The 72,089-nt window shown below is 37.3% G+C and overlaps 1 protein-coding gene across 1 annotated transcript; it reads right to left on the bottom strand.

The window, feature by feature from the left end:
- Positions 1-17,913: 17,913 nt before the first annotated feature.
- Positions 17,914-24,358, bottom strand: LOC119804205 (odorant-binding protein-like). The gene is made up of 6 exons (XM_042054318.1): positions 24,302-24,358; positions 23,736-23,875; positions 22,699-22,769; positions 21,177-21,287; positions 20,408-20,509; positions 17,914-17,996 (listed from the first exon to the last, which is right to left on the bottom strand). The coding sequence occupies exons 1-6, from the start codon at positions 24,356-24,358 to the stop codon at positions 17,914-17,916; spliced, it is 564 nt and encodes a 187-aa protein (XP_041910252.1).
- Positions 24,359-72,089: the final 47,731 nt, after the last annotated feature.

The raw sequence follows: 72,089 nt of genomic DNA, 5'->3' as shown, positions 1-72,089 counted from the left end.
TGGTGATAAGTCAATTTATTGGGTATTAGGACTCAGTTTTCTTATCCATATTCTATCATTAAGAAAGAATATAGCACTTTTAGGGATGATTCAATCTTTCAGACTAATAATTATCAGCTACTTGACAGGATTAATACCATCAAAAATCAAAAGTTGCCTGAAAAATTAATAACATTAAAAAGGCTAACATTAATTTGATTGACAAAATTGAATCCATAGCTAAGGGTAATAAGTTATCTAAAAGAATTCATACTGTTGAATTTGACAATCAAAATTTGTTAAAAAGTTATAAGTTAGCAGATAAACTATCTCTCCAGGATGGTAATCTACATGCTATTCAAGTAATGTCCAAGGATGAGATGTTATCTTTAAAGGAGAGACTTCAGACCTTGAAATCACATGTGCAGAATGAGGACCAGAGGCTACGTTCCTCATTGAAATCACTAGAGATATAAACAGGCCACGAGATTCAGGCTTTACAAAAGACAACAATAAGAAGATTTGAAATAATTGAGGAAATTATTGGAGCTGAGGAACAGGAAAAGAAAGCACAAGGACAGGATTCAAAACTGCCAGTAGCTATCAGAGATGACTTACTCAGGGTTTTAGCTTCCTACCCTGTAAGCTACTCTAACAAAACACCAACTTCTAAAGGCACAAAAGGATCCAAAGAAGGTTGATGGTTACCTATAGGGATGAATAATCTAAAAGAAATTAAGCAAGCTTTTGTAACTTATGGCTTGAATTCCACATTTGTTAAGGAGTTTGTAGCAGCTGTCGGAGGAATTTGGAAATAACCAAAAATAGTCCTTTTAGAATAAATCAGTTTTAATAAAAGGAGAATAAGGGAACTTATAAAGCCAAGGCTCCAGTGAAGCAGAGGGTGATGCGGGGAAAAAAACAGGGGTGTCTCTCCCCAACCCAGTTCTTTTTAAAGGTACCTTTCTCCCCTGGGGCAGCCAAGCCCCTGAACGCAGGGATTGGGACAGCTGCCCCAACATCTCCCCCTTTTGTCTAAATAAGGCAGATTCAGAAACCAAATACAACTATATACAATGGGAATAGATCATATAAAATTACAAGAAGTAAACAATATTAGGCGAGGAATATATAACAAAATTTTTACTAATCATTCTACTTCAGGAAGTCTAAATAATGTAGAAGGTAGCTACAATTATCTAATCTTCCACCCCATCAAAGATCTGAGAAGGGAAGTAATATTACTAAAGCAACCAGGAAGCACAAACGAGAAACTTCCAAAATGTGCAACAGAAGACAGAGACAATTGACTACCTGGGCAATCACATGAAATCTGTTAGCAATGTTGAGGCAACCAACTTTGGCTGAGGCCTGATATAACCTGACATACCATTATACAACGGCAAGGAACCTTTAGTAGAACTATCCTATTGCAAGATAAGACAATTCTGTTTTATCCACTTATGGATATTTTGTAACTTAGTCAGTAGTGGAGGTATGGGCTTTTCTTTGCCCAAAGGCCAGTTCTGCCAAGAAGAAGACAAACTCCCAGTGGAGTGTCTTTGGTGCTCAACGTTCTCTCGGGAGCAGAGCATTGTTGCCAGGAGTGATTGTTTCTCATAATTACAAAACTCTAGGTTAGATTAAAGGCCGTGTTCTACAGCTCTTCAAAGAGGTCGAAGATTATGCTATCTATACTAAATACAACCTCTATGTGTCTAAAAAACCTGATTATCCTAAATATAAATATGACAAACATATAATTCTCAACACTTATCTAACTGTATGACTAATAGAATAGACAACTGTGCAATAAATGAAGACAATGATTTCCAAATGTAAACAGGGTCATTACATAAATAATATCTGAGGTAGAAATGTACATTGCAATATAGTAAACAATGTCATTACATAAATAATATCAGAGGTAGAGATGTACATTGCAATATGGTAAACAATGTCAATATAACAATTGTTTCAAACAGAGGTAGGATCATACTCTCATACAATGTTCAATATGTCAATATACAAGAATCAACACTCATATAGTTTTCAAAAAAACAATAACTCACAAAAATCAATTATTCCTTCAGATCAACAGTTAATCCCTCCCCCCTTTTTTGATATATATATATATACATATATATATATATACATATACATAGTTTATACCCCTGAGTCCATATAAAGCCTTCCACAACCCCTCAACCCTATACCAGCCACCAATTAGTGTCCCTAAACCTGAGGGTAAACTTTGTTGGGAGGGGGGGCATCGTCATCTAAGATTGCTTCCAGCTGACATAGGGGTGACTTTTCTTCTCAGGGGGTCCTGTGAAAGCAAATGATGGTAAAATACCCAGGGTAACATTTCATCTAGGAAAAATGTGTCTAGCCTCTGAATATTTTGAGGAAATCTGGCCAGAATGTTGTCAAAAATGTGCACTATTCAAAAGTGTTCTGTGCAATTGGTACCAAAAAACATGCCAAATATTAGCGCTACAAAAACATGACGTCATAATAACCAGTTGGAGTTGATGTTGCGGGGCCCTGTCTTCATCCTGGAAACTGCAAAGATTACTGAAGAAAAAATTTGTTGTTTGTTGCGAGAAAGATAAGCATTATCTACAAAGACACATACAGACATATACTTGCATATTTTCAATGAAAGGTGCATTAAAGACAGACATAGATATGAGGGAAGGCAAAGAAGGCAAATATATTGGTACAATTATTAACATTATTGTTATTATTATTCTGTCTCATAACATGACTCCTGACCTAAGACAGAAACTCTGAGAAATCTTTTATAAACAAGCTTGGAATTGGAGAGGGACTGGGCCAGAGTCCAACTCCAAGAAACCGGCTCTAAATATTTATAAAGAAATGCATATTGACACACATTCAAAAAATTGTTTTTCATAATCATGGAGCTTACCCAATGTTAATGCTGATCCTTGATGGGTTGCAATTAGTTTCCATCCATCAGTATTCAAGATATCCAGGGTCCTTCAGATCCTTTGAAGGTGAGCGTCTTCCTGTGGAGATAAGAAAAGAACCCTGCCCCCAAACTATAGGTCTCTTACCATCAGTATGTTCACCATCTTTGTGCATGAATTGTTATTTTTCTTTTCCAAGGGGCTTTTCCTCTTCAAACCGAACCTTTATTAACTTTGATGGTATCCACGATTTTTCTTCTCCTGTGGAGACAAGAACAAAACCCCTTCCCCAACGCAGCACATCCCCTGGCTTCCATTGTGAGGTCAGCACATCCTTGAAATAAATTGGTTGATTTAATTCAGCAGACTTTTCCATTATCCAATGTCTTTCTGCAGCCGTTGTCCCCTTCTCATTAGCGTTGAGAAAATTCAAGGTTAGTAAAGCATTATGTAATCTATTTCTGGGGGTATTTTCCACCCCCTTTTGTTTGTTTAACATATCCTTTTTAGTCCTATTTGATCGCTCAATGACTGCTTGACCTGTAGGATTGTAGGGTATACCTGTAACATGCTTAATGTTGTAATAAGCAAAAAACCGTTTCATTTTCCTAGAGACATAAGCTGGACCATTATCCGTCTATATTTGTGCAGGTATACCCATGATGGCCATAACTTCTAACAAGTGAGTGATTACTGAATCGGCCTTTTCTGAGCTTAAAGCAGTTGCCCATTGGAAGCCTGAATAAGTGTCAAAGGTATGGTGTACATATTTTAATTTTCCAAATTCTGCGAAGTGGAACACATCCATCTCCCAGATTTCATTCCTTTTAGTGCCCTTTGGGTTAGTCCCTGCAGGCAGTGGTGCTTGGTTATAGAAAGAGCAAGTAGGGCATTTCTTTACAATCTCCTTAGCTTGTTGCCATGTAATAAAAAACTCTTTCTTCAAGCCTTTGCTATTGACATGATGCTTTTCATGAAATTCAGAAGCCTGCAGCACACTACCAATCAATAACTGATCAATATCTGCATTACCTTGTGCTAAAGGACCTGGCAGACCCGTATGGGATCGGATGTATGTTATATACATAGGGCAAAGTCTGTTCCTGATCATTTCTTGTACCTGGATAAACAATAAGGTTGTTTCAGTATCATCAGGTATGAATTCAGCAGTTTCAATATGTAAGATAAATCTTTCTGCATGTTGTGAGTCAGTAATAATGTTAAGAGGTTCCTTAAAATCCCTTAGCACCATAAGAATGGCAAATAACTCTGCCTTTTGGACAGAATCGTAAGGACTTTATTTCAACTTACTCAAGTCTTCTGATTTTTAGCCTGCCTTCCCTGATTTATTAGCATCAGTATAAAACGTGCGGGCTCCAGTTATTGGAGCATCACGGACAATGGAGGAAGAATCCAAGAAGTTCTCCTTATAAAGTTAAGCCTTTTGCTTTTTGGATAGTTGTTATTAATTTCTCCTAAAAAGTTAGCACAAGCTCTTTGCCATGGTTCATTATCTTCCCATAATTTTCGTATCTCATCAGCGGTGAAAATCACTATGATTTCTGCTGGGTCCATGCCTGCTAATTGACGAAGTCTCAATTTGCCTTTTATGATTAGTTCAGAAACCTTCTCCACATATGTTTTTATTTTCTTACTTGGCTTATGAGGTAGAAAGAGCCACTCTAAGATAATATCATCTCTTTGCATTAAAATTCTTGTAGGAGAAATTTTTGAAGACAATATGACGAAAATACAACTGAGTTCTGGATTCACCCTATCCACATGTGCTTCCTGCAATCTTTCTTCAACCATTGTCAGTTCTTTTTCTGCTTCAGCTGTTAATTCTCTGGGACTGTTTAAGTCTCTTTCGCCATCTAAGGTTTTGTTTAAGTGAACTATCATATCAGGTGTTATCCCAACAGCCGGTCGAAGGCTGGAAATGTCTCCCAACAACCTTCTGAAAGTCATTAATAGTCCGTAGTTGATCTCTCCTAATTTGTGCCATTTGTGTCTTAATTTTTTGCAAGCCTATTCTATAACCTAGATAATCAACAGAATCTCCTCTCTGAATTTTTTCAGGAGCAATCTGTAATCCCCATTTAGGTAGAACTATTTTATACTCTTCAAACAGTCTTTCTAAGGTATCCATGTTTGAATCAGACAATAAAATATCATCTATGTAATGATAGATAATAGACTTGGGAAACATCTTGCATATTATTTGCAATGGTTTATTTACAAAGTATTGGCACAGGGTGGGAGAGTTCAACATGCCCTGTGGGAGGACGGTCCACTGGTATCTCTTGGTAGGTTTAGAGTTATTATAAGTAGGCACTGTGAAGGCAAACTTTTCTCTATCTTTTTCTTGTAAAGGTATGGTGAAGAAACAGTCCTTCAAATCAATAACTATGAGAGGCCATCCTTTTGGTAATAAAGAAGGCAGAGGAAGTCCAGATTGCAGAGAGCCCATAGGCTGAATAACCTTGTTAATAGCTCTGAGATCTGTCACCATTCTCCATTTACCAGATTTTTTCTTAACCACAAATACAGGAGAATTCCAAGGGCTGGTAGATTCTTCTATATGCTGAGCATCCAATTGCTCTTGTACTAGCTGTTCTAAAGCTTGCAACTTTTCCTCAGATAAAGGCCATTGTTTTGTCCATATCGGTTTCTCAGTCAACCATTTTAGAGGTACGGCCTTGGTGATTCTGGAGGGGCATCCTTTGGTTTGTGTTCTTGTACAGCCCGAATGGCTGGTTTTCGCCATCTGTAATACCTTTTGATGTTTTCCTCAGAAATATATGCTCTAGAGGCAGCAGGAATGTTAACTTGAGTATTCCATTGCTGCAATAGGTCACGACCCCATAAATTTACTGCAATATTAGCTACATATTGCCTTAATTTTCCTATTTGTCCTTCTGGCCCTATGCATTTAACCCATCTCGTGCTTTGTCTTACTTGAGATAGGGTCCCAATTCCCAAGAGCCGAACATTTACATCCTGTAGAGGCCAATACGGATGCCAAGATTCTGGAGTAATGATAGTAACATCCGCTCCTGTGTCCAGCAGGCCAGTAATGAAAATGCCATTTACACACACTCTTAACTTCAGTCTTTGATCACTTATAGAAGTTTGCCAAAATACACGTAATTCATCTTTCAGGCTATTTTTGCTTCTAATCGCAGACATGGGGATTTCTCATTGTCCTGACAAGGCATGTTCTCCATTGTAACTGAAAATGACTGAACCACATTCACCATGGGTGCCTGCGAGAGGCCCCCATGGCGTTTCCCGCTTGCAGCGGATTTCCTTGGCTATCTCTTAACGATCTGCATTCACTGTCCCAGTGTCTACCTTTTCCACATCTCCTACATAAACCTGAAGGCTGAGGCCTCCTATTCCTGTTATTCCTGGAAGAGGCATTATTATTATTATTTCTGTAAATCCTCTGTCTGCAATTCCGTTTCATATGTCCCATTCTGCCACAATTAAAACATTTGGTATTTTGATGTCTCCTTTTACCGTTGGCAATGGCTTCTTCTACCCACGTCTCCGTGTTAAACTCAGCCGATTCAATATTCATTGTATGTAAGACCCATTCCTCCAGAGGTGCTGATCTGATCTTTAGAGGCGTCAAAATCCTTTCGCACTCTACATTGGCATTCTCATAAGCCAAGGACTCAATTATTACCTGCCTTGCTTCTGGGTCAGATATCCCTATTTATACAGCTTTAGTTATTCTATGTAAAAAGTCAACAAATGGTTCTCTCGGGCCCTGTTTAACTCTGATATATGATTCCGTTCTTTGTCTTGGGTCTTGAACCCTGTCCCAAGCCTTCAAGGCTGCGGTAGTACATATGGATAAAGTGTGTTCATCATAATTAGCTTGTTCAAGAGGATCAGAATAAAGTCCTTCACCCATAATTTGATCTAGGGTGATGACAACTCCCTTTGATCTTTCCTGCTGTTCTAAAAGCCTAGCCTCTTGTCTGAACATAGACTTCCAGCTTAATTGAGATCCGCTCTCTAGAACCACCGACACTAGGTCCAACCAGTCCCTTGGTATGGGGTTCATAGTTATGGACCAAGACTTTAGCATCTCCTTAACAAAGGAGCTATGTATCCCAAAATTCATAACAGCTTGTTTAATTTCTTTCAGATCATTCATACGGATGGATTCCCATGTATATTCCTTGGTGACCTTAGGGTTTTTAGAACCTGTCACCTTTTCTGTGGTTATTACTGGGAAAATAGGCAGAGTTCTGTTTAAGCTATCCTGGAGAGTTCTATTTATCGATGGGGTTGGGACTTTCTTTTGTACTATTTGCTCCTGTTCATGAGAGTCTATAATTTCCTCAATCTTTTCAAATCTATTTACCATTGCCTTCTGCAATGCCTCAATCTCTTGCCCAGTATTATGTTCCAAGGCTTTCATAGAGGATTTAAAGGTATGAAGTTTGTCCAACACCGATAACGTCTCATCCTTGGACAGAATTTTCATGGCATGAATGGTGCCATCTTGTATCGAAATTCTGTCCAGTAATCTTTCATAGCACTTTGATAAAGTCTTGTTAATACATTCAACGGTTCGAATCTTCTCAGATAATGTTTCAGTTCCTACCGACAGGGATTGCAATTTATGATTCAAATCAGCTGTTCCTGCCTCCATATCTTGCATTTTCCTCTCAAGTGATAAAGCCATCTCAGGGAAAGATCTGTTATTCCTTTCCTCACAAGATTCAAACTTCTCCTCGAGAGCTTCAAGCCATTTACAAAACTCTTGCATATTTTTCTCAATTGACAAAGCCATCTCAGAGGAAACTCTACTATTCCTTTCCTCGAGAGCTGCAACCGTCTCTTCAAACTGTTTATTGGTGTTTTCCAAACCAGTTATGTCCTTGTTTAGTTTTTTAACTGCTGCCTGTAAGGACTCTATCACTTTTCTATCTTCCAACCACGTTGTAATGAAAAAAATAAAAACTAAGAAGATACCAAGCCCTATAAATATCCAGCCAAAGGAAACCACATCTGTATCGCTCAAAAATTCAGTCATCGTGTAATTAAACAAATTATAGAATCCTTTAATAGTGATATTATCAGACATTTTCAATCTGAATGCTTAATTTCTATCAAATGAAAAATTACCTTCAATTACCTTTGTCTGCCAGTAGATGGCGCAGTGCACCTAGGTTCACGTGTTTTTAGGAAACCAAAGATGGAGTCTTGCACCAGGGCGCGCAGAGCTTGCAGCGACTGGAAAAAAGGCATCGACAGGGAGGCTCTGGCAGGACGATCTGCTTGCTTAAAATCAACGTTGAATCTCTGCAAGAGCTGCACAAGTCGTTTGGGCGACCCAGCTGAGCGCTCGCTCGGGGCACCCTGGGCTGAGGAAAGGGGGGGAGGGGAAATACAATCTCGGCGTGGAGGAGCAGCGGCGCCAAATGAGGTGCATGCCCCGGGCTGTGTGGGACCCGGAAAGCGGGGCGGCGGCCGGCGGCTGGACGGGGCTCTGGACCGGCACGCCGTGATACCGCGGGGCAGGTCTCTGAACAGGCTTGCGTTCTCAGCCTAAGCAAGTGCAGGCAAACAGCTCCTGAGCAGAGCAGAGGTTTGGCCGCAGGCGGTCTCCGTATGGAGACGTGGAAATAAAAAAGGGTGCATGTCCTGGCTCAATCTGCTGAATTAAAATTAAGCCGGGTCAGCCTGCCTGCGAATTGCGAGTACAAATCTTCCAACCACAGCAGACTGTGGGGTAAGAGTGGTCCCCGGCAGCTACTGCCCCTGGGGTTCTGCCCCACATGGAGGGCGCCAAGTGTAGCGGCGGTCGGAGGAATTTGGAAATAACCAAAAATAGTCCTTTTAGAATAAATCAGTTTTAATAAAAGGAGAATAAGGGAACTTACAAAGCCAAGGCTCCAGTGAAGCAGAGGGTGATGCGGGGAAAAAAAACAGGGGTGTCTCTCCCTGACCCGGTTCTTTTTAAAGGTACCTTTCTCCCCTGGGGCAGCCATGCTCCTGAATGCAGGGATTGGGCCAGCTGCCCCAATAGGAGTTGATAAAGTCATGGTCTTCTAGCAGTAAAGAAACACCACAGGTGAAAATTCAGTTAGCTTCAGAGGTCCTGAATGGTGGGCCTCAATTAATACTTAAAATTTATTTCAGAGAAGAAACAAAAATTTTGGAACAACAGGAAAAAGAAAAAGGCCTCCAGAGATCCCAAGTTCAAATTCTTGGTGAAGGCCCTTATGCTGACCCACAGGCTCAAGCTTTTTAGGAAGAACAAATCTTGTCCCTATGCCACCAAGCATCCTTAAATGCTTGGGTAGGATTCAAGAACTAAGAAAATGAATTGAATAACATAACATGGTTAAACACGGCCAAAGAGAAACCTTTAGTGACTTTTTACAAAGACTAACTAAGACTGTAGAAGTAGGAGTAACAGATCTGTAAGCTAGACAAGTACTTATTGAATCTCTGATCTTTGAAAATATCAAATTAAAATGCAAAAAGATACTTGGGACTTTAATGATTAGATCAGTACCAGTGGATGAATGGATGCTGCATACAATGAACATTGAGACATTTGACTATAATACTGAATCTTGGATAGGAGAAGCAATTCCCAAATGAATGAGGAGACATAAAAATGTCAAATATTTTAATTATGGTAGAATAGGACATCTGAGAAAGGATTGTAGACAAGGAATTCATAGTAATAATATCTTCTCTTGGAATGGCAAAAATAGGAGGACTTAGCCTTCAGGTATATGTAGAAGGTGAGGCAAATGCCAACATTAGGCCATTGACTGCAGATCAAAAAAGGACAGACTAGGCAACGTGATAACATCAGGAAACTCCAGGGGCCTCTCTCAGACCACCAAGCCAAAAGTGGCCCTGTCATTCTCAGTAACTGTAGACGACATGTCTAACCAAGAAAATTAAAAAATCCAGAACCTTCTGTAAAAGATCATACTGTTCTAGATAATGGAATAAACATGGGAGATAAGTCAAAAATTCCAATAAGAAATAGGAAAAGTATATTCTGGCAGACTTCTATAAATAATCAAAGACCAAAGCTAAGAGTGTATAAATGGCATTGTAATTGTTGGTTTGATAGACACAGCTGCAGATGTGAGATCATTGCTTCAGAATCTTGGCATCCAAATTGGCCTCTTCAAGAGGCAGATGTTCAATTACTAGGAAGTGGAACCATATCTCAAGTTAAACAAAGCATGAGATGGGCTGATTGTCAAATCAGGTCAAAGAGGGAAGCTGAGGCAATATATGGATAATATTGCAATAAATTTATGGGGTTGTGACCTGCTACAGCAATTGAATACCCAGATTAATAATCCTGCTGTCCCAGGAACTCATAATTCTGGGAAGGATATTATAAGATATTATACACAAATGTCACCAGCCAGTCAGGCTGTATGAAAACATAAAGCAATGAGCAAAACATTAGAGGCACCAATAGCCCTAACTTTAAAATTGTTAACAGAGAAACCTATATGGGTTAAGCAGTGTCCTCTAGCTGAAGAAAAATTGTGGGCTTTAGTAGCGCTGGTACAAGAGCAACTAGATGCTCACCGTATTGAAGAATCACCCAACCCTTGGAATTCTCCTGCATTTGTTGTAAAAAAAAGAAATCTGGTAAATGGAGAATGGTGGCAGATCTAAGAGCTGTCAATGAGATAATTCAACTTATGGGCCCTCTACAATCTGGAATCCCTCTGTCTTCTCTAAAACCAGGATGGCCTCTTACAGCTATTGATTTGAAAGATTGTTTTGTCACTATGACTTTACAAGAAAAGGATAGAGAAAAATTTGCCTTCCCATTGCCTACTTATAATAATTCTCAGCCTGCTCTGAGAGATCAGTGAATTATCCTCCCACAAGGAATGTTCAATAGTCCCACAGTGTGCTAATACTTTGTAAGTCAGCCATTGGAAATAATATATAAGCAATTTCCTATGTCTATAATTTACCATTACATATGCTATCTGATTCAAACATGGATACTTTAGAAAGAATGTTTGAAGACATAAAATTTTGCCAAAATGGGGATTACAAATTGCTCCTGAAAAAATTTCAGAGAGGAGATTCTCTCAATTACCTGGGTTATAAAATAGGTTTCTAGAAAATTCAGATACAAAAGGCACAAATTAGAAGAGACTGGTTGAGAACTCTTAATGACTTTCAAAAATTGTTAGGAGAAATTTCCTGTTTATGACCGGATGTTGGGATGACACCTGATTTAATAATTTATTTAAATAAAACCTTAGGTGGTGATACAGGCTTGAATAGTCCCAGAAAATCAACAGCTGAAGCAGAAAAATAAATTGACAATTGTTGAGGCATATGTGGATAGGGTGAATCCAAATCTTAATTGTATTCTAGTCATCACACATTTATTAGAAGTTATGGCCATTATGGGTATACCTGCACAAATAAAGACAAATAATTGTCCAGCATATGTCTCTAGGAAAATGAAACATTTTTTGCTTATTATAATATTAAACATATGACAAGAATACCACATAATCCTACAGGTCAGGCAATTATAGAAAGATCAAATCAAGATATAAAAATATGTTAAACAAACAAAACAGGGTGGAAAATGCACCCAGAAATAGATTACATAATGCTTTGTTAACCTTGAATTTTCTTAATGCTAATGAGAAAGGGACAACAGCAGCAGAGAGACATTGGATAATAGAAAAGTCTCCTGAATTAAATCAAACAGTTTATTTCAAGGATATACTGACCTCACAATGAAAGCCAGGATATGCATTGCATTGGGGAAGGGGGTTTGCTCTTGTTTCCACAGGAGAAGAAAAACTATGGATATCATCAAAATTAATAAGGATTTGGTTTGAAAAGGAGAAACATCTTGAAAAAGAGAAATGATAGCTCATCCACAATGTTAACAACAATACAGATGGTAAGAAAACCTCATAAGTGTTGGGGCAGGGTTCTGCTCTTGTCTTTGCAGGAAAATACTCATCTTCAAAAATTCAAAAGACCCTGGATGTTTGGATGCTGACAGAATAAAATTAACTATCCACTAAAGATCATTGAAAAAAAGAATCTGATTTATGAGCTCAGGTAACTGATAAACATACATTTATACATACATACATACATATATAAATACATACATACATACACACATACACACACACACACACACACACACACAGAGCTGGCTTTGGAGTTGGACACTGGCTCTGTCCCTCTCTAAATCCAAGCATGTTGTTAAAATAAAAATTCAGGGTTTCTGTCTCATATCAGGAGCCATGATATGGGACAGAAAAAAAAGAATTAGAACAATTTGCTTTTCTTCATATCTATTTTTTGTTTCTATCATATCCTTCGTTGAATGTATATGTCTGTATATGTCTATATAAATAATATTTAAGTATTTTACAATGAAATATTAATTTTCCTGCAGTAATATTTGAAGTTTCTAGGAAAAAGATGTGACTGCACAACAACTACTCCACCTGGTTAGTGTGACATCATGATGCTGATAGAACTACTATAAGACCTGTTTTGGGTACCAGCTGCTCAAGATGGTTCCAAATTGGTTAGCTGATATGGTGTAGTTTTATACAATGTTCTGGCCAGACCTCCACCGAATATTCAGAGACTGTTTGTAATTATACCAGACATTAATCTTGGAACTTAACCATCATTTTACTTTCATGGAATCCCTTCGATAGAACATCACCCCCATGACAGCTGGAAGTAATTCTAGAAGATAATATCCCCTTTCCCAACAAAGTTTATCCTCATGGTTAGGGACATCATTTAAGGATTGATTATAATTCGTATAGGGTTGGGGGATGGGGAAAATTTTATAGGCTCAGATATTTCTTTGAAAAAAGGGGGAAATTGGATAGGATAATAGATTAGTATGAGCTTCCTCACACTAATAATAATATTGAGTAATAGAGTGAATACTTATAAGTTATTACTTTAGGCAATTATATTGGTATAGATTCTTGTATATTGATACAAAGTTAAATTATATTAAATATTGTATGTATGCATGCATGCTTCTACTTTGGCTTAAAACATTTTTGTATATCGATATATATTTATCATATTGCAATGTACATTTTTACCTCTGATCAAGATACTTATAAATTGTTTACATTTTGATTTCATTGTCCTCATTTGTTGCACATTTGCTTATTGTGTAATATTCTACTATGAAGTCTTAGGTATTTAGAATTATAGATCAATAGTCATCTATGTTTTTCATACTTATAGTTCGACTAATCAGGTTCTTTAGATACAGAGATTATATTCTGCATAGATAGGTAATCTTCAACTACTTCAAATAGCTGTAGAATATGGCATTTAAATAACTTAGGGTTCTGTTAAAGTGAGACACGATTGTTCCTGGCAGCACTGATCTATTCCAGAGAGAATGTTGAGCACTGAAGACACTCCATTTGGAGCTTGTTTTCTTCTTGGCAAAATTGTCCTTGTATCAAAGAAATGTCCATTCCTCAACCACTAACAAGATACATGATATCCATACATGAATAAGCAGGACTGTCAAATCTTACCAAGACAGGGTGAGACAGTTTTGAAATTTTTCCTGACTTTGAAAATGGAGTGTCAGTTATTCTATGCCTTAGCCAATGTTGGTTGCTTCAACAGTGCAAATGAGACTTTGGGTGATTGCCCAGGAAGCCAGTTGCCTCCATTATTTGTTTCACATTTTGGAAGTTGCTTGATCACACTTCCTGCTTAATATTATTTCCCTTCTCAGATCTTCAATGGGTTGAAGACTAGAGAGTTGTAGTTATTTTCCTCTCATGACTTGGTGAAGTTATTTATTATACAAGGGTTAAACTGGTTAGATAGGATAGTTATTGAATATATTTGTTCTTATTGTATATAATTTAATATTAGGATTAAAACTCTCTTATTTAAAGATAAGGAAGAGAAGCTGCAGGAAGTCTTACAGCCAGTGGTTACCTGCCTACTGGGGCGTGACCTCCTATACTATATAAGTTGAAGTAGAGCATGCATCAGCTCTCTTTTTCCAGCTGTGAAATTCAGTTTCTGATCACTGTTCAAGCAGAGGATTCTAATTTATGAGTCTACCCCTAAATAAATCACCATCTATTTCTCAATTATGAGCTAGTGTGAGATTTCTTTTAAGTGTCCTTCTTCACTTCATCTTATCCACAATGAAGAAAGAAGTAGACAGGTCCTCCATTTGCCTTCATGAGTGTTATCAGACAATCAAATTTGCACCAATGAAAGCAAATGTGTCCACATAAAAACTGAAAGAGCTTGGAAAGGAATTCTAGACATAAAATAACAAAGTTAAACACTGTTTCTTGGTAACAGCACTTCTCAGGTGGGCTGTTTCCTGGTTGTAAGCAGAGATGTGACTCCTTTAAGAAGGCATTCTGGTTCTTACTGGCTTTTCTGGGAGGTCTGACTATGGAACACTTAAATGGGAGTTGTGAGCAGAGTGTTACAAGTTGCTTAATGGAAATAAAGACATGTTGTGTCCCCGGATCTGTGACAATGAGGTGAGCATGGTTCACAGAGGCAGTAACATTCCTCTGGTTCCTCTGCCATATTACAAGGCCAAGAAAAGCAGAGCCAACATCCAGGGCTACCACAACTACACTGCTTATGATTCTAGAATGCTCCTTGTCAGAAAAGGATTTCAGATACACAATAGGAGAAATTCAGGTATAAAAGACCTCTCAAAAAGAAGCGGTATATATACAAATGTACATAGGATTAGGAGAGAGAGGAAAAAGACACTTATAAAAGGAAGTAAAATCTTTAAAGAGACAGTAAAAGTAATATAAGAGAGTACAGACAGTCATAGATGAAAACAGTAAAGAAAAATAGGTCACACAAAGATGGAAAATACAGAGTCTGAATTGTGCATATTATTGTGTTTTCTTTGAATTTTTTGACTGTGAATGAGCTAAGTATAGAGAGGCATTTCATTGTGTAAGATTCTAAGCTAAACCAGTACATATACTTTAAGATATCTTGACTTCAAATATTGGGTCTAAGAATTTGTTGCTTTGGAAAAGAGGTTCTTCTTTTGTTTCCACAGAGGATGAGAACCTGTTGATTCCTTTCAGACTAATGTGGTTTGATGGACCAAGAAAACCCAAAAGCTCTCCATAAAACTACTAATAAATACTTCACCCAACAAAAAGCAGGAAGCAGTTTGATGAAAACTATGCCAAAATTTCCAAATATTGTTTATAAGTGTTTATTTACATTTAAAGAGTAATATCCTATAGAGATGAATACTTTGCATTGGTATGGATCTTGTTTATTGATACAAATTTAAGGTCAGTTTTGTTATACATACACACACACACACACACACAAACACACACACACACACACACACATATATATATATATATTTCTGCTTTTGTTTAAGGTATTACATTTGTGAAGCTCATTTAAAAATGTAATATGTAATTAAGAAATATAGGTTAATAGATAGTCATCTATAATGGTCAAGCTTGTAGTTATGTTGAATAGGTTGTTTGGATGTACAGAGATATAGTTAAGATAAACAGGTATTCTTTTTTTTTTTTTTTTTTTTTTTTTGGTTTTTTGAGACAGGGTTTCTCTGCAGCTTTTTTAGAGCCTGTCCTGGAACTAGCTCTTGTAGACCAGGCTGGCCTCGAACTCACAGAGATCCGACTGCCTCTGCCTCCCGAGTGCTGGGATTGAAGGCGTGCACCACCACCGCCCAGCAAACAGGTATTCTTTAAACCTTTCAAAGACTAACACAATATGGAATTTAAAAAGTCATAAGAATTTAGAACTCTGCCGGGCGGTGGTGGCGCACGCCTTTAATCCCAGCACTCGGGAGGCAGAGGCAGGTGGATCTCTGAGTTCGAGGCCAGCCTGGTCTACAAGAGCTAGTCCCAGGACAGGCTCTAGAAACTACAGGGAAACCCTGTCTTGAAAAACCAAAAAAAAAAAAAGAAAAAAGAAAAAAGAAGAATTTAGAACTCTTCGTGACAATGTGAATCATTGGCTCTTTGCAGCACCAATCTACTTCAAGAGGATGATAGGCATTAAAGACTCTCCTCATAGAGTTTGTTAGACATTTGGGCAAGAAAATGCTCTCGTATGGACTGCTTGATAGTATGCTGGATGAAGTGAACATACAGGACCACAGAATAATGACTGCAGAAGTTGCCTAGAGAAGGTGTGACAGTCCTTCAGAGGTTCTCCTTCATGAAAGTATTGGCTAGACATTCTGCATGACATAGAAGAAAGTGCCTGAAAAATGGTCAGTATGGGCAGAAGTGTTTTTGAAATTTCCTGCTTCATGGAAACGTCTGCCAGATACTATGGGCAGTTAGGTTGAAAATGGATGCCTCATTGTTACAGAAAAACTTTGGGTGCCATTTTAGATTCCTTTGCTGAGAGTTCTCTATTTAGGTCTGTACCCCATGTTGCTTCTGTTTCTATTGTGTGAAACAATTGAGGAGTATTTATATTAGTTCTTTGAAATTTCTGTAGAATTCTTCACTGAAAACATCTTATCCTAAGATATTCTTGGTTAAGAGACTTTTACTGATTTTTTCTATTTCTTTGGCAGTTATATGTCTACTCAGTCTGCTTATTTGGTCTTGATTTAATTTTGGTAAGTCATATTTATCCAGAAAATACTTCATTTCCTTTAAGTTTTCCAGTTTTGTGGAGTATGACCTAAAGAATCTCTGATTTTTCCTCAGTGTCTGTTGTTATGTCCTCCTTTTTATTTCTGATTTTGATAATTTGTTCTCTCTCTCTGCCTTTTGATTGGTTTGGATGAAGGATTTTTTATCTTGCTGATTTTCTCAAAGAACCTGCTCTTTGTCTCTTGATTCTTTGTATTGTTTTCTTTGTTTCTATTTTGTTGATTTCAGCTATCAATTTGATTATTTCCGGTCTTCCTCTCCTCCTAGGTGAGTCTACTTGTTTTTGTTCTAGAGCTTTCAGGTATGCTATTAAGTCACTGATGTGAGCTTTCTCCATTTTCTTTATGTGGGAACCTAGTGCCATCAAATTTCCTCTTATGTCTGCTTTCATATTGTCCCATAGGTTTGGTATGCTGTGTCTTCATTTTTGTTAAATTCTACGAACTCTTGAATTTATTTATTTATTTTATTCTTGACCCAGGGGTGGTTCAATAGTTCACTGTTCAATTTCCATGAGGTTATAGGGTTTCTTAGAGTAGTGTTGTTGTTGAATTCTAACTTTAATCAAAGGTGATCTAATAAGATATATCAGGTTATTCCAGTTTTTTTTTTTTTTTTTTTTGTATCTGTGGAGGTTTGCTTTGTTACTGAGTATTTGGTCAATTTTACAGAAGGTTCTATGAGGTGCTTGAGAATAAGGTATATTGTTTTGTGTTTTGTTGGAATGTTCTATAGATGTCCTTTAAGTCCATTTGATTCATGCCATGTGTTAGTTCTCATTTCTTTTTTAAGTTTCTGTCTGGTTGACATATTAGTATGTGGGGTTTGATTGTAATTTAAGTTTTAGTAATGTTTCTTTTATAGATGTGGGTGCTCTTGTATTAGAGGCATAGATGTCCAGGATTCAAACTTCATCTTGATGGATTATTCTTCTTGGATCACAAAGTATCCTTCTCCATCTCTTCAGAATGATTTTCATTTGAAGTCTATTTTGTTACATATTAGGATAGCCACACCTCTTGTTTCTTGGTACATTTGATTGGAAAAACTGTTCTCAACCCTTTACTATGAGCTAATGTCTGTCTTTGAGGTTGAGGTATGTTTCCTGTATACAGCAGAAGGCTGGATCTTATTTTCATATCCATTATCTTGCCTGTGTCTTTTTCTAGGGGAATTGAATCTATTGATATTAGGAGATATTCATGACAAATGGTTGTTAATTCCTGTTGTGGGGCTTTTTTTTGGTAGTAGTGTTTGTGTGTTCCCCTTCTTTGAGATTTGCTGATATGAGGTTATCTGTTCTCTGTGTTTTTGTCTGTGCAGTTAATTTCTTTGGGTTGGGGTTTCCTTTCTAGTACTTCCTGTAGGGCTGGGTCTGTGGATACACATAGAAATTACTCTGGTTGGTTAAAAGAACAATTGTAGTTGGACATGTTTAGAAAACAAGCATGATTTACCTTCTACAGCTCATTGAATATTTAGCTAACCACCTTTGAGTTACCTCTCAGATTGGTCAAACTTTTCCCATTTTATCATGATGTGAATAGTGAGTTTTAGAACTTTCATGCCATTTACAGGCTTAGAAAGCAACTTCTGATAATAAAAGTAGTAGTTATATCCCTAACACCTATAAAATGAGACCACTTATAAGTAATAAGTAATTGAAGACCAGGGGGCCAGCAATAACCTGGAATACATATTAGAGATACTAAGTGGACACAGTTGGATTATAAATTTCTTTGTCAATCCTCACTTTCTCAATACATACACACACTCACATTCACACATTTTCTCAACATTCAAAGGAATATGTATATTACTGAAGAAGTTAGAGAAATAGGAAGACATTTGAGGGCATAGGAATAACTGCAATTACTTAGAGAATGAAAATGTACATCGAATATACCAACGTTTCAAAAAACATTGGTCAGGTATTTGTCTGAAATAACATTGTTGCAATGTACGCAAAGAAAAGTTAAATAACAAGATTTTTAAAAACAAAATTGAGTCATTGTTTAATATTCAAATATGTTGCTTAAAAATATTGAATATTCTTTGATTTTATTACATCTTTAGACTTCAGAAGACTGCATATAGAAACACTATCTAATATATTTACATTTTCCTTGTTAAAAGCCCTCAAAGAAAATTGCATCTGCCTTTTCTATTTTGATAGCAAACTACACTCCAAGAAATTGTTGTTGTACAAAGAGAAAATTGTAATATTCACATGCATATTTGCAGAGATTAGTAGCTGGAATATAATTCTCATGAATTTATTCTTCAAGTGAGAATGACTCATATGTACACTATTTAAGCAAATTCTCATTCACTTGGTTACTGAAGTCATTTAACAAAAGATAATCTCCTTAGATGGACTTTTAAAAATGTATTTTGTCCTCTCTTTTAAATAATATGGAACATGGAGACAGACTCAATGAGTTTGTTCTGTCAAATCTTTTAGTGCGTTAGGACCATTCAACTGCAAAACACAATTTTCAGCTAAAAGTGAATATGAAGCGTAACATACAATTACTTCTGCAGTGTTTGTGTCCATCGTTCACCAGTAATTGTGACATTTCTAACTATTACAATATGTTTTAGTAATATGGATATGATTTGTTACACTGGAGTAATTTTAATTAGCTTTGTGGGTATTTACATGTTTTTGAATGAGATCTTTTTTACAGCGTCTTTATTGCTTCCTGATACATTTTATTTAATCATTCAAAAAATAAGTATAGCTTATAGGAAGGAAAAGGAAAGGCAAATCAGGAATTTGGAATGTGGTATCCAGACTTTAGAGGAGAGGGGAAAATTAATTTTAAAAAATGGTGATTTGAATGTGATACTGATTCCATGGTCAAGAGGACATGATGCATAATTCTCATCCTGTTGTCATCTGTGTAGGCATGAAATAAAAAATTAAAACATGGTTGAACACACAGTAAATATTTCATCCTTGCCCATGATGAATTCAAACTTAAATATAACAATATAGAGTATACAGAATGGATTGTACATAAACAGTTCCTTCCCTAGAAGTCACCAATACCTCGTACTTGGGATCCTATAGGAGCACTACCAAAAGGAAATAATGACATTCTGTGGCCATACATGAAAATTTATATTGAGAGGTTTCAAAGAATTTACTAAAACATCAACAGGCTTTTACTATATCTGTGACAAATAATACCCTACAATCATAAGTAGAGTAATATTTGTCAAATACAAGAATATTATCTTGATGGAATATTTTTTAATGTAAAAATATAGCAATATTGAACAAGATAAAAGTGCTTCATATTGTTTTATAAATAAATATATTCTATCATTCATTTTTTCACTGTAAGATATTCAGATTTAAAAGACAAATGATATTCTGCCTTGATTTTGCCTAATTTGGAGTTTATTTTCTCCTTTTTCACAAACATATTTTTAATTTTTCATGTAATAAGTACAAATTCATTCAAATATCAAGATGATTCAGCATGATTTTCTGTTTCTGCTCACATAGAGAAAGTCATTATTTAGGCCAAATATCTGTAAAAGAACACGAATGTTGTAAGGAGTGACATAAATGTTTTTATGTGAATATGAGAACAGTTCCCCAAGGATTATTTCTGAAAATAGCAACTGAAAGATGGCATATGAGTAGATATAATCTGAATCAGGAATATTACTGAGTAGATAGATAGATAAATAGATAGAAAGACTAAGTGTGTATATATCCTATGACCACTATAATATATATCCTATGACCACTATAATATTCACTGAGTTTACCTGTAGCCAGAATATCTTGAATATTTTCTTTGGGAATATTCTGGACCTTAGCAAATTCCTTAAGTTTTTCATATTGTACAGGAGTCAAAGATTGTCCTTTTTCTGTATTGTATGATTGACCATGTCAGAGACATGTTCAGTAGAACTCTGAAGAAATTACATTGCATCCTTAGTATCACAACTGCTCCAATTTCATCTACCCTTGGTGGGTCAATACAGGCAATAATAATTTTCCCCATATTCCACGATCACATTTAATAAAGTCTAAATGGTATATGACATTACATCTCAGTGTTTCATGGTGTATCAAAATATAAAAAAACAACTTCTTTAGAGAATTCACTCAACTCAATCCTACCCATTTTCAAAACCATGACACTAGAGAGTCATGGATACCTGTCAGTGAAGCTTCACATTTCTTCCAAGTCTATAATCTAGAGTTCATGTTTTAATTTAGTATACATTTGAGAAAAAGACACTCAAAATGGTCTGAACTTTGGGAAAATAATATTTGCTCTCTCATTTCCAGTGAGGAAACATGAACATAAACACTTCCAATAGCCTCCCTCATTACCAAAAGTCTTCAATGACCATTCTACTTAAATTACAAAATAAAGTAAAAGATGATCCACACAACAATCATATTTTGATTTAGTGGAGAGGAGTTTGGAAACACATGATACTGTACTTGGAGGGTGAATCTGACTTAATTTCCATTTCCAGGGTGATAGTTCTCTTACTACATCAGAAAAGCCACTACCATTCTTACCAACAACAGAAATCAGGTTTGTTGTCCAGCCAGTTCTATCCACATTCTGACCAACAAAGGTTATGCACTCTGGTGTTGCATACACAGGTGCAAATATATCATCACCTTCAACTGTAGTAACAGAAAAATTTCAAAATGAGTATCACTCATTTTTCTACTTTGTTTAATGTCACCTGTGACAAAACATTAATATTGATCATGACTCTAAAAATCATCTCTAATTCACTATCATATGAAAGACATGGGCAAAGGTATTCTTGTAGTCCTTCATTTGGCAGATCCCATCAAAATGCAGTGACCACTGGTTTCCACTCTTTAAAACTTATAGTGAATTCTACGTACAGACACTTTCCGTTTTCTCTGAATTCCTTGTATCAAGACCTGTGGGATCATTCTGCTGGATATTCCTTCCCCTTTCAACCATATCCGAAATATCACTTAACAATTTTCTGAAAGTATAAAACTTTGGTGTCATACCATGGTAATACCTGGTGGGCAAACGAATAAATATGTAAAGAGACTGTACTAATTGGAGATATGCACAAAAGTTTTCTTCTTGTAAGATGGAAAAGACATAACAATGAAAATTTCTAGTTTACTAGACTTTCATAGTGTGTGTTCTTTGTGAGTGTACATATGCCTCTCTCTCTCTCTCTCTCTCTCTCTCTCTGTGTGTGTGTGTGTGTGTGTGTGTGTGTATGTGTGTGGTATTTCCTCTTACTGACACTGATTAAAGGATAAAAGTTGTTCAATGGGAAAATGAAAGATTTTAGGAGCTATCCATTTTTTATTAGAACACCTCTTTTTAATAATCATGTAAAGTGTTGAAAACAATAGACTTTCCAGAAGAATATGCCTTCCCTTCATTTAAGATCAAACAAAAAGCCACACCAGTTATAATTAAGGTGAATAATCTTGCTATTATTTTGTCATTTTTACAAAACTGATTTTGTCTGAAATTCTTGAACAGATTTTCTTCTAACTGTTTTTCAAATTGAAATTTATCATCCAATAATTTGAATGATATGATCTCTACAAAATATGAGAAAAAACATAAAATAGCACTGTTAGTTTAAATCTTTGATGAATCAAAGATGGTAGATAATGCCTGTAATATAAGTACTTGTTAGCCTCAGGCATGAACTTTGCAAAGATGTTCGAGGCCACTGAGACTTATTAGTGAGTGGCAGGCCTGTCCTATAGCAAAACCATGATACTGTCTAAAAAAAAAAGACACTGAATACTAGCTAGAAATAAATTTTCTTCCAGGAAGGTATTTGGAGACATTTTCTTAGCATTATTCATACTTTCAGGTAATAGTGTTCTTCTTCATGTAAACTTCAGATGACCTACAATGTACTCTGACTTGGTAGCATATCTATGTTAGTTGGAAGGATTGAGAAATTTCCAAGAAACCAAAATTATTCTAGATTTATATACCTATGGGTGACTGAAGTGTCAGCTTGTATGTGCTCACCCACAATGCTTTTGTTCAAAGAAAGCTCCCAAATTCTGTACTTACACTTGGCTCTGTACTGGCCATCTGCTTGCCTATTTGCAATGACTTTGGTCTTTGTACATTGACCATTCGCCCTAAAAGTCAAAAATGGAAATGATGGTTTATGCTTTATAACCTTTGAGTTCATATTAAAGATGTTCACATATTATAATAAGCTTGATGAAATAATAGTATCTATGAACAGTGTACAGAGCTGGAACAGACGTTCCTATGATTACCTCACTTCTCCTAATTCTTGTTTAAAAAATACCATCCTGTTTCTAATCATGCACATGACTTCCTTTATTTGTGGAAATTTTGCTGAGTGCTATGAATGCTCTGATGGCTTCTCTATTCAAATTTTACTACTTACTGAATATGATGATTAATATCTAAATTCTCATGTTCTAGTCCATGATAACGTACATAGGTTTAAATACATGCATTTTAAGTAATTTTGTTTTTAACTTAAAACTTACAGTTATAGTTAGAAGATAGAAATAGTTCTAAGCTCTAAGTGTTCTTATGGTGTTATGTACTCAATGAACATATTTACCCAAATTTCAGAGAGAGATCTTTGAAACTAGAGCAACAGAGATGGTACTTTACAAATTAGATCTATCTGAACTGTGTGTACAAGATTTTTTATGATGTCATTGACTGAATAATACCTTATTATTATTATATAACGTATTACATAACATGTATGCTTTGAACCAAATGCTCACACATACTTTTGACTTACTATTAATAAGATTATTAGAATCTCCTGCACAAAATATTCGAGTATAAATCCAAGTACAGATGTCCAACCTGGACAATTCTGAAGAAACATTCAAGGAACTGGAGACAGTGTCTAACTTCTGAGTGGTTTCCGGAGCTAAACCATCATGGAACAACATAATCACATTTCTGAAAATAAGGCCTTCAATTTCAAGACCAGAAACAGAATTAAGGCTAATGTTCATTACCCTTAATGAACATTAGTTGTAAGTTTATCAACACAAAATCTGTGAGACGTAAACAGTCTTCACAATTTGCATTGTTGATAATTTGCTTACTTGTTATAAAATGTGTCTTCCAACCTATTACATGTCTCAGTACAAGCAAGTTTACGAACATAGAGTCTCATAGGTCCTCCTTCCTCTATTATGTCAGCATTGTCTGCAGTGATTGCAGTAGTAACCCACTTTCCTTCAATCTGAACAAACAACAAAGGCCATTGGAATGTGAGTTGGTATTGAATCTCTGACCCATGCTTTGGAAATACTTAAAATAACTAGAAACATAAATCACTAATATTTTGTTTATTGGTTCAAAATTATGCTTCTAGGGATGTGGAGTAACACAGGGTAATATGATGACTCAATTTACATAGCATTTGGTAACTGAGACTTTTTGAAACTACTCATGTGTTGGCTTCTTAAACTCTGAAATTCAACTCATATTTTCCTTATTTCATTTGTTTCATCTTAGAAAAGTCTGATTGAAACAGTGCACATGAGTGAAAGTCAGAAAGTTTACTGTATGAATATGGACTTATATAGACAAACTGAATGACATATCACATCTACAGAAATATGCTATTGAAGATCATCAAACCAATGCACAGACCAAATGAATTTACCTCAGCATGAGCAAGAGCCAGAACAAATGCCAAAGCCAGCCGCAGAAACTTTACCATGGTGGTGTCTGCCTTTGCTCTTCTGCAGAAGCTCAAAGTAGGATATTGGTCATGAAGGAACTGAACTGACAAAGCTTTTATACAGTTAGTTAGAGGGGGTTTCACAGAATCAATCAATGGTTCTGCCTGACAACAACTTGCATCTGTCCAGTGTTTCTACTTTGACGCTCTTGAATGGTGTATGATCTCATATTCCTAAATAAATAGGATTAGACTAAAGATCAGGTACTGTTGGCATGATTAGTTGAGCATTCCTTTCATAAATAAATAACTATCCCTGTGAGAGCATTTAAGTAATTATTTTGCCTCCAGAACTATACTGATTGATATAGGTCACAACACATATTCATATGTCATATATGATTCATTTAAAACTGAACCTGATAGAAGAGAAAGTGGGAAGTAGCCTGCAATGAATGGGCATAGGAGACTATTTCCTACATATAACCCCAGTAGCACAGACAATAAGAGCAACAATGAATACTTGAGACCTCCTGAATCTGAGAAGCTTTTGTAAAGCAAAGGACACAGTCATTAAGACATAAAGGCAACCTAGTGAATGGGAGAAGATCTTAACCAACCCCACATCAGTCAAAGGACTGATCTCCAAAATATATAAAGAACTCAAAAAACTACACATTAAAATTATAAATAACCCAATTAAAAATGGGGTACTGAACTAAGCAGGGAATTCTCAACAGAAAAATTTCAAATGGCCAAAAGATACTTAAAGACATGCTCAACTCCAGCTAGACTGGGAATGAGTTAGCGTGGGATCAAACCTGACCCTCTCAATGTGGTTGACAGTTGGGGCAGAAGGAGGGAGCAATGATAATGGCACTGGGATTTGTCTTTACTGCATGTCCCACTGGCATTTTGGGATACTGTTCCCTATGGATGCATAACTTCCTAAGCCTGATAATGGGGGAGGGCCTTTGACTTCCCACAGGGCAGGATACCATGCCCTCTCTTAGGACTAGAGCCAGGTGTGTGTGTGTGGGGGGGGACATATGTGGCAAAGTGGGACAAAAATGGGAGGAGGGGAAGAAGTGGGAATTTTTATTGGTATTATTTATAAAGTAATAAAAATCATTCTCAACTATAAAAAATAAAAAATAAAACTAAAGCATGTGCCTTAAAATACATTCTGAATATAGGTATAATACTGTGATGTTAAATTATTTAAAACTGTAGCCTGAGCTAAATGAGCCAAAGCAACCACACTATTAGAAGAGAACATGGCAAAACTAAAGAAGGACTTCTTATATGGATATTGATATGTCCTCTGTTGTCTTTCCATATGTTGACTACTTTATTTTTCTGGTACACTTAATTCAATGGTTATGACACAGACCTTCAGGAGGTATCACCAATGTTTAACTGTATAACTAGTAGGAAAAAATGCTGCTAGATGTCCACTGACAATAAATATAGGTATCATTAACCAAAAGAAATGAAATCAAGGGAAACAGCCTATAAAAAAGTGATGTTCAGAAAAACTGCAAAATGTGCAAATGTACTCTGCTCAAAATATGCTTACATATTCCAAAGCAAGGAACCTCCCTGCCCAGTTGACTCATTTACATATCAAGACAAACATCTGTGTTGTGCTTACCAATAGGCTCTTGCCATCCATTTCTAATAACAGCAACTAAGAATATCAGGACTCTGCAGTACTTGTTTATCTTCTGGGGCTTCCCTCTCTTACACATGGTATAGCCTACAATTATCATTTTGGTATTTTTGTTTGACAACCCATAATTACTAACTACCCCATTATGAAGAATTAGTCAGCCCTTCATGACATTTTCTTTAAATATTTCCTATTATTTTCTCTATTTTTTTAATTTTGAGATTATAGGATAATTGTATCATTCCCCACTCTCATTTCTTCCCTCCAAACCTCCAACATGCACCATCTTCATCACTTTCAATTTTGTGGACTCTTTTTTCACTAAATTTTGTTACATACATATGAGTCCAAGGTAGCAAGTGAATCCTAAACTTTTAGGCAGGTTAATGTGAGTTCAAAGTTAGTCTGTTCTACATAGTGAGTTCCAGGAGAGGTTACAAAACTACACAGAGAAATCCTGTCTCAAAAACCAAAAAGTAAATTAACAGTAGAATGAAGAGTAGTTCTCATTCTTTCTTCATGTGTTTTTACTTTCTGTCACTTGTCAGTAAGAATGAGTGGAGACTCCACTTTATATTTCAATTACAGACTGATGATATGCTTCTCTCTTTGCTGACCCTTTCAAACCAAGTGGATGATTCACTGACTAGTGTTTTATAAGAAATCAGCTGCTGTATTTCTTGGCTTGATGCTCAGGATCAATATGAAAAAAGGCAGGCACCTATTTTACATAAGTGCCTCCATGATATTGCCAATACTCAGTCACTGGGCACAGATACATTGCAAAGCATTTCTCATGGCTTCTATTGGAAGATATATTTCATATTTCCAGAAAGAATAAAGTTACTTGTTAAATGATTACTTGATTGCATTATTTTCTATAGTCCTCTGTTCAAATCATTACTCATTACATTAGTTGTAGTTTTATTTTTAATATTAGTGATTTGCTATGCATTTTGAATTTATGTGTTATTTAAATAATGTGTTTAACATTCTGAATACATGTGTTGTTATAATGTATTTAAATATCTTCTCAATATACGATCTTTCTATCAACTATTTCTTCAGTGTATCTCAAAGTCACAATGTAAATTCAGATAAAGTTCACTTCTATCCCTCTGCCTCTCTACCTCCCTCCATCTCTGTCTCCTTCTGTCTATCTCTCTGTATCTCTTTTGTTATCTTTCTATCTCTCTGTCTGTCTCTCTGCTTCATAGGGCACACAAAATGATGATTTTCTTGAAAATATTTTTCTCTAACCTATATACAAGTTTGTCAAGCTTCAAGTGATAAGTTCTCCAGCTTTGTCTCTTAAATTTAGTGATCTTGCATTTTCCTGGAGAAGCTCTACATACTGTGGAAAACAACTCAGGAGTTTCTGGTCATGTTCAATCCTAGGCAATTTGCCTCGTCTGTTCAGATTGAGATTAAATCAAAACAGTTTTTAAATATTTTCTTCTTCCTCTGTCTTACTCTTCTGTCTGACATTAATGTGCCAGGAAATTGTCTGTGTCTTTGCTTGAGTATACACATAGGCACTATCTCAATTAAGGGGTTCATTTTCTGGAAATGTTTATGGAACGCTAAATAAATTTATTCACTCCAATTCCCTGCTTCTATCTATACTCATAAAACACTCATATTAGTTCATCAAATTTTTGGAATTTTGATTATGACAAGAATTAATTTTAAAAGAAGTCCTGAATAATGACAGTGAGGAGGAGAACAAGGGATGGTTCTAGATGAAGAAATGTAAGGAGCAATTAGTGTGGCTATAATAATATATCTTAAATTTAAAGGAATAAAATTAGTTTAAATATAATATCTGCTATAAATATATTCCTCTATCTGTTTATTTTCAACACTTCAAAATTCACTTTTTAAAATTTCTTTCACATTTCCTTGATTTTTAATGATGAGTAATGACCCTTAAGGGTTTTGATCTTGTATTCAGGATTCAACCAAGAGAAGTAACTATGAATTCCATGGTCACACAATAAAAACACCATGGATATTTATACATAAGTTTCTTATCTGAAGACACATTGTGTTCTCAGAGCCTTTTCTCACTTTGATGACAGACCTTATGCTAAGGTTTTTCTAGAAGGAAACTCAGAAAATATCTTCCATGGTAAATACAACTTTACAGACATAAGCTATTTGTCCTTATTTCATATGTTTTGTTCTTTGATCCACACATCCCACAGAGAAACCAATGTACTTCTTCATAATTTCGTCTGTTCTTCATGTCTCTGTCTTTCTTTGCAAAAGTAAATTCGGAAGACACTAGAATCAAAAGTCATAGCACTGAAGAAATTGTGCTGTTGGGAGTTACTTAACTGACACCATGTATGTATAGAAATACCTTAAACAACCTTTAAGACATGTAGTGAAATATAAAAGTAAATAGTTACCAAAGAGAAAAATGTCATAATTAATAATGAAAAGATTCAAATGAATCACAGTCAAGTAACATATTGTCGTGATTGTTGGAGGAGTGTCTATGTGTTACTTTTATTAATAAAAAAAACTGCCTTGGCCCTTTAAGAGAACAGAAAATTAGGTAGGCAGAGTAAACAGAACAGAATTCTGGGAAAGAGAGGGGAGACGCTTCAGGCAGTCACCATAGTGAGTCGCCATGCCTCTCCCCTCTGAGATGGGCGCAGGTTAAGATCTCTCCTGGTAAACGATCCACCTTGTGGTGCTACACGGATTACTAAATATGGGTTAATTAGCCAATAAGAGTCTGAAACTAATGGGCCAGGCAGTGTTTAAAAGAATACAGTTTTCCGTGTAATTATTTTGGGTAAAGCTAGCCAGGTGGCGGGACACAGCCCTGCCGTTCCTTCTACAGATTGGCGCTCCAACGTGATGGAATAAATCCACTTAAAAACCTAAAAAAGCTTTAAATAAAGGAGAGAGAGAGTTTAACACAGCCTTTTGCTGTTTGCTAGGATGTGCCATAGAGAGATTTCCTGTTTCGGCAATAGCGGCAGAAAAAAGCTGAGTCATTTTAAAACGAGGCTTCCTGAGGCTGTGCCGCCAGTACAAACTCTGGCTTTAAAGCATTTCAATGGCTTTTATTGGACTGGATGTTTGTGTGCCCGCTCGTGATGGGGGGGGGAAGTACTCTGAGACCATGCCAATGGCTCTCTGCTCCCTGCCTGCATCTGGGCAAATGGCAGAATCAGGCTTAGGCGAGGCGGAGAGCATGGCGCATTCCTGCCGCCATACAGAGAGATGTTTCCAGGCTGTGCAGTGCTCTGTACATGAGATTTGACTGTAACTTGGATGAAAAGAATTTCTGTGCTGCACGCTCAGTCTCAGAATTAAACTGTTGAGTGTGGCTCCAATGTGGACTGCTGTGTGCCTAGAACTGTGTGCGGCTCAGGGGCACCAATGACTGAGGCAGGGGTGGCTCTGGCTCTGCTCCACCATGCTGAACTGTGCTGATCTCAGGCAGGATCTATTGTAATTACCATAATAACAGCGCAGTTAAGGTTTAGACTGGGCAGGACACAGGCGGTACTGTATTACTACAAGGTGCACAAGGTGCGACTTAAGTTTTTAAGAAGTGCTTAACATTATAAGAAGTGCTCCTGGATAGTAAAGAATTACAGATTCACAATAGGACAGATTCAGACATAAAAGACATTTAAATGGGTCACAATGTTGGATGAATGTACCTAGGCTTGAGAGAAAAAAAAAGAATATAGAGGATAATGTTAATGCCTTTATAAAAAAGGGGTAAAGTCTTTAAAGAGGTAGAATAAAGTAAAGTGATAGAGTAAAAATAAGCCACGTAAAAATGGAAAATTCACAGAAAGTCTGGATTATGTATTTTATTGTGTTTTCTTTGAAATTTTTGACTGTAAAAGAGCTAAATACAGAGAGACATTTCATTATATGGGCTGCCAGTCTAGACCAGAATGGACATCTTAATGGTATGACTTCAGGATTTGGATCTAAGAACATGATGCTTTGGAAAAGAGTTTCTTCTTTTGTTTTCACAGAGGACAAGACTCTGTGGATTGCTTCTATCCCAATATGGTATGATAGACCATGCCCTCCTGAAAGGTTGCTGTGAACACCCTCAAAAAATTACTTCATTCAACTGCCAACTGAGATGAACCTGGCACACAGGTTACACCATGAAAGAACTAAATAACAACGCCCCCATTCAGCAGGAAGCAGTTTGGAGAGAAAAAACTGCGCCCACATTCCCAAATATTGTTTATAAATGTTCTTTTACATTTAAAGGGGGATATGATATAGATATGATATAGAGATGAATAATTTGCAATGGTATGGATTTTAAGGTCAATTTGTTATATGTATATGTATTTCTGATCTTGATTAAGCTTTTCTGATTGTGTAGTTCATTTAAGAATGTAATATATAATTAGGAAATATTGTTAATGGATAATCATTGATAATAGTCAAGCTTGTAGTCATGTTAGATTTTCTAGATATATAGAGATATATTTTAGTTAAATAGGCATTCTTCATATCTTTCAAAGGCTACCGAATATGGCATTTTAAGTGTTTTAATAACAGAGTTTTCATGACAATGAGACACGTCTGCTCCTGGCAGCATTAATCTACTTCAAGAGGAAGATGGGCATTGAAGAGGCTCCTTATGAAGTTTGTTAGCCATTTGGGCAAGAAACTGCTCTTGTGTGGACTGTTGCATAAACTAAACACAAAGAACCCACAGAGAGAAGACTGCTGAACTTGCCTAAAGGTGAGATGGTCTTTTGGGGCTCCTGATTTGTGAAAGAGTCTGCAAGACATTCTGCAGGACACAGCATAAACTGACTGAACTGTCTTTGGAATTTCTTGCTTCATGGAAATGTCTGCTGGACACTATGGGCCTGAAGGCCGAAGATGGATGCCCCAACGGTACAGAGGAACTTTGGGTGACTGTCCAGGCAGCGAGTTGTCTCTGTCATTTCTAGAGTTTGAAAGTTGCATATTTCTTGTTTACTTAGGAAGTGTTATATCCTTCTGGAGTCTTTGATGGAGTTGAAGAATAAATAGATTGTTATAGTTTTCCTTATTTATTATAAAAGATAAAGTAGATATAAATATTGTAACTGTAACTCTTGCTTGATAACTGTTTTGCTACATATAATTTTACTATGTTAAAGTGAAATCCTTTCTTTTCTGTTTAAACAGGAAACGGGGAAATGATGGAGGAAGTTCAGTGCTCTCCTATATTAGAAAGAAAATCCAAACTCAAATGTCAATGCATTCTTTACATATAAGGTGCTGGTTTACTGCATTTGATTGTTTTTAGTTGTCATCAACTTACATGATTTTTCCTCTTCTTTTCCTTCCTCAAGTCTCTCACAGCTACCCAAACTTAATCATCTTTAATGCACTCACCCACTCAACATTATAACCTTTGAGTTGGATTATTATTGATACATACATACAAATATATATATATATATATATATATATATATATATATGTACAATTGGATGAATGTATGCAAACAGAACCTCATGAGTACCATTTTCTTCTTTGGCTATATATGTTTTCAGGGCTTATTACTCTGAATTGAATAACCAATCACAGTGTTACTCTTCTCTGGACAAATCTAACTCTCCTTATTAACACACTCATTAGATATTTGTGGTCATTATTAAGTGGTGGGACTCTGCATAAATTTACCCTTCCATAAACATTGCCATTGATATTGAAATTTTCTCCATCATTAATTCTGCAACTTCTTACAGAGAATCTGGCACAGCAGAATTTTTGGTATACTGGATTTTAATATCTTTAATATAGAAATACCCTCTTCTGAGGTGTTCCCTGGTCCCTAGATGCAGAAACTGAGATGTAGATTTATCCATTGGGATCTGACCCCCACAATCTGTTGCTATCTACCTTGTGTCTAGGTGTGCATTTCCGTCATGGCTTCTACTCGAAGTAAAGAGAAGCTTTTCTCAGAAGGGATATCTAATCTCTGTTTAGAGGAAGGGAATTGTACTGGTCTAGCAAAATGACAGCAGTAGATAATTATTTAATCTCCATGACCTCACTAACCCAGGAAACTTGACAAAGTTTCTAATACCAGGAATGACTTGCCTCCTGATGTGCTGTCCTTGAGTCCTAACAGACAACTATTGGTTGTCCCTAACATAGAATGTCACTTCTTAGCCTGGCAGTATTGGCACACACCTTTAATCCCAGCACTTGGGAGGCACACATGTGGAAATCTGTGAGTATGAGGACAGCCTGGTATACAACAGCTTGTTCCAGGACAGCCTTTAAAGCTCAGAAATCCTGTCTTAAAAACAACAAAATAAAGAGTGCCACTTCTTCTTCTTCTTTTTTTTTTTCTTTTTTCTTTTTTTTTTTTTTTTTTTTGGTTTTTCGAGACAGGGTTTCTCTGTAGCTTTGGAGCCTGTCCTGGAACTAGCTCTTGTAGACCAGGCTGGTCTCGAACTCACAGAGATCCACCTGCCTCTGCCTCCCGAGTGCTGGGATTAAAGGCGTGCGCCACCACCACACTTTAAGAGTGCCACTTCTTGTACCATTTTGCTTATCTTGAAATGCTTCTATTGTCATAGGTGCTTCATCTGAGTATCATTGTTTCTCCTTCTGGGCATCATAAATAATATTTTCTACAGAAAGGGTTGTGATGTGACAAGAAAGAAAATTTAGGATCTTAGACCCAGTTATTTTATGTGAGATATGTGTCCTAAGTGTATGATATCTACAGCCATAAGGACCCACCCACAACCTCTGAGATGCAACCAAGCTCAGAAAAGAGAATTTATATTGCTATGGTGGTAATATTGTCAACCTGACAAATCATTCAAAAGAAGTTTTCTCATTCTTGTATTTACCTACTTGTTAGTTTATCATTCATGTGGGGAGCCTATCAGCCCAAGTGGCTTAGCTTCTTTTAAGAAACAAATTTCTGCCCTTTTGTCCGGGCGGTGTCCCTGGGCTGCCTGGAATCCCTGACCCTGTGCCCTGGAGTTCCATCTGGACTGGTGAATGAGTGCGGAACCTGGGGCAACCTGCCCTGGAAGAGAGCACAGACCCCCCTCCCCCAGCTCCCTCTGCAGGCTTGTCTTTGTTTCTCATGTCCCTGCCTCTCCCAAGAATTCCCTAGTGTTTTCAGGTGTCCTGCTCCTGTACTAAGGCCATCCACCCAAAGGGGTCAGACTCTGGCCTCCAGGCATGTCTGAGGATTCCTGCGGAGGGGTGCGGGCTCCTTCAGATTGTGCTGTCAGGTTCACTGTGTGATATTCCATCCCGCCCTGCCCCCACCTTGGCCCTTTTGTCCAGGCGGCATCACTGGGCTGCCAGGAATCCCTGATCCTGTGCCCTGGAGTTCCATCTGGACTGGTGAGTGGGTGCGACCCTGGGGCAACCTGCCCTGGAAGAGAGCACAGACCCCCTCCCCCCACTCCCTCTGCAGGCTTGTCTTTGTTTCTCATGTCCCTGCCTCTCCCAAGACTTCCCTAGTATTTTCAGGTGTCCTGCTCCTGTATTAAGGCCATCCACCCAAAGGGGTCAGACTCTGGCCTCCAGGCAGGTCTGAGGATTCCTGCAAGGGAGTGAGGAATTCTTCAGATTGTGATGCAAGGAATAGGTCCTCCTCTGGCACTGGGGAGATCCAACCAGATTCAGTCACAGCAAAGATTGGTCTAGGAAACCAAGTGCCTCCTGGCTCCATTTGAAGGATGAGATGGGCAGGCGCCAATGCAAGAACTCCTACAACAACATGAAAGGCAACATGACATCATCAAAATCCAGACATCCCAAAACAACAAGAATTGAACACCCTACCCCAGAAGATATAGAAGAAACCGACCTTAAACAGTACTTTATGAAAATAATAGAGGACCTTAAACAGGAGGTAAAAAACTGCCATAAAGAAATGGAGATTACAAACAAGAAGGTAGACGAAATAAATAAATCTCTCAAAGATACCCAAGAAAAACAAGAAAAACCAATCAAACAGGTAAGGGAAACAGTACAAGACCTGATAAATGAAATGGAGGTAATGAAGAAAACACAATCTGAGGGAAGACTGGAAATGGAAACTCTGAGTAAATGAACAGAAACTTCAGAGACAAGTATTTCCAATCGAATACAAGAGAAGGAAGAAAGAATCTTGGACTCTGAAGATAATATAAAGGAAATAAATTCACAGATTAAAGAACTAAACAAATCTAACAAATTCTTCACACAAAACATCCAGGAAATCTGGGACACCATGATAAGACCAAACCTAAGAATAATTGGGGTAGAAGAAGGAGAAGCATTACAATTCAAAGGCCCAGAAAACATATTCAACAAAATTATAGAAGAAAACTTCCCCAATCTAAAGAAGGATGTTCCTATGAAGGTACAAGAAACCTACAGAACACCAAATAGACGAGATCAAAAGAAAGCATCCCCATGCCATATAATAATCAAAACACAAAACATACAGAATAAAGAACAGATATTAAGAGCTGTAAAGGAAAAAGGTCAAGTAACATATAAAGGGAAACCTATCAGAACTACACCTGATTTCTCAATGGAAACCATGAAAGCCAGAAGAGCTTGGACAGATGTGCTACAGACACTAAGGGAACATGGATGCAAGCCTAGACTACTATACCAAGCAAAGCTTGCATTCACCATTCATGGAGAAAACAAGATATTCCAGGACAAAACCAGATTTAAACAATACGTAGCCACAAATCCAGCCTTGCAGAAAGTAATAGAAGGAAAATCACAAACCAAGGAGTCCAACAATGCCCACAATAACTCAGGCATCTAGCGACCCTTCACCAGCACAACTAGAAGAAGGGAAACACACAAACTCTACTACAGAAAAATGACCGGAGTTAACAACCATTGGTCATTAATATCACTTAATATTAATGGACTCAATTCACCAATAAAAAGGCACAGGCTAAGAGATTGGATAGGAAAACAGGATCCAACATTCTGCTGTTTACAAGAAACACACCTCAACCACAAAGACAGACACCTACTCAGAGTAAGGGTTGGGAAAAGGTTTATCAAGCAAATGGACCTAAGAAACAAGCCGGTGTGGCCATACTAATTTCCAACAAAGTTGACTTCAAACTAAAATCAATCAGAAGAGATGGAACGGGACACTTTATACTCATAAGAGGAAAAATCCTTCAGAATGAAGTCCCAATCCTGAATGTCTATGCCCCTAATATAAAAGCTCCCACATATGTAAAAGAAACACTTATAGAACACAAGGCAGCAATCAAACCACACACACTAATAGTTGGAGACTTCAACACTCCTCTCTCACCAATGGACAGGTCAATCAGACAGAAACCTAACAGAGAATTGAAAGACTTAATGGAGGTAATGAACCAAATGGACTTAACAGACATCTATAGAACACTCCACCCAAATAGGAAAGAATATAACTTCTCTGTGGCTCCTGGAACCTTTTCGAAAATTGACCATATACGTGGTAACAAAGCAAACTTCCACAGTTACAAAAAAATATTAGTAACCACCTGTGTCTTATCGGATCACCATGGATTAAAATTAGAAATCAACAACAATGCTACCCCCCAGAAAACCCACAAACTCATGGAAACTGAACAGTCAACTACTGAACCACACCTGGGTCAAGGAAGAAATAAAGAAACAAATAAAGTCTTTCTTGAATTTAATAAAAATAAAGAAACAACATACTCAAACCTATGGGACACTATGAAAGCAGTGCTAAGATGAAAGTTCATAGCACTAAGTGCCCACTTAAAGAAAACAGAGAAAGCACTCACTGGAGACTTAACAGCACACCTGAAAGCTCTGGAAAAAAAGAAGCAGACTCCCCTAGGAGGAGTAGAAGACTGGAAATAATCAAACTGAGGGCAGAAATCAACAAAATAGAAACACAGAAAACAATCCAAAGAATCAATGAAACAAGAAGCTGGTTCTTGGAGAAAGTCAACAAGATTGACAAACCCTTAGCCAAACTAATCAAACGGCAGAGGGAGAACATGCAAATTAATAAGATCAGAAATGAAAAGGGGGACATAACCACAAACACAGAGGAAATTCAGAGAATCATTAGATCTTACTACAAAAGCCTGTATGCCACAAAATTGGAAAATCTAAAAGAAATGGACAGTTTTTTAGATGAATACCATATACCAAAGTTAAACCAGGACCAGGTAAATGCTCTAAATAGTCCTGTTAGTCGCGAAGAATTAGAAACTGTTATCAGAAACCTCCCTACCAAAAAGAGCCCAGGACCAGATGAGTTCAATGCAGAATTCTACCAGAACTTCCAAGAAGACCTAATACCTATACTCCTTAAGGTATTTCTTAATATAGAAACACAAGAGTCACTGCCAAATTCCTTCTATGAAGCTACAGTTACCCTGATACCTAAACCACACAAAGACTCAATCATGAAAGAGAATTACAGGCCAATCTCACTCATGAACATTGACACAAATATTCTCAATAAAATGCTGGCAAACCGAATCCAAGAACACATTAGAAAAATTATCCACTATGATCAAATAGGCTTCATCCCAGAGATACAGGGCTGTTTCAACATATGAAAATCTATCAATGTAATACATCATATAAATAAACTGAGAAAAAAACATATGGTCATCTCCTTAGATGCAGAAAAAGCATTTGACAAAATTCAGCACCCTTTTATGATAAAGGTCTTGGAGAGATTAGGGATATAAGGGTCATTCCTAAATATAATAAAAGCTATTTACAGCAAGCCGACAGCTAACATCAAATTAAATGGAGAGAAACTCAAGGCTATCCCACTATATTCAGCAACACAACAAGGCTGTCCACTCTCTCCTTATCTCTTCAATATAGTGCTTGAAGTTCTAGCAATAGCAATAAGACAACACAAGGAGATCGAGGGGATTCGATTTGGAAAGGAAGAAGTTAAAATTTCCTTATTTGCAGATGATATCATAGTGTACATAAGCGACCCCAAAAACTACACCAAAGATCTCCTACGGCTGATAAACTCCTTCAGTAACGTGGCAGGATACAAGATCAACTCCAAAACATCAGTCGCCCTCCTATACACAAAGGATAAGGAAGCAGAGAGGGAAATCAGAGAAGCATCACCTTTCACAATAGCCACAAATAGCATAAATATCTTGGGGGTAACTCTAACCAAAGAAGTGAAAGATCTTTTTGACAAGAACTTTAAGTCTTTGAAGAAAGAAATTGAAAAGGATACCAGAAAATGGAAGGATCTCCCTTGCTGTTGGATTGCGAGGGTCAACATACTAAAAATGGCATTTCTACCAAAGGCAATCTATAGATTCTAGGCAAACCCCATCAAGGTCCCATCAAAATTCTTCACAGATCTTGAGAGGACAATAATCAACTTTTTATGGAAAAACAAGAAACCCAGGATAGCCAAAACAATCTTATACAATAAAGGGACTTCTGGAGGCATTACCATCCCTGACTTCAAACTCTATTACAGAGCTACAGTATTGAATACAGCTTGGTACTGGCACACAAACAGAGAAGTCGACCAATGGAATCATATAGAAGACCCGGATTTTAACCCACAAACCTATGAACACCTGATTCTTGATAAAGGAGCTAAAAGTACACAATGGAAGAAAGAAAGCATCTTCAACAAATGGTGCTGGCATAACTGGATGTCAAACTGTAAAAGAATGAAAATAGATCCATATCTATCACCATGCACAAAACTCAAGTCCAAATGGATTAAAGACCTCAATATCAATCTGAACACAATGAACCTGATAGAAGAGAAAGTGGAAAGTACTCTACAACATATTGGCACAGGAGGCCACTTCCTACATATAACCCCATCAGCACAGATATTGAATAAATGGGACCTCCTGAAACTGAGAAGATTCTGTAAAGCAAAGGACACTGTCACTAAGACAAAAAGGCAACCTACTGACTGTGAGAAGATCTTCACCAGGCTCACAACAGACAAAGGTCTGATCTCCAAAATATATAAAGAACTCAAGAAACTAGACTTTAAAATGCTAATTAACCAAATCAAAAAATAGTGCACTGAACTGAACAGAGAATTCTCAACAGAAGAATTTCAAATGGCCAAAATACACTTAAGGTCATGCCCAACCTCCTTATCGATCATGGAAATTCAAATCAGAACAACTTTGAGATACCATCTTACACCTGTCAGATTGGCTAAAATCAAAAACACCAATAATAGCCTTTGCTGGAGAGGTTGTGGAGTAAGGGGTACACTCATCCATTGCTGGTGGGAATGCAAACTTGTGCTACCACTTTGGAAAGCAGTGTGGTAGTTTCTCAGGAAATTCGGGTTCAACCTACCCAAGGACCCAACAAATCCACTCTTGGGAATATACCCAAGAGATGCCCTATCATATTACAAAAACATTTGTTCAAGTATGTTCATAGCAGCATTGTTTGTAATAGCCAGAACCTGGAAAGAACCTAGATGTCCTTCAATGGAAGAATGGATGAAGAGTGGAATATATACATATTATAGTAATACTCAGCAGTAAAAAAAACAATAATATCTTGAATTTTGCATGCAAATGGATGGAAATAGAAAACACTATCCTCAGTGAGGTAACCCAGGCCCAAGATGAACATGGGATGTACTCACTCATAATTGGTTTCTAGCCATAAATAAAGTACATCGAGCCTATAATTCGTGATCCTAGAGAAGCTAAATAAGAAGGTGAACCCAATGAAAAATATATAGTTATCCTCCTGGATATTGGAAGTAGACAAGATTGCCGGGCAAAAATTGGGAACTTGGGGATGGGGTACGATGGGGATAAGGGGAAATGGGGAAAGAAAAGTGTAAATGGGAGGAGGGGGAGAGCTCGGTGGAATGGGATGGTTGGGATAAAGGAAGGGTCAATATGGGATCATGGAAGTATATATCTTAATTAAGGGAGCCATTTTAGGGTTGGCAAGAGACTTGACTCTAGAGGGGTTCCTAGGTGTCCAGGGAGATATCCCCAGCTAGTTCCTTGGGCAGCTGAGGAGAGGGAGCCTGAAATGTCCCTTTCCTATAGCCATACTGACCAATGTCTTACATATCACCATAGAACCTTCATCTGGCAATGGATGGAGACAGAGACAGAGTCCCATATTTGAGCACTGGACTGAGCTCCCAAGGTCCAGTTGAGGAGCATAAGGAGGGAGAACATGAGCAAGGAATCAGGACCGTGAGGGGTGTACCCACCCACTGAGATGGTGGGGTGATCTAATGGGAGCTCACCAAAGCCAGATGAACTGAGACTGAAAAAGCATGGGATAACACAAGACTCCCTGAACATGGCTGACAATGAGGGCTGCTGAGAACCCAAGGACAATGGCACTGGGTTTTGATCCCACTGCATGTACTGGCTTTGGGGGTACCTAGCCTGTTTGGATTCCCACCTTCCTAGACCTGGATGGAGGGGAGAGGACCTTGGACTTCCCACAGGGTGGGGAACCATTACTGCTCTTTGGACTGGAGAGGGAGAGGGAGGTGAGGGGGGAGGGGAAAGGAAATGGGAGGTGGGGAGGAGGTAGAAATTTTTAATAAAAAAATAATAAAAGAGGGATATCCTGCAGGGCGGTGTTGGCGCACGCCTTTAATGCCAGCACTCAGGAGGCAGAGGCAGGCGGATCTCTCTGAGTTTGAGACCAGCCTGGTCTACAAGAGCTAGTTCCAGGACAGGCTCCAAAGCCACAGAGAAACCCTGTCTCGAAAAACCAAAAAAAAAAAAAAAAAAAAAGAGGGATATCCTACAGAGATGAATACTTTGCATTGGTATGGATCTTGTTTTATTGACACGAATTTAAGGTCAATTTTGTTATATATATATATATATATATATATATATATATATATATGCTCTTGTTTAAGGTATTGCATTTGTACAGCTCATTTACAACTGTAATGTATAATTAAGAAATACAAGTTAATGGTCAAACTGTAGTCATGTTGAATACATTGTCTAGATGTACAGAGATATATTTAAGGTGAACAGGTATTTTTCAAACCTTTCAAAGACTAACAGAATATGATATTTAAAATGTTTTAAGAACTTAGGGCTTTTCATGACAATGAGAATAATCGGCTTCTGTAATCACCAATGTACTTCAAGAGGATGATGGGTATCAAAGAGGCTCCTCATGGAGTTTGTTAATCATTTGAGCAAGAAACTACTCTTGCCTGGAATGCTTGATAGTATGCTGGATGAACTGAACATGCAGGACCCACAGAAAAAATGACTTCTGAAGTTGCATAAGAAAGGTGAGACAGTCCTTCAGGGTTCCTGCTTCATGAGAGAGTCTGCTAGACATCCTGCAGGATACAGAAGAAAGTGACTGACAAATGGCCAGTATGGGCAGAATTGTCTTTGGAATTTCCTGCTTCATGGAAATGTCTGCCAGATACTATGGGCCTTTTGGCTGAAGATGGACACCCCCAATGTTACAGAGGAACTGTGGGTGACTGTCTAGGCATCAAAAACTCTGTCAATTCTAGAGTTTCAAAAGTTTCTTATAATGCACTCCTTGTTAATTTAGGTAATATTATATCCTTCTGGGGTCTTTGATGGTGTTGAAGAACAGATAGTTATAATTATAGTTTTAATTAGTTATGATGAAAGATAAAGTAGATATAAATATTGTAACTGTAATTCTTCTTTGACACCTGCTTTGCTATATATAATTTTACTATGTTAAAGTTAAAACCTTTCTTTTTATTTAGACAGAAATGGGGAGGTGGTGTGGGACTCTGCTTTGTATGCTGTGAATGTTTTTTTGTTTTTTGTTTGTTTGTTTGTTTTGTATTGCTTAATATAGAAGCTTTTTAGGGCTATGGCTGGGTAGAATATAGCAAGGTGGGAATTCCAAGCAAGGATAGAGGTGAAAAGTAGGCAGAGTTGACGAGAGGCCATGTAGCTGTGAATGGATAGAGACATGAATCACCAGGCAGAACCCATAGCCTCATGGTAAAATAAAAACTATTAGAAAACAGTGAATTTAATATGTAAGAATTAGTTAATGAGAAGCCTAAGCTAATAGGCCAAGTAGTATTGCAATTAATAAAGCTTCTGTATGATTATTCTGGTTCTGGTTCTGGTTGGCTGGGAAATGAATAAGCACATGAGAACATCTTCAGAAGTCTGAAGACTTCTGATAAAGATTTATTTAATTTATTTTTATTAATATATATCAACTATACTCAATATGGTATTTTTGATCATGTCTTTTGTTCATATTTTCTAAACATTGGCTTCCATTAATTAATGTCCTAGTTATATTTCTCTGTTGATGTAAAACCAAATTAGGGGAAGGTTTATTTTATCTTGTAAACCCTGGGTCACAGTCCATCAGCGAATGAACTTTTGGTAAAAACTAGAGGCAGGCACCTGAAGGTAGAAACCAAAGGTCATAGAATAATAGTGCTTACTTGCTTATTTTCATAGCTCATTCAACTTGTTCTTTTATATACCCTAGTATTACTTGCTGAGTATGGCACAACTAACAGTGGATTCTGTCATTGCATATCAATCATTAATCACCCGAAGACTTCACCACAGTCCAATATGACAAAGGCATTTTCTTTTTTTTTAAATTGTTTTAGCTATATATTTTTCTCTACAACCCTTCCTTCCTACCCCCTCCACTTCTGCCATCTCCCATCATCCAATTTCTTAAGTGTCTTTTGGCCATTTGAGATTCCTCTGCTGAATGTTCTCTGTTCATGTCTGCACCCCATTTTTGTTGGATTATTTGTTCTTTTAATAATAAACTTCGGGAGTTCTTTATTGTTTTATTTTAGAGAACAGCCCACTGTCTGATGTGGGATTATTGAAGATCTTTTCTCATTCTGTAAGTTGCCATTCTGTCTTGTTGACCAACTTGTTTACAGAAGTGTCTCCGTTTCAGGGCATCCCATTTATTGTTTCTTCAGTGTTTATGCTACTTGGGTTATATTTAGGAAGTAGTCTCCTGTGCCAATGTTTTCAAGTGTACTTCCCACTTTCTCTTGTATGAGGTTCAGTGTGGTTGGTTTTATGTTGAGGTCTTTGATCTATTTGGATTTGAGTTTTGTGCATAGGGATAGATATTGTTCTTCTTTCATTCTTCTACAGGTTGATTTATAGTTATGCTAGCACCATTTGTTGAATATGCTTTCTGTTTTCCATTTTATATTGTTTGCTTTTTTATCAAAATTCAGGTGTTTTTATGTGTGTGTATTTTTGAAATCTTGGTCTTCTATTCATTCCATCAGTCCTCCTGTCTGTTTTTATGCCAATACCAGGCTGTTTTCAGTACTGTAGGTTTTTAGTAGAGGAAAAAGTCAGGGATGGTAGTGCCTTCTGAAGTTTCCTTATTGTACAAGATTGTTTTGGCTCTCCTAGTGTTTTTTTGTATTTCCATATGGAGCTTAGTGTTAGTCTTTCAATGTTTGTGAAAAAATTTTGATGGGATTTTGATGTGAATTGCATGGAATTCATAAACTGCTTTTGATAAGATTGCCATTTTATGAAGCTACTTTTACATGCCCAAGAGCATGTGGGATCTTTCCATTTTCTGATGTAATCTTAAATTTTTTCTTCAAAGATTTAAAGTTCTTGTTATATAAATCTTCCACTCGTTTATTTAGTGTTACCCCAAGATATTTTATGTTATTTGTGTCTATTGAAAAGGGTGGTCTTTCTCTGATTTCTTTCTCAACACATTTATCATCTATATAAATGAGAGATACTGATTTTTTTAGTTAATCTTGTATCCTGCAACATTATTATATACATTTATGAGTTGTAGAATTGACTTGGTAGAATTCTTTGGGTCACTTATGTAAACTATCATCATCGGCATATAGTGAGAGTTTGACTTCTTCTTTTCTGATTTCTATCCCCTTGATCTCCTTTTGTTGTCTTATTGTTCTAGATAGAACCTCAAGAACTATATTGGATGTTTTGGAGAGAGTTGACACCTTTTCTTATTCCTGAATTCAGTGGGATTGCTTTTAGTTTCTTTCCATTAAGTTTGATGTTGGCTGTTGACTTGCTGTGTATTACTGTCAATATTTTTAGAATGTTCTTCTATCCCTGATCTCTCCAAGACTTTTATCATGAAGGGATGTTGTATTTTGTCTAAGGCTTTTTCAGTATTTAATAAGATGATCATGGGGATTTTTTTGCATTTGTTTATATGGTAGACTACATTGACAGATTTTTGTCTGTTGAATCATCACTGTATCTCTGGAATGAAGCCCATTTGATCATGGTACATGATTTTTTAATGTGTTCTTGGATTTGGTTTGCCAGTATTTTATTAAATATTTTTGCATCAATTTTATTAGTGAGATTGGTCTGTAAATTCTCTTTCTTAGTGATATCTTTGTGTGGTTTGTGTATCAGGGTAATTATAATCTCATAAAATTGCTTGGCAGTGTTAATTCTGTTTCTATTTTATGAACCAATTTGAGGAGTATTTATGTTAGTTCTTCTTCGAAAATTTTGTAGTATTCTATGCTGAAACTACCTTGCCTTGGGCGTTTTTTGGTTGAGAGACTTTTGATGACTGTTTCTATTTCATTAGCAGTTATAGCTCTATTTAATTTTCTTTTCTGATCTTGATTTAATTTTATAAATGATATTTATCCAGAAAACTTTCCATTTTCTTTATGTTTTCCAATTTTGAGGAGTACAGGCTTCTGAAATATGACCTGATGATTCTCTGAATTTCCTCCATTTTATGTCCCCTTTTTCATTTCTGATTTTGTTAATTTGGACATTTTCTCTTTGACCTTTTGTTAGTTTGAATAAAAGTTTTTTTTTCTATTTTGTTGATTTTCTTGAAGAACCAAATCTTTGTCTCACTGATGTTTGTATTGTTTTCTTTGTTGTATTTTGCTGATTTTTGGCTCTCAATTTGACCATTTCCTGCCATCTAGTTGTTTTAGGTGAGTTTGTTTCTTTTTGCTCTAGAGTTTACAAATTTTCTGTTAATTCACTGGTATGGTATTTTTCCAGCTTCTTTTTGTAGGCATTTAGTGCAATGAATTTTCTTCATGACACTGCTTTCATTGTATCCTATAAATTTGTTGCTCTTTCTGGTGTTGAATATGTTCTTACCTTCTCTGTCTTTTCCTCTGTTTGGTGTAGTTGGGGCTATGTCTCTGGTGATCACTCTTCCAGGTGCTAGTTGATCCAAGGCTTAGATGTTTGCTCCTTGTGGCAGTTTTGAAGCCATGGTTCCAGTCAAGCAGGAGTCACTATGCATTTCTGGAGGTTTCTCAGTATTCCCAGAGGTCATTCTGCAATCCCAGTGGTCATTTGGGCCTGCTCCCACATAGGTCACTTGCCTTATCCTGCTCTTGTGATTGTCACCAGCTTGGGCCTGCTCCCTCAAAGGTTGCTGTCTCAGGCTTTGTCCTGAAGAGGAGGTTGGCTCAGGCCTGCTCTCAAGCAGGTTGCTGGCTTAGGCGTACTCTAGTGGAGGTTGCTCCCTTGGGACTGTTCTGGCAGGGGTCACTGGCTTGGGCCTTCTTCTGCAGAGGTCCCCAGTTCAGGCCTGCTCAGGTGGAGGTCACTGGCCTGGACCTAGTCCCATGAAGGTCACTGATTAGACCTGCTCCCATGGAGGTCACTTGCTTGGACCTGCTCCTGTAGATGTTGTCACTGGCTCGGGCCTGGTTTCACAGAGGTTGCTGGCTCAGGCCTGCTCCCTTGGAGTTTGCTCACTCATACCTGAGCTGGGCACTTTTTCAGACAAGTTCTCCTCAGATGACTCTAGTTTATCCCAAGTTGACAAAATCCTGTGCCATCTGCCAGAATGGGAATAGTAAGTATAAAACATTGGTCATATAGAGCTGTGTTTCACAAAGAAGGATTTCTACTTGTGAAACTGCTCTGAGCCATATGAGCAGTTGTCCCGTCCAACAACAGAAAACATGATTAGCCAGAAAAAGCTACCACACAGGGCATGATGATCTATAAAAATGGCCTAGTCTTCTACACACACCAACAAAAACTTAACACTACATTCACATTTTGCAAATATTTTATATTATGCTAAGCAAGAGAAATTCACAAGTCATTACAAAACAAAACAAAAACAAATATTTACTTATAAGAGCAAATGAAACAAACAATAAAAAATATAAATCAGCATGGTTCCTTTATTCCTTGAAATACAGATACTCTGTGTAACTGAAGCTGCTCTCAAAGCTGTGGTTACATAATATCATAAAAATAATATAACAGCTAGGCTCTAGTTCATGAAGGTCTATAATATGACACTGAGGACCAATTTTTGATATATGCACATACAATTTTCAAAATACAGTATTTTCTAAGATTTGGTATTAAATAGTCCATAGAATTATACTTGAAGTATTCTTAAAAGTATCCCTAATAATTGATGAATTACTTAATTTTTAAAATAATACATGGTAAGGTAATCATGTAAATAAATTAAATGCCTTTTTTGACTGTTCCTGAAATTAGCTTTCAGTATCTCATAAGGATGCCTCTTGAAAATGGATTTTCTTGTGATTTTCTTTTCACATAGGTTCAGCCAGTGTGAAGTAACCAAACAAGACTAAGCGAGGCAGGGAAAATCTAAACATTTTCTTCTTTTTGTATATCAGTTGACCTCTATGGCAATGTTGTCATTACATTTGCTTCAGTATTCCTGCCAGTTATATTACATGGTTGTTTCTGACATTTCCATAGTGACCCTTGGTCTCAGGATACCAATATCATAATAGTGAAGGCATAAGTCACAAACAATCCCACACCAGTTTGGAATTATGATTAATAGAATGGCTATTGGCTGAAGGAGTGGAAGGAGCTCCTGCAACACCTCCCCTTCTGTTTAAGTAAGAGAGTTCTAAACCTACTACGAAATTATATACAATAAGTACAAATATCCTATTCCAACTAGTTTAAGTCTTGTATAATAAATAACTTGGCCAAGTCATGAGAGGAAAGTAACTACATTTATATAGTCTTCAACCCCATCGAAGATCTGAGAAGGGAAATAATGTTACCTGAGTAATTACAAAGTGCATTCAAACAACTTCCAAAACATGCAACAAATCACAGAGACAACTAGCTACCTGGACAATCACCCAAAGTCACGTTTGCAGCGTTAAAGCAAAGAACTTTGGCTAAGGCATAACGTAACTGACATATCATTTTCAAAGGCAAGAAACTTTTCAGAACTATCTTACCCTGTCTTGTCAGGATATGACAGTCCTGTTTTATCCATTTATGGATACTCTGTATCTGTCAGTGGTTGAGGTATGGGCATTTCTTTGCCCAAAGGCCAGTTCTGCAAAGAAGAAAGGCTCCATGTGAGTGTCTTTGGTGCTCAAAATTCTCTAAGGAATAGATTTGTGTTGCCAGGAGCAATTGTGTCTCACTACCATGGAACTCTGAGTTAAATTAAAGGCCATTTTCTACAGCTCTTTGAAGAGGTTGAAGATTATCTATCTATACTGAGTATAATCTCTATGTATCTAACGAACCTGATACATAGATGCCTATTGATCTATATAATTCTCAATACCGAACTAACTTAAAGACTAAGACAATAAACAACTGTGCAATGAATGAGGACAATATGACCTCCAAATATAAACAATGTACAAATATACAATGCAATAGGTAAATACATGTCAATACATAAACAATATATAAGTATCTTAATCAGAGGTAGAAATGTACACTGCAATGTGGTAAATATATATATATATATAAATATATATATATATATATATATATATATATATATATCAATACATAAAAATGTTTTAAACAGTGGTAGAAACATGCATGCATACAAGTCAATATAATTTAAATTTGTATCAATATACAAGAATCAATACCAATATATTTGTCTAAAAATAGGAACTCACAATTACAAATCTATTATCCCATCATCCAATTATCCCTCTCTTTTTTCAAAAAGATCCCTGAGCTTATAAAATTCTTCCCCTAACCCCCAAACCCTTAAAAGTATACTAATTATAGTCAACCCTTAAATGATGTCCCTAAACCCAAGGACAAACTTTACTGGGAGAGGGGACGTCGTCCTCTAGAATTACTTCCAGCTGTCATGGGGGCGGCGTTCTTTCTGGGGGATCCTGTGAAAGTAAAATGATTGTTAAATTTCAAAATTAATGTCTTTTAAAATTGCAAATAGTCTCTGAGTATTTTGTGCAGGTTTTGGCAGAATGTTGTACAAGATATGCATCATTTCAGCTAACCAAGTTGGAACCGTCTTGTGTAGCTGGTACCCAAAACAAGTCTTGTAGTAGTGCTATCAGTATCACGACATCATATCAACCAGGTGGAGTTGTTGTTATGGGGCTCCATCTTCTTCCTGGAAACTTCAAATGTCATTGCAGGAAAAACTTACTGTTCATTGTGAAAAAGTTGAACATTAATCATATGGAACATGTTCAGTTTTCTGGATAATCGCTATTGGGCAGTTATTTTTCCATCTGTCAGTATTCAAACATCCAGGTTCCCTTGAATTTTTCAAAGATGAGTGTTTACCTGTGGAGATAAGAACAGAACCCTGCCCCCATTCTATATGTTTTTCTTACCACCTGTATGAATATCATCATTGTGAATGAGCTGTCATTTCACCTTTCCAAGAGGTTTCTCCTCTTCAAATCAAACCTTTATTAATTTTGATGCTATCCACACTTTTTCTTCTCCTGTGGAAACAAGAGCAAAACCCCTTCCCCAACATAGCACATCTCCTGGCTTCCATTGAGAGGTCAGCACATCTTTGAAATAAATCAGTTGATTTAGTTCAGCAGACTTTTCCATTATCCAATGTCTTTCTGCAGCTGCTGTTGTTCCTTTCTCATTAGTGTTAAGAAAATTCAAGGTTAAAAAAGCATTATGCAATCTATTTCTGGGGGTATTTTCCTTCCCTTTCTGTTTGTTCAGCATATCCTTTATGGTACGATTTGATCTTCCTATAACTGCCTGACCTGTAGGATTATTTGGTATACCTGTAATATGCTTTATATTATAATAATCAAAAAAGTATTTCATTTTCTTAGATACATATGCTGGACCATTGTCTGTCTTTATTTGTGCAGGTATACCCATGATGGCCATAACTTCCAATAAATGTGTGATTACTGAATCAGCCTTTTCTGAGCTCAGGGCAGTAGCCCATTGAAAACCTGAATACATGTCTATGGTGTGGTGTACATATTTTAATTTACCAAATTCCATAAAGTGAAACACATCCATCTGCCAAATTTCATTCCTTTGAGTACCCTTTGGGTTACTCCCTGAAGGCAACAGTGTTTGATTATAGAAAGGACAATTAGGAAATCTCTTTATAATGTCCTTGGCTTGTTGCTATGTGATGGAAAATTCTTTCTTTAGGCCTTTACTATTGACATGATGCTTTTTATGAAATTCTGAGGTCTGCAACACACTTCCAATCAATAATTGATGAATCTCAGCATTACCTTGTGCTAGAGGACCAGGCAGACCCGTATGGGACCGGATGTGTGTTATGTACATTGGACAAAGCCTATTCTTGATTGTGTCTTGTACCTGGTTAAACAATGAAGCAACTCTGTGCCATCTGGTATAAATTCATCAGTTTCAATATGCAAGAGAACTCTTTCTGCATATTGTAAATCTGTAACTATATTAAGAGGTTCTTTAAAATCCCTTAGCACCATCAGAATGGCATATAATTCTGCCTTTTGGACAGAATTATAAGGGCTGTTCCACCTTACTCAATTCATCTGACTTGTAACCTGTTTTCCCTGATTTATTTACATCAGTATAAAATGTACAGGCTCCAGTTATTAGAGCACCTCATACAATTCTAGGAAGAATCCAAGAAGTTCTCTTTATGAGATTAAGTCTATCACTTTTGGGATAGTTGCTATTAATTTCTCCAAAAAAAATTAGCACAAGCTCTTTGCCATGGTTCATTGTCTTCCCATAACTTTTATTTCCTCAGTAGTTTAAAGGCAGTATAATTTCTGCTGGGTCTATACCTGCTAGTTGATGAAGTCTCAGTTTACCTTTTATAATTAAATCAGAGAATTTTTCCACATAAGTTTTTAATTTTTTACTTGGCTGATGTGGTATAAAGATCAATTCTAAAATAATATTTTCCTCTGAATTAATATTCCCCTAGGAGAAATTCTGGAAGGCAATATGACTAGGATACAACTAAGATTTGGATATACCCTATCTACATGTGTCTCCTGTAATTTTTCCTCAACTATTTTCAGTTCCTTTTTTTGCTTCAGCTGTCAGTTTTCTGGGACTATTCAAATCTTTATCACCATCTAAGGTTTTGTTTAAATGAACTATTAGATCAGGTGTTATCCCAACAGCTGGTCGTAGACTGGAAATGTCTCCTAACAATCTTTGGAAGTCATTAAGAGTCTGTAACCTGTCTCTCCTAATTTGTGCCTTTTGCGTTTTAATTTTCTCTAACCCTATTCTGTAACCTAGGTAATTAACAGAATTTCCTCTTTGAATTTTTTCAGGGGCAATTTGTAATCCCCATTTAGGCAAGACTTTCTTTACTTCTTCAAACATCCTTTCTAAAGTATCTTTATTTGAATCAGATAACAAAATGTCATCCATATAATGATAAATTATTGACTTGGGAAATTGTTTACGAATTATTTCCAATGGCTTACTTACAAAATATTGGCACAATGTGGGACTATTGAGCATCCCCTGTGGGAGGACAGTCCATTGATATCTCTTAGTAGGCTGAGAATTATTATAAGCAGGCACTGTGAAGGCAAATTTTTCTCTATCCTTTTCTTGTAAAGGTATAGTGAAAAAACAATTTTTCAAATCAATAACTATAAGAGGCCATCCTTTTGGTAATAGAGAAGGCAAAGGAATTCCAGATTGTAGTGGGCCCATAGGTTGAATTACCTTGTTGACAGCTCTTAGATCTGTCACCATTCTCCATTTACCAGATTTCTTTTTTACAACAAACACAGGAGAATTCCAAGGGCTGGTTGATTCCTCAATATGGTGAGCATCTAGTTGCTCTTGTACCAGCTGTTCCAATGCCTGTAATTTATCTTCAGCTAAAGGCCATTGTTTAACCCATATTGGCTTCTCAGTTAGCCATTTTAAAGGTAGGGCTGTTGGTACCTCTAAAGGTTTGTTAGTTGCTTTATGTTCTTGTACAGCCTGAATGGCTGGTGACCTTTGTGCATGGTACTTTATTACATCCTTCCCAGAATTATGAGTTCCTGAGACTGCAGGAATGTTAATCTGGGTATTCCATTGTTGTAGCAGGTCACGGCCCCATAAATTTATTGCAATATTGGCTATATATGTCCTTACTCTTCCTATTTGTCCTTCAGGCCCCATACATTCAACCCATCTTGTGCTTTGTTTTACATGAGATAGGGTTCCAATTCCCAGGAACTGAACGTTTACCTCTTAAAAAGGCCAATTTGCATGCCAAGATTCTGGAGTAATGATACTTACATCTGCACCTGTGTCTAATAATCCTTCAATAAAAATCCCATTTATACAAGCTCTTAGCTTTGGTCTTTGATCGTTAATAGAAGTCTGCCAAAATATACATTTATTCTGTCCTACTGGATTTTTTGACTCATCCTCCACATGTAATCCATCCTTTATGCAGTATTACTTTTTACAACAAAAATTGGAGCTTTTAATTTTCTTGGTGAGGCAAGTTCTCCACTGTGACTGGGAATAACTGGGCCACTGTTGGCTTGGGGGCCTGTGAGAGGCGCCTCAATGGGTTTCCCGATCTTATCGGGTTGCCTTATCTGTCTGCTGTTGACCTGCATTTGTTGGACCAATGTCGGCCTTTACTGCATCTCCTACATATACCTGAAGGCCGAGGTCTCCTATTTTTGTCATTACCAGAGGAGATATTATTCCTAGAAGTTCTTTGTCTGAAATCTCTTTGCAGATGTCCTAATTTACCACAATTAAAATACCTGGCAGTTTGATGTCTCCTCTTTGCTTTGGAAATTGCTTCTCCTACCCAAGATTCATCATTATAGCTAAACGTCTCAACATTCATCATATGCTGAATCCATTCATCCATAGGTGCTGATCTAGACTTTAAAGGCCCAATTATCTTTTTGCAATCTATATTTGCATTTTCAAATGCTAGAGATTCAAGAAGTATTCATCTAGCTTCTGGGTCTGTTACTCCTATGTCCAGAGCCTTAATTAATTTTTGCAAAAAGTCAATAAAGGGTTCTCTGTCCCTGCCTAATCCTGGTATATGATTTGACCCTTTTTCCCTGGATTTCCCTTGTATTCTATTCCAAGCATTTAAGGCTGCCTTGTGACACAATAACAATACTTCTTCGTCATAAAGAGCTTGGTCCTGTGGATCAGCATACGCTCCTACACCAAGAATTTGATCTTGGGAAACTTCCACACATTTTGCTCTTCCTTGCTGTTCCATATGTTTGGATTCTTCTCTGAAATAAATTCCAAACATCAAGGAAGGTCCATCATCTAAAACTGCAGACACTAACTGATAGAAATAATAAGAGATAGCTCTGACATTAGAAGCCCAAGTCCTTATCATTTCCTTAACAAATGCAGAGTGCAAGCCATAATTAACGACAGCTTACTTGATTTCTTTTAGATCATTCATTTCTATTGGCTTCCATCTAGCTTCTTTGACTCCCTTTGAGCCTTTAGAAGTTGATGCTTTATCAGAATAAATTACAGGGTATGTCGCTAAAACCCTGGGTAAGCCAGTTTTAATAGCTGGTGGTGGCATTGTATCCTGTCCATGTGCCTTCTTACTCTGTTCACCAGCTCCAATAACTTCTTCAATCATTTCGAATCTTTTTATTATTGTCTCTCTTGAATCCCGAATCTTCTGACCTGCATGAGTTTCTAGTAAAGATTGTATGTTTCTTAGGAGTGCCATAATCTTCCTTAATGATAGAATATTGAAAAGAATACTGAAACCTAGTAACCAATAAATTAAGGAATCCCCATAGTCATATAAACCTTGCATGATATAATCCATTGTATTAATAAACAAAACAGTAAAATTTGCATTGGAAACAAAAACTGCCATATTACCTATTATGCAGCAGGTGGCGCTGTTGCAGAGTCACAACTAGAACTGCTTCAAAGGTGACTAAAATGGGGTCCTGTTTCAGTGTCCGCCTTAGTATTTGTTAAAAACTGGGAAATGCGAGTTGCTCAACAAAGAAAATGTAATTAAATCAATTCCATACACAGAACCAGAAACCCAGATTCCACAGCTAGAAAAGAGAAACCCCAAAGCCGCATATGGCCTCCACATGACAGAGTCTTCCCGAGGGGCTGCAGCTTTTGGCAACCGCTTGTGCTCTGGTTCGGGCCATTTAATCTCTGTGCTTGCAAGGGAGATTTTAAAACGTCTCAGAAAAGAGTAGGCCAGGCAGGCAGAGGCTGTGCAGGCCTGTGAAGTTTAAATCCAAGTGGGGAGGCAAACAATAGGGTGCATGGGGACTTGAAGTCAATCTGAGGTGTGTAAAGGGAAAATATAAAGAATTTCAGCAAGAAAAGCCACTGCATGATAATTTATATTAAACTGCTGGCTCCACACACAAGTCACAGGCCATGGCTGAGGGAGGGAGGGCTAGCACCACTCTGAGCTGGCAGCAGGCAGCCGAGCGGGGGAAGGAGGAGTCCTAAAACCAAACGTTTGGGTGCCAGAAAAGGTGTAAGTCACAAACAATCCCAAACCAGTTTTGAATTATGATTAATAGAATGGTTATTTATTTGAAGGGGAAAAACTTACAGATCACTGTCCCAGACAACAGCCCTCTGCGCAATCAGGAAGAGAGCCTAGTCGCCAGAAGCAGAGCTGGAAGCCAGAGAGTGAGTGGAGGGAAGTGGCCCCCTTTTTAAAGAGAGAGACCATGCCCCCATTGGGCTGGTATCTCAGCGTCTATTGGCTGAAGGCGTGGGAGGAGCTCCCACAACATAATAGCATTATCCCTCTAGTTCAGAGTGATAACTACTTACTGCTGATATTAACTTCTGTGAGTCTTTTTCCTGGCAAACAAGTAACAAATTGCCATAATGAAATTCTTTCAGTTAAAATAATTTTAATATAGTATTTTCTGGCTAATTTCTAACTGATGAAAGCTAAAAATTTGGGAGGAAGAGAGGATGTGTGTGAGTAGCCCATGAGATTAAAATAGCCCCAAATCATGATGCTTGTAAAAACAGCTTACTCAGAGCATTTGAAGGGGATTTAATGAAAGGGTTATTTACAGAGTTGATGACTATGTTAAAACACATGGTTAACATGTTTAACATGTTTTAACATGTTTAACACATGTTAAAAGTGTTGCTGGACCCAATACTAATTATCAAGATGCTATTCCCACCCCTTCAATGATGACATGGGAGAGAACAGTATTACTATTACTAGCAAGCCTTTTGACTAAGAAAAGTCTACCTAACAAGAGTTTTGGCCAAAGGTATGGAAGCACAGTTGATGTTATACCTCAATCTCACATGAAAGAGTCAAGGAGAGGCAGGCAGAAGGTACCTGGCCTTGCCCTGTTCATGCACTTTAACTTCCTTCTATGAACTGCTATATAAAAACTGCAATTAGAAGCCAAAGCTCCAGAGGACCCATACAAGTAAGTTATTCTCCAAGATGAACAGATCAGAAAAAGGACAACACAGGATCTAGAGAAACAAGCATATTACTAGCACATGCCACTTCTAAAATAAAAAACTAGAGTATTAGAGAAACCATGTTGAAAGTAGTTATTAAAATATGGTATTAATGATTATTATGATGATATACCTTATGATGTTTTTAAAGAAATTGAAAATGTAAGTCACAGGTTGATTAATTGTACTTGGAGTTTAAATGTCTACATCTAAATAATTAAAACTTAAGTGATCTTAATTTTCCTGACACAGTATTTCTAATCATGATGGAGGACTCTCATTGGCTAATAAAGAAACTGCCTGGCCATTTTAATACACCCGCCCTTAGGTGGGTGGAGTAGACAGAACAGGAAGAAGGAAGTGAGGTAGATGGCTCAGTCAGGTGCCACGCCTCTCCTAAGTTAGTCAGACTGCTGTGCCTCTTCTCAGGGAGATAGATGCGATGGAGCCAGCTGCCAGGTCAGACATGCTGAATCTTTCCCAGTAAGACACCACTCATGGTGTTACATAGATTATGAGATATGGGTTAATCAAGATGTGAGTAAGAGGCTGAAAATAATGGGCCAGGCAGTGTTTAGAAGAATACAATTTGTGTGTTGTTATTTCTGGGGCTAAGCTAGCCGGTGGCCCGGAGCAGGGCAGGAGGAACACAGCCCGCAGCTCATCACTACAGAATGGTGCCCAACGTGGATAACTGAATCCACAGAAAGCTTGAGAAAGCTTGGGAAAGAATAGAGTAAAGCATGTTTTCTTGATAGCAACAATTTCTCAGGTCTGCTCTGCTTGCTAGAGACTAGCAAGCTCTCTCATCTAAAAGAGGCTTCGTGGCTCAGCTTTGGCTGCAAAACCCTGCAGCTCTTTTAGGAGGTACTACTACGAAACACTTAAACGGTGTTGATGGAAACCTGAGCTCATGTTTTTTTGGTTTTTGGCTGTAGCAGGAAAAAGGTTGTGCTGTTTTGAAATGTTGGCTTTCTGGGCTGTCCTTCCAGGGCAAACTCTGACTCAGGCAGGCAGTCCAACAGAGTGTGGTCTGTAAGCAGAATGCTGCAGCTTGCTTGCCAGCAGGGACCTTGAAATGCCATAGAGTTGTGGTGATAAACATGGCTCCTGTGGGTACCTCCTCCATGAGGCTAGAAAGCTAAGGAATGGGCTGGATCTAGCTGTCAAAGTTAAGGCTTTAGTACTACCAATATTATTTGGTAAATTAAAGACTCATGTGGTCACAAAAAGAGAGATTTACAATAAAGAGAGATTCAAAGACTAAGAAAACCTCTAAATGTTTTACAGTATGTTAAAAATATACACAGGCTAAAGGTTAAAGTTCTTAAAAGTAAAAAAGAAAAAGAGAGAGAGTAATTTGGGTGTGATGGTACACATCTTTAATCCCAACACTTGGGAGGCAGAAGTGGATCGACCTCTGTGACTTCAAGGTGTGGTACTACACACCTTTACTCTGAATGCCTGCAAGGCAGAGGCAGAGGGATCTCTATGAGTTCAAGGACAGCCTGGTCTACAGAATTATTCCAGGACAAAGATAGACAGAGAACCTGTGTCAAAAGTAAAAGTAAAAATAAAAGAAATAGAGGTTAAAATAAAGCCACACAAAGATGGAAAATATACAGAGAATCTTGATACTGTATGCTATTATGCTCTCTTTGAATTGTTTGAATGCTGAGGAAGGAGCAACAGCTGCTAAAAGATTTTTGTTTCCAAATGCTGCTGAACTAATCCAAGATAGATATTTTAAAAATACCTTGACTTCAGAATTTGGATCTAAGGATATGATACTTTGGAAAAGAGATTCTTCTTTTGTTTTTACAGAAAATGAGACCATATGGATAGCTTCTATCCCAATATGGTATGATAGACCACGCCCTCCTGAAAGGTTGCTGTGAACACCCTCAAAAAATTACTTCGCTCAACTGCCGACTGAGATGAACCTAGCACACAGGTTACACAATGAGAGATCTGTTTAACAGTGCCCCCATTCAGCAGGAAGTAGTTTGGAGAGAAAAAACTGCTCCCATATTCCCTAATATTGTTTATAAATGTTCTTTTACATTTAAAGGGAGACATGATATAGATATGAATAATTTGCATTGGTATGGATTTTAAGGTCAATTTTGTTATATGTATATGTATTTCTGATACTGATTAAGGTATTGTGATTATGTAGTTCATTTAAAATGTAATGTATATAGGTTGTTAATGAATAATCATCGATAATAGTCAAGCTTGTGGTCATGTTAGATTTTCTAGATTATATAGAGATATATTTCACTTAGATAAGCATTCCTAATATCTTTCAAAGACTATTTAATGTTTTTAATGCATTTAATGTTTTAATGACTTAGATTTTTCATGACAATGAGACAGCACCAATCTACTTCAAGAGGAAGATGGGCATCGAAGAGGCTCCTTATGGAGTTTGACAGCCATTTGGGCAAGAAACTGCTCTTGTGTGGACTGTTGGCATAAACTGGACACAAAGAACCCACAGAAAGAGGACTGCTGAACTTGCCTAAAGGTGAGATGATCTTTCGGGATTCCTGATTCATGAAAGAGTCTGCGAGACATTCTGCAGGACACAGCAGATAGTGACTGAGCTGCCTTTGAAATTTCCTGCTTCATGGAAATGTCTGCTGGAAACTATGGGCCTGTAGGCCAAAGATGGATGCCCCAACAGTACAGAGGAACTTTGGGTGACTGTCCAGGCAGTGAGATGTCTCTGTGATTTCTAGAGTTTTGGAAGTAGCTTACTTCTTGTTCACCTAGCTAATATTATATCCTTCTGGAGTCTTTGATGGAGTTAAAGAATAGATAGGTAGTTATAGTTTTCATTTTTTATGATAAAGGATAAAGTAGATATAAATATTGTGACTATAATTCTTGCTTGATAACTGTTTTGTTATATGCAATTTTGCTGTTAAAGTTAAAGCCTTCTTTTTTGTTTAAACAGAAAAAGGGGAAATGATGGAGGCGGGTCTTCTATCAGTCTGTTGATTTAATTGGTTAATTAATAAAGAAAACTGCTTGGCCTGATAGGTTAGAACATAGGTGGGTGGAGTAGACAGAACAGGAAGAAGGAAGTGAGGTAGATGGCTCAGACAATTACCCTGCCTCTCCTCTCTGGGACAGATGCGATGGAGCCAGTCACCAGGTCAGACATGCTGAATCTTTCCCGGTAAGACACCACTTTGTGGTGTTACACAGATTATTCGATATGGGTTAGTCAAGATGTGAGTAAGAGGCTGAAAATAATGGGCCAGGCAGTGTTTAAAAGAATACAGTTTCCATGTAATTATTTCAGGTAAAGTTAGCCGTGCGGGAGCCGGGTGGCGGGATGCAGCCCGCAGCTCCACACTACAGAATAAATGCAGCCCGCAGCCCACCACTACAGAATGAAATAGATATAAATACTGTAACTATAATTCTTACTTGATAACTGTTTTGTTGTATGTAATCTTACTATGTTAAAGCCTTTCTTTTTTGTTTAAACAGAAAAAGGGGAAATGATGGAGGACTCTCATTGGCTAATAAAGAAAAAGCCTGGCCCATTTAATACGCCCGTCCTTAGGTGGGTGGAGTAGACAGAACAGGAAGAAGGAAGTGAGGTAGATGGCTCAGAAAGATGCCACGCCTCTCCTAAGTTAGTCAGACTGCTGTGCCTCTCCTCAGGGAGATAGATGCGATGGAGCCAGCTGCCAGGTCAGACATGCTGAATCTTTCCCAGTAAGACATAGCTTATGAGATTATGAGATATGGGTTAATCAAGATGTGAGTAAGAGGCTGAAAATAATGGGCCAGGCAGTGTTTACAAGAATACAATGTGTGTTGTTATTTCTGGGGCTAAGCTAGCCGGTGGCCCGGAGCAGGGCGGGGGGAATACAGCCCGCAGCTCATCACTACAAAATCATGTGTAAAATATGAAACATGAATTTTATATTTTGCCAACATAATTCAGTGAAATGAAAAATCAGTCACTTTATACAACTGTTTGACTAAAAATAATGTCAGGTGTTTGATAGCTAATAAGTATATGGGTTGCCAGGTTGAAAATGCTCTTTTTATTAATTTAAAATTGTATCAATTTATTTAAAATATTTATAACTTGATGGAATTATTTATTTATTGACAGTTTATTCCTGATAAATTAAAAATTATTGGTTCTGAGACATGGAGCTCATGTGTAGGGCATAAATGTCATTTTAACAAACAATAATAATGTATTTACAAACATATGCTGTTATTATTGTTTGTTTTTGAAGTACTTTATATTTCTTAATTTATTTGAGAGAAGCAGCATATTACATTTGTGGAGGTCATAGGATAACTTGAAGAGTTGATATCTCCTACCATATGGTTTTCTTTCTTTTTTAAATTTTTATTTATTTCTTTATTTGTTTTGCATCCCTGCTGCAGTTTGCTCTTCCTCGTCTTCTCCCATTCCCTCCACCCACACTCATGCTGACTTAAATCCATTCTTCCTCTGTTTCTGTTTAGAAAGGTGTAGGTCTCCCATGGATAACAACAAAGCATGGCCATACATGGCTTGTCAAATTGTGTAAGACTAAGTATTTCAACTTGTATTATGGAGAATCAAGACAACACAGAATGAGAAATAGGTTCCCAAGAGCCAGTCAAAATTATAGGGATAGCCTCTGTCTCATTGGTAGGAGTCTCACAACTAGGTAAAGCTATAAAACTGTCACATATATGTAGGGTACTTAGGTCATTCCCATGTAAGTTCTCTGGTTTTTGGTGCAAACTCAGTGAGATCCTATGAGTCGAGGTTAGTTGAATCTGTGGAAATTACTGTGATGTCCTTGACCCTCTGGATCATAAAATCCTTCCTCCTTCTCTTTAGCAGGATTCCCAAGCTTGACCTAATATCTGGCTGTGAGTCTCTGTATCTGTTTCCATCAGATACTAGATGAAGATTCTCTGATGACAACTGGGTTAGGCAACAATCTGATCACAGGAGATAGATACTTCAGATTAAGAGTTTTACCTGGTGTCATTCTTGTAGATTCATGGAAGTTTCCTTTGCATCAGGCTTCTACCTGACCTCAAAAAGCACCCACCTTTTCAGTCATTTCTTTCAGTACTCTCTCCCTCTACATAATCCCTAGCTCAATCTCTCAAATTCTATCCCCACCCATCCTAAATCCACCCAGGATATCTCTTCTATTTTCCCTTACTCACTCAGGGTGATTTTTTTATAGCACCATCAATTTGTCTACAAATTTGTACCGTCACTTTTTAAAAAGAAATAAGTTAATAATACTCCATTTTGTAAATGTACCACATTTTCTGTATCCATTCTTCAGTTGAGGTACATATAGGTTGTTTCCAGGTTCTCGCTCTCATGAATAAAGCCTCTATAAACATAGGTGAGAAGGTTTCTTTGTGACAGGTTGGCAAGTCATTTGGGTATATGCCCACCAGTGGTATAGCAACACGTTGTGGTACAATTAACAGTTTTCTCAGAAACCAGAATATTGATTTCAAAATAGCTGTGCGTTTGCATTTACAAGCATTTATAATTAATAATAAGCTTCTGTGTGGTTACTTGAGAGTGACTGACAGGACACAAAAAAGTTTCACTGGCAAGAAATTTATGTCCGTTTTTTTTTTTTCAATACAATTTCATTGATCCACCTGTCTGATTTTATGCCAAGAACTTGCAGACTTTATTACTATAACCTTGTAGGAGAGCATGAAATCAGGGATGGTGATACCTCCAGAAGTTATTTTATTATGCAGGATTATTTTAGTTTTGGGGTTATTTTTTATATGAAATTGAGTATTGTTCTTTTAAAGTATGGAGAGCACTATGTTGGGATTTTGGTGAAAATTGCATTGAATCATTACATTGCTTTTTGTAAGATGATCATTTTTTTCTATGTTAATCCTAATGATTCACAAGCATGGGAGATATTTTTAACCTCTGAGTAATGACACTCATGTCTGCACCAATGTCTAATAATCCCTCAATTGCAATGTCATTTATACACACTCTTAGCTTTGGTCTTTGATCATTTATAGAAGTCTGCTAAAACATACATTTTCTATTTCCTACTGGAGTTTTTGATTCTTCATCCATGTCTATTCCATCATCCAGAACAGTTGGTTTTTTACAGTAGGCACTGGATTATTTAATTTTCCTGGTGAGACATGTTCTCCACCGTGCCTGGGAAAGACTGGACCACATTTGACATGGAAGCCTGCAAAAGCCCCCTCCGAAGTTGTTTTCTGATGATATCAGGTTGCCTTGTCTGTGTTTTGTCAACCTACCTTCATTGGTTCAATGAAAGCCTTTGACACATCTCCTACATATACCGGAAAGCTGAGTCCACCTATTCTTGCCATTCCTAGAGGAGACATTATTTCTAGGGATTCCTATATTATTCACTTCATTTTTTTAGTTCCTAAATCCTGTCACAAGCATTTAAAGTTTCTGTACTTCATAGGGACAAGGTATGTTTGTCATAGACAGCCTGGTCCTGAGGATCAGAGTAATGACCCTCAATAAGAATTTTATCTTGGGGAGTATCAAATACTTTTGCTTTCCCCGTTGTTGCCCCACTTTCTGTCTGTCTGTCTGTATGTCTGTCTGTCTGTCTCTCTCTCTCTCTCTCTATCTAGCTCTCTCTCATACACACATACACACATGTGCATACACACACATGCATCAACCTATTTGGTCCAAATGGTATTACTCCTACATGCATGTGCTTATGACTGGTTACTTGAGACAGCTTATACAATATTTTAAAGTTTTTATTTGTGATAATTACCTACCAGAAAGTTTCAACTCTTTAAGTTAGAAAACCAGATCTAATAAATGAAGTCTGTGTGTCCAAATGCACCTTAAAAGCAGCAAGAAATGATAAGAAATAAAATCATACTTCTATGAACCTATAGTGCAACAGTGCTAATAATAAAATTGAAATAAATTTTAGCTCATAATGTCAAGCAATGACCTCTAATGGTATAGGCGTTCCTTCTGTTTATGTGACGCTTTTATTGGTTGAATAAAAAAAAAACTGCCTTGGCCTAGATGATAGGATAGAACTTAGGTAGGTGGAATAGATAGAACTGAATGCTGAGAAGAAGGGCAGAGTGGCAGATGCCATGGATCTCCTGCCTGAGATGGACTTTGGTTAGAATCTTGTAAATATTGTTTATAACTGTTTGTTTACATTTAAAGGGGGATATATAGATATGAATAATTTGTATTGGTATGAATTTTGCTTTATTGTTGTAAATTTAAGGTCAATCTTGTTATATGTATATTTCTGCTCTTGATTAAGGTATTGTGATTGTGTAGTTCATTTAAAAATGTTATGTATAATTAGGAAATATAGGTTGTTAATGGATAATCATCGATAATAGTCAAGCTTGTAGTCATGTTAGTTAGGGTTTCTAGAGATATATTTCAGTTAGATAGGCATTTTCATATCTTTCAAAAACTATAGAATATGGCATTTAAAATGTTTTAATAACTCAGGGCTTTTCATGACAATGAGACACATCTTTTCCTGGTAGCAACAATCTAATTCAAGAGGAAAATGGGCATCAAAGAGTCTCCTTATGGAGCTGATTTGCCATTTGGAGAAGAAACTGCTCTTTCCAGGACTGATGCATGAACTGGACATGAAGAACACACAGAGAGATGACTGCTGAACTTGCCTAAAAGTGAGATGATTCTTTGGGGTTCCTGTTTCATGAAAGACTCTGTGAGACATTCTGAAGGACACAGAAGAAAGTGACTGAACTGTCTTTAAAATTTCCTGCTTCATGGAAATGTCTGCTGGATACTATGGGCCCGTAGGCTGAAGATGGATGCCCCAACAGTAGAGAAGAACTTTGGTTGACTGTACAGGCAGCAAGATGTCTCTGTGATTTCTAGAGTTTTGTAAGTTGCTTACTTCTTGTTTACTTAGGTAATATTATATCCTTCTGGAGTCTTTGATGGAGTTGAAGATTGGATAGTTATAGTTTTTCTTTCTTATGATAAAAGATAAAATACATATAAATATTGTAACTGTAATTCTTGAATAATACCTGTTATATGTAATTTATTATATTAAAGTGAAAGCCTTTGGTTTTTGTTTAAACAGAAAAGGGGAAATGGTGTAAGAGGTCCTTCTGTTTATGTGTTGCTTTCATTGGTTGAATAAAGAAACTGCCTTGACCTAGTTGATAGGATAGAACTTAGGTAGGCAGAGTAGATAGAACTGAATGCTGGGAAGAAAGGCAGAGTGGCAGATGCTATGGATCTCCTGCCTGAAATGGACGCTGGTTAGAATCTTGCTGGTAAGCCACAGTCACGTGGCAATACACAGATTATTAGAAATGGGTTAAGTTAAGATGTAAGATGTAAATTAGCCAATAAGAAGTTAGAGCTAATTAACCAGGCAGTGTTTAAATGAATACAGGTTCTGTGTGATTATTTCAGATGTAAGCTAGCCAGGTGACTGGGAAAAACAAAAGGGCCCACTCGTGCAACAGTTTGGTGACCACGTGGACAACTGCATCCAAATAAAACCTGAGAGAGCTTGGGAAGTAATTCTAGACATTAAAGAATAGAGTAAAGCATGGCTTCTTGGTAGCAGCAATTTCCCAGATCTGCTCTTCTTGCTAGAGGCAAACACTCTTATTTAAGAGAGGCTTCCTGACTCAGCTTTAGCTGTAAAACTCTGCAGCTTTTAAGAGTCCTGCCACAAAACACTTAAATGGTATTGATAAAAGCTGACAGCATGCTTTTTAGTTCTCAGTGAGAGCAGGAAAAAAGCTGTGCCATTTTAAAATGCTGGCTCTCTGGACCGTTCTGCCAGGGCAAAGTCTTTCAGGCAGGCAGTCTGACTATGGTCGCTTGTGAGCACAATGCTGCAGCTTGTTTGCTGGCAGGGACCTTGAACCACCATAGAGTTTTGGCAATAAACATGGCTGTAGCCGATACCTCTGCCATGAGGCTGTAATCTCAGAAAGCTAAGAGATGGGCTGAATACAGCCATCAAAACCATGGCTTTAATCCTACCCACATTGCTTAGTTAATTAAAGACTCATGTGATCAGAAAACAGGAGAGATATACAGTAAATATAGCTTCAAAGATGAAAAAACCTCCAAATGGTTTACTGTAGTCAAAAATTTTTATATTTACTTAGGAGAGTAAAGAAAGAGGTTAAAGTCCTCAAAATAAAAAAAAGAAAGAGAGTAGTTTGGTGTGGTGGTACACAACTTTATAATACCAACACTTGGGAGGCAGAGGTAGACAGACCTCTATGAGTTCAAGGAGTTCAAGGTGTAGTGGCACACACCTTTAATCCCAAAGCCTGGGAGGCAGAGGTAGACAGATTTCTGTGAGTTCAAGGTGTGGTAGCACACACCTTTAATCCCAGCACTTGGGAGGCAGAGGCGGGTGATTCTCTGTGAGTTCAAAGACAGCTGGTGTACAGAGGGAGTTCCAGGACAACCAAAGATATACAGAGAACCTGTCTCAAAAAATAAAGATAAAAATAAAAGAAATATTGGTTAAAATAAAGCAACATAAAGACAAAAAATACACAGAGAATCTTGATACTGTATGTTATTTTGCTCTCTTTGAATTGTTTGAATGCTGAGGAAGGAGCAATTGCTGCTAAAAGATATTTGCTTATAAATGCTGCTAAACTAATCCAAGATATATATTTTGAAAATACCTTGACTTCAAAAATGAAGTCAAAAGGTATGTTACTTTGGAGAAGAGATTTTGCTTTTGTTTCCATAGGAAACGAGAGGCTGTAGATTCATTCTGAGTCAAGAAAAATCATGTTTGATCAAGGAAGACCATCTGAGAAATCTTCAGTAGGAACAGATGGCCCAGATGTTTGAGTTCTACATGCAGAACAGATTCAAGACTGCTGACTGAGATGATCAAGCCTCGCAGGATACTCCAGTCAGGACTTGATCATAATTCTAAATTTTCTTTAGGTCCCCATATGATTATCAGCATGCCCAAACGGAAGGAAATATCTTGGGAAACTATGACCACATTCCCCAAAAAGATTGACTATGGATATTTTTCTTTGTTTAGAAAAAGAGGGGGAAGTGGTATGGAACATTCTGTATTCTGTCAATTATTTTTAATTAAACACTGATTGACCAGTAGCCAGGCAGGATGTATAGGCGGGAAAAACAGACAGGAAGTATAGGCAGGGCAATGAGAAAAGGAGAATTCTGGAAAGGAGGAAGCCCATTCCATTCTTCCCTTGTCCTGTTCAGACATTGAAGAAGCAGGATGTGACCTACCCTGTTGACAAAGGTACTGAGCCATGTGGCTAACATAGATAAGAATAATGGGTTAATATAAGTTATAAGAGTAAAGAAGAAGCCTGAGCTAATGGGCCAATCAGTGTTTAAATAAATACAGTTTCTGTGTGATTATTTCAGGTGTAAGCTAGCCAGGCTTCCCAAAAGGGCCTGCTCATGCAATACTCTAGGATTGATTTTAGTTCACTGGGAGTTTATTAATGTCATTTCTTCGGATCTAGTAAATAGCAATTTATTTTCTTAAAAAGAAAAAAAACATTAATTGAACCATGGTTTGATGATATTAACTTATTTACTTTTTATTCATTTTAGGAAATATTACTAGAACTTTATACTAAAGGACTACTTTGACATAAGAAGTTATTTTTGCATAACTCCTTTTAGTCATATGCATACACATGTGTGGATACACCTGTGTGGCTACCAATAGCTGAGATGAGAAATAGACACTTAGTCACTAAGCTATCTCTAAGACTCAATTTTATATAACTCAAGTATATAGTATCTATTGAAAAATGAATTACTTTTCCTCTGTTTTATGTAACAATCTTTCAGGGCATGATTGGTCATTTCTTGTATCCCAGCACTAAGGAGGTAGACAAATAGATCTGTAGGAGTTCAGACTATGAATGGTCAAAATAATGAGGTCAAAGCCAGCCAAGCTTACATTATGAGACCCTGTCTCAAAAAAAAGAAATGGTGGCTGAAGAGAAGGTTCAGTGATTAAGAGCAAGAGCACTTGCTGCTCTTCCACAAGATTACATTTGACTCCCATCAACCACATATTGGCTCAGGATACACATTTCCATCTGTTCACACATTTCCTTTCCAGTTACTAGGGTACCACATGTATGTGGTATACAGATATACATGCATACAAAACACTTATATGCAAAATTTTTTTTCAAAAACAACAGAAAAAAATTGTTCTTGGTGATCTCTTTACTACTTTTCGTGGGACTGTAAACTAATTTAGCCACTTTGGAAATGAGTTTGGATGTTTCTCTAAAACATATAAATAGGACTACCATATAATTTAGCCATACTACTCCTGGGCACATATCTAAAGGATTTTATATACCACTACAGAGATGATATCATATTAATATTTGTTTTCTCTCTATTCACAATAAATGGTAAATGAATCAATTTGGATGTCCATTAATAGATGAATGAACAAAGGAGATGTAGTGTATATAAACAATGGAATGTTATTTGACTGTAAAGAAAAATAAAATTTTCTGGTAAATGGATAAATCTGGAAAAACTATTCATAGTTAGGTAACTCAGGCCCAGAATGACACATAATATTTCCTCATATACAAATCTTAGCTTCTAATCTTTTGTTTTCTGTATTTAACTTGAAGAAAAACTAGAAGTCATAAACCTAGAAAGGGAACATAGCAGTTCATTGAAAAAGAGGGGTCAGTAAATGATAGGTTAAATGAAAGCAGGTAAATTTTAGAAAGAGAGGTGAAATAATACTTAGGGGGGAAGGGATTAAGAACTAAGAGGTACCGAGTCATTGGAGAAATTAATGTACCTGTGGTACTGTTAACATACAAGAAGGCTATGCGAAAAAATCCTTATGGGATAAAGGTAGAGAAAGAGAGAGAGAGAGAGAGAGAGAGAGAGAGAGAGAGAGAGAGAGAGAGAGAGAGAGAGACAGAGACAGAGAGAGAGAGAGAGAGAGAGAGAAAATCAATGTGAAGTTCTCAGAGAAATTTCCTCCCCCCTTGCCTGCATGCCTGCATTCACAGTGCTTGAAAATTCTTTACCTCGCTGTAAAAGAAAGGACAGCAAGAGTCTTACAGAACACTGGATGCTGCATAGTATAATACCAGCCAGATTGGTAACATATAGCCAATGTTACCATACTGGCATGACTGTGTGAGTAACTGCCCATTTCCTCATTTGATATGATGACCTCTCCACGGGAGCAAATTCATGCATGGGAATGTCAGCTTGATCAAAACCCATGACTGAGGTGATCATAGGCCATAAAGTTAGAGTTTATACTAAACAGTAATGTTAAACTGTCTTATAAATAGGTATGTTTATACCCATAGATCTGGGCTACTCTAAAACTTGATCAAGGAAGGTTCTTCTTTTCTTTTTATTAAAAATATTACTTAAAATATAGTAAAATCACTTCTCCCTTGCCTGTTCTCCTTCTAATTACTCATATTATCTTCCTTCCATCCTGCTCAATGATTCTCATTTTGATGCCCTCTTTTTTCTTTATATGTTTTTCTTTTATTGAAAGATTTCTTTTTATCACAAAATATATCATGATTATGGTTTCTCCTCTCGCTATTCCACCAAGCTGCTCCTTCCCAAACTTTCCACATGAATATATACCATTTCGGGCTGTCGTTAGAAAACAAACAGGAGCTGCAGAGGTTACTCTCCTCGGATACTGCCTCTCTCTTCCTGTCCCTTCGCAGCTTGCACCCAGAACCCCCCTCCCCCGCTTCATCCTCCCATCTCTGGGGCCACAAAATCCCACAGCTCAGCCTGTTTGGGCACCAGGACCGGGAATTGAGTGCACCCAGGCAGATGGGAGGTCCCTGGTTTCAATAGCCTGCCTGCAGCAAGGTAGGACCTTTGTAAGCAAGCTGCTTGGCCTGCAAGGAGACCTGACTGTCTGCCAGAAGATCCATCATTCCTTGGGGTGAGTTAGTGCCTGAACCGCAGCAGCTGCCCGGAGAGGGACCACCGACATTCCCCAACACCTCCCCCCCCACACTTCCTGCTCTTCCTGCAGGGGTTAGTCTCCCCAGATACTTCCTCTCTCTTCCTGTCCCTTCCCAGCTTGCACCCAGAACCCCCCTTGCTTCATCTTCCCGTCTTTGGGGTCACAAAATCCCACAGCTCAGCCTGTTTGGGCACCGGGTCAGGGAATTGAGTGCACCCAGGCTGGTGGGAGGTCCCTTGTTTCAATAGTCTGCCTGCAACAAGGTAGGTCATTTGTCAGGGAGCCGCTTGGCCAACAAGGAGACCTGACTATCTACCAGAAGATCCATCATTCATTAGGGTGAGTAAATTGAACTCATTGGGGTGAACTGAACTTCTAAAAGAAGACCCAAAGGGGATTATTCAGAGGAAGAAATGGGCAGGCGCCAATGCAAGAATCCCTCCAACAATTTGAAAAACAACATGAAAGCACCAGAACCCAGCGAACTTATAACAGGGGGACTTGAACACACTAATCAAGAAGAAGTAGAAAAAATTGATTTTATGAAAGTAATAGGGTCCCTTAAACAGGAGGTGAAAAACTCACTTAAGGAAATGGAAGAGAAGAATAACAAAATTTTGAAGAATTGAGTAAATCCGTAAATGATATCCTAGGAAACCAAGAAAAAACAATCAAACAGATAATGGAAACAGTGCAAGACCTGAAAACTGAAATGGAGGCAAGGAAGAAAACACGACCTGAGGGCTAGCTGGATATGGAAAATCTATGTAAACGAACAGAGACTACAGAAACAAGCATAACCAGCAGAATACAAGAGATAGAAGAAAGAATCTCAGATTCTGAAGATACCATAGAGAAAATAAACGCACTGATCAAAGAAAACAGCAAATCCAACAAATTCTCATCACAAAACATTCAGGAAATCTGGGACACAATAAAAAGACCAAACCTAAGAATAATAGGAATAGAAGAAGGAGAAGAAATACAGATCAATTGTCCAGAAAATATATTTAATAAAATTATAGAAGAAAACTTCCCAAACCTCAAGAAAGATATTCCTATAAAGGTTCAAGAAGCTTACAGATCACCAAATAGACTGGATCAAAAAAAATCATCCCCTCGCCATATTATAATCAAAACACAAAACATACAGAATAAAGGAAGAATATTAAGAGCTGCAAAGGAAAAAGGTCAAGTAACTTATAAAGGTAAACCTATCAGACTAACACCTGACTTCTCTATGGAAATCATGAAAGCCAGAAGGTCCTGGATAGAAGTTTTGCAGAAACAAAGAGACCATGGATGCAAGCCCAGATTACTATACCCAGCAAAGCTTTCGTTCACTATAAATGGAGAAAACAAAATATTCCAAGATAAAAACAAATTTAAACAATGCATAGCCAAAATCCAGCTTTACACAAAGTAATGGAAGGAAATTCACAAACAAAGGAGTCCAGCATTGCCTAAAATAACTCAGACATCTAGCAACCCTTCACTATCACATCTCAAAGAAAGGAAACACACAATCTCTACTACCAAATAAAAAATGACAAGTGGAGTTAACATCCACTGGTCATTAATTCACTGAATATCAATGGACTAAATTCACCTATAAAAAGGCACAGGCTAAGAGACTGGATACGAAAACAGGATCCAACAATCTGCTGTTTACATGAAACAAACCTCAACCACAAAGACAAACATCTACACAGAGTAAAGGGTTGGGAAAAGGTTTATCAAGCAAATGGACCTAAGAAACAAGCCAGTGTAGCCATACTAATTTCTAACAAAGTTGACTTCAAACTAAAATAAATCAGAAGAGATGGAAAGTGACACTTTATACTCATAACAGGAAAAATCCTTCAGAATGAAGTCTCAATCCTGAATATCTATGTCCCTAATATAAAAGCTCCCACCTATGTAAAAGAAATACTTCTAGAACTCAAGGCTGCAATCAAACCACACACACTAATAGCTGGAGACTTCAACACTCCTCTCTCACCAATGGACAGGTCAATCAGACAGAAACCTAACAGAGAATTGAAAGACTTAATGGAGGTAATGAACCAAATGGACTTAACAGACATCTATAGAACACTCCACCCAAATAGGAAAGAATATAACTTCTCTGTGGCTCCTGGAACCTTTTCGAAAATTGACCATATACGTGGTAACAAAGCAAACTTCCACAGTTACAAAAACATATTAGTAACCACCTGCATCTTATCGGATCACCATGGATTAAAATTAGAATTCAACAACAATGCTACCCCCAGAAAGCCTGCAAACTCATGGAAACTGAACATTCAACTACTGAACCACACCTGGGTCAAGGAAGAAATAAAGAAATAAATTAAAGTCTTTCTTGAATTTAATGAAAATAAAGACACAACATACTCAAACATATGGGACACTATGAAAGCAGTGCTAAGAGGAAAATTCATAGCACTAAGTGCCCACTTAATTAAAATGGAGAAAGCACACATTGGAGACTTAACAGCACACCTGAAAGCTTTAGAAAAGAAAGAAGCAGACTCACTTACGAGGAGTAGAAGACTGGAAATTATCAAACTGAGGGCAGAAATCAACAAAATAGAAACACAGAAAACAATCCAAAGAATCAATGAAATAAAAAGCTGGTTCTTGGAAAAAATCAACAAGATTGACAAACCCTTAGCCAAACTAATCAAATGGCAGAGAGAGAACACTCAAATTAATAAGATCAGAACTGAAAAATGGGACATAACCACAGACACAGAGGAAATTCAGAGAATCATTAGATCTTACTACAAAAGCCTGTATGCCACAAAATTGGAAAATCTAAAAGAATTGGACAGTTTTTTAGATAAGTACCATATACCAAAGTTAAACCAGGACCAGGTGAACAATCTAAATAGTCCTGTTAGTCGCGAAGTATTAGGAATTGTTATCAGAAACCTCCCTTTCAAAAAAAGCCCAGGACCAGATGGTTTCAATGCAGAATTCTACCAGAACTTCCAAGAAGACCTAATACCTATATTCCTTAATGTATTTCATTATATAGAAACAGAACAGTCATTGCCAAATTCCTTTTATGAAGCTAAAATTACCCTGATACCTAAACCACACAAAGACTCAACCAAGAAAGAGAATTACAGGCCAATCTCACTCATGAACATTGACGCAAAAATTCTCAATAAAATACTAGCAAACCAAATCCAAGAACACATTAGAAAAATTATCCACTATGATCAAGTAGGCTTCATCCCAGAGATGCAGGGCTGGTTCAACACATGAAAATCTATTAATGTGATCCATCATATAAATAAACTGAATGATAAAAACCATATGATCATCTCATTAGATGCTGAAAAAGCATTTGACAAAATTCAACACCACTTTATGATAAAGGTTTTGGAACGATTAGGGATACAAAGGTCATTTCTAAATATAATAAAGGCTATTCACAGTAAGCCAACAGCTAACATCAAATTAAATGGAGAGAAACTCAAGGCCATCCCACTAAATTCAGGAACACGACAAGGCTGTTCACTCGCTCCTTATCTCTTGAATATAGTGCTTGAAGTTCTAGCAATAGCAATAAGACAACACAAGGAGATCGAGGGGATTCGAATTGGAAAGGAAGAAGTTAAACTTTCTTTATTTGCAAATGATATGATAGTGTACAAAAGCAACCCGAAAAAATTCCACTAAAGAACTCCTACAGCTGATAAACTCCTTTAGTATCCTGGCGGGATACAAGATCAACTCCAAAAAATCAGTTGCCCTCCTATATACAAAGGATAAGGAAGCAGAGAAAGAAATCAGAGAAGCGTCACCTTTCTTGATAGCCACAAATACCCTAAAATATCTTGGGGTAACTCTAATCAAGGAAGTGAAAGATCTATTTGACAAGAACTTTAAGTCTTTGAAGAAAGAAATTGAAGAGGATACCAGAAAATGGAAGGATCTCCCTTGCTCTTGGATTGGGAGGATCAACATAGTAAAAATGGCAATACTACCAAAGGCAATCTATAGATTTAATGCAATCCCCTTAAAGATCCCATCAAAATTCTTCACAGATCTTGAGAGGACAATAATCAACTTTATATGGAAAAACATGAAACCCAGGATAGCCAAAACAATCTTATACAATAAAGGTACTTCTGGAGGCATTACCATCCCTGACTTCAAACTCTATTACAGAGCTACAGTATTGAAAACAGCTTGGTATTGGCATAAAAAGAGAGAAGTCGACCAATGGAATCGAATAGAAGACCCAGATCTTAACCCACAAACGTATGAACACCTGATTTTTGATAAAGGAGCTAAAAGCAAACAATGGAAGAAAGAAAGCATCTTCATCAAATGGTGCTGGCATAACTGGATGTCATCCTGTAGAAGAATGAAAGTAGATCCGTGTCTATCACCATGCACAAAACTCAAGTCCAAATGGATTAAAGACCTCAATATCAATCTGAACACACTGAACCTGTTAGAGGAGAAAGTGGGAAGTACTCTACAACATTTGGGCACAGGAGACCGCTTCCTACGTATAGCCCCAGCAGCACAGACATTAAGGGCAACATTGAATAAATGGGACTTCTTGAAGCTGAGCAGCTTCTGTAAAGCAAAGGACACTGTCACTAAGACACAAAGGCAGCCTACTGACTGGGAAAAGATCTTCACCAACCCCACAACAGACAAAGGTCTGATCTCCAAAATATATAAGGAACTCAAGAGACTAAACTTTAAAATGCTAATGAACTCAATTAAAAAATGCGGCGCTGAACTGAACAGAGAATTTTCAACAGAAGAAGTTCGAATGGCCAAAAGACACTTAAGGGCGTGCTCAACCTCCTTAGCAATTAGGGAAATGCAAATCAAAACAACGTTGAGATACCATCTTACACCTGTCAGAATGGCTAAAATAAAAAACCCCAATGATAGCCTTTGCTGGAGAGGATGTGGAGTAAGGGGTACACTCATCCATTGCTGGTGGGAATGCAAACTTGTGCAACCACTTTGGAAAGCAGTGTGGAGGTTTCTCAGGAAATTTGGGATCAACCTACCCCAGGACCCAGCAATCCCACTCTTGGGAATTTACCCAAGAGATGCTCAATCATATTACAAAAGCATCTGTTCAACTATGTTTATAGCAGCATTATTTGTAATAGCCAGAACCTGGAAACAACCTAGATGTCCTTCAATTGAAGAATGGATAAAGAAAGTATTGAATATATACATATTAGAGTACTACTCGGTGGTAAAAAACAATGACATCTTTAATTTTGCATGCAAATGGATGGAAATAGAAAACACTAGACATAAATAAAGGACATCGAGCCTATAATTCGTAAAAAATCCTAGAGAAGCTAAATAAGAAGGTGAATCCAAAG

The sequence above is a fragment of the Arvicola amphibius genome, chromosome X, assembly GCF_903992535.2.
Source record: "Arvicola amphibius chromosome X, mArvAmp1.2, whole genome shotgun sequence".
Classification (NCBI taxonomy): domain Eukaryota; kingdom Metazoa; phylum Chordata; class Mammalia; order Rodentia; family Cricetidae; genus Arvicola; species Arvicola amphibius.
Note: the sequence above shows the minus strand (reverse complement) of the source record. Positions and strands in the feature narration are given on the sequence as shown.

Bases quoted from the DNA above. Each gene is read 5' to 3' on its own strand.
- LOC119804205 (XM_042054318.1), bottom strand. From the start codon at position 24,358: ATGGTAAAGTTTCTGCGGCTGGCTTTGGCATTTGTTCTGGCTCTTGCT. The intron at 23,876-24,301 runs GTAAATTCATTT...TTGTTTGTTCAG, and splicing joins TGGCTCTTGCTCATGCTGAG to ATTGAAGGAAAGTGGGTTAC. The intron at 17,997-20,407 runs GTAAACTCAGTG...GTGTATCCACAG, and splicing joins TCAAGATATTCTGGCTACAG to ACCCAGCCCTACAGGAAGTA.